Consider the following 61,041-nt stretch of genomic DNA (forward strand, 5'->3'; position numbering starts at 1 on the left):
TTTGAGTTACTAATGTTTATGTCTTGTTGTTATTGTCTACCCTACAGCTCAGCACTTTCCATCCTCTGGAATGACTCTAAATGAGAGATTTGCCATGTACCAAAGACGAGCGGAAGAGAAGGAAATGACAATGCCCAGGAAAAGTCCAGAAATACACAGGTAGAGTCGCCTATTGAGTGACCCTCTCACCCTCAGTGTGCTGTGGCTTCGCCTCTTCATTTAACGCCTCTCAGGTATTACACTTGCCTTCTGAAAATCAGCAGATGATCTAGGCGTATTTGTTTGCATACAGTGGTATGCTCAAATGGAGAAGCGCCATTTTAATTCACTATGGGATACTAGAGTTGGGGCGATGTGCTCCATATTCAGATTGTCTCCCTGTGAGATTGCCAGTAGCCGATGTAATTTTTTAACATTCGAAGCTTCTATTGAAGTATTCAAACGAAGCTTCAAATGTCTGTCATCATATTTTATGACGTAATCAATTTAATTTTTAATTTTTTTGTTTTATAAATATCCTCAAACTAAATCCTCAATTTGATTAAAGTGATTAATGTGATTAAATTAGTCTTTTCTTTTTATTAAATCAACTTTCTTTAATGAATATAACTCATCAGTTTCGTCAACATAAATAATCGAATAAGGGCACGGTTGGTACGAAAGTGATGGCGACGTCTTGAGCGGTCGAGTGCCAAGCGGATGCAGATAGACTACATCATTTATGATAAATGTTTTATTTAAATTAAAAAAAAATTATGACGAGTCATATACTATAATAGTATAATATAGGGGTGGACGGTATGGTCTAAAATTTACATCACGGTATAATTTGAAGCATAGACGGTAACGGTATATATCACGGTATCATCGTTTTTGATAAAAAAAAATTTTTAATTTTATATATATATATTTTTTTTATAAAATATATATATTATATAATTAGACTTGTACTTGTATTATCTGCGAGACATCGCCACCACGCAACAAGCTCCACTGTCTGTGTGTACTCTAGTAGCCTCCAGCTACTCGAGTAGCCTCGAGCAGAGCTACGGCCAGGATTCTCCGGCGCTGCACCTGGACCCTATTGGCATAACGTTACTTAACTGTGCTCATCAAGCCCTCAGCTCGAATACGCATCGAATCAGTGTTATAAGACATTGATATCAGGAGCTATCTGTAGCTACTGCTAGCCGGATATATAACGTTAATACAACGCCTCAGTGAATTATTTAGTTCAATGGGACATTTCGTTTTGAACGGTGAACTTACTTGCGTTAACGTGAGCTAACGGCTAACGGAGCTATCATACACGTCTACTCTACTAGACTTGATGGAGCGTTTGTTGATGTCAGGAGCTATCGGTAGCTGGCCGACTAGATACCGTTCGGTTAGACAATGCCTCATCATGTATTAAACTAAAAGTGAATAGTTGACTGGGTCATTTTGTAACGGTAGCTAAGCTAACGTTAGCTCAGGGAGACGTCCCGTCCCACTAGACTACTAGGACCCGTGTTTACATGCGTGCGGGAGGGGCTGGCACGCCCACTGCGCGAAGCCTCCTAAATAACTTTTTCCAGTTCGCACATATCTATTATCTATGACTAATTCTATCTATTTTTAGGGGCAAATGCGAGTGAAATAGTCGCGCAGTGGTTACATGACGTCATTGCTATTTTAGAGCTGCACTACCGGTTACACGGTATAGGCAAAATCCATACCGTAGAGCAAATTCATACCGTTTATACCGTATACCGTTTATACCGTCCACCCCTAGTATAATACTATAATATTAGTGTAGCCTAATCTTTATCTGCAACTGTGAAGAAAAACCCCATTTGTTTAAACAGAATGAATAGACACATAAAAATATATATAATATATATATATATTTTTTTTTAAATAAAAGATTTGAATGTTGATTTAGAATTCGAATGTCAACATTATGAACGAAGCTTTGAACTATTCGGTACAGCCCTAGTTACAACTAGCTATCCCCATGGTAAAAGTAGTATCAGGAGCTACCTAAGATACAACTAGCTATCCCCATAGTAAAAGTAGCATCAGAGGAGCTACCTAAGTTACAACTAGCTATCCCCATAGTAAAAGTAGCATCAGAGGAGCTACCTAAGTTACAACTAGCTATCCCCATAGTAAAAGTAGCATCAGAGGAGCTACCTAAGTTACAACTAGCTATCCCCATAGTAAAAGTAGGATCAGGAGCTACCTAAGTTACAACTAACTACCGCCATGGTAAAAGTAGCATCAGGAGCTACCTAAGTTACAACTAGCTACCCCCATGATAAAGGTAGCATCAGGAGGTTAATGGTACTTTTAGTAAACATTGCTTTTGCATGAGTGTTATTGTAAAAAGGTACAGTGCTCATACCCTGCTTGGATACCACTGACGCCTAGGCTACAGTATGTACCTTTTAGGTCCATTCCTGTACTTTGATTTATCTGTGTATTGTTCAAATGAAGATTTTTACAAAGTTTGAGATTGTCTCCTGTGGATTGAGCCATTCTTCAAAACGAAACATGATTCCTCCTGTGGCACATCCGTTTGTCAGATTGTTGCATTGTTAATTGTAGTTCAGCAAATACTTGTATGTGTGATCTGACTGGATTGTCATAACTAAGAGAGAGAGAGAGAGAGAGAGAGAGAGAGAGAGAGAGAGAGAGAGAGAGAGAGAGAGAGAGAGAGAGAGAGAGAGAGAGATGAAACTCAGGGCTGTATTCCAAAACTGGCAAACCTAATCAAATGCTTCTATATTATAAATGCTGTAGTCTAGTGTTTTGTCTTATTGAACATTATGAGTCAACATGATTATTCTATATGGACATTGTTAAACTATTGCACAGATGAATGCGATGTGCCACAAACAACAGACATGTGCCAATTTTCGCTATATTTATAGGTGAACGCTGGCAAGTCTCTTTCAAACACCTATGTCAAAATGTATGTGAATACAGCATTAACACATGCTTGGCTATATCTACAGCATTAGCAGACATAGGCTATTAAATGTTTATTTTACAGTTTACAGCATTTAAAGCATTTAGAGCGCAGACTTGAACAGAAGCAATTTAATTTTCTGCCAGTTACATTAGGCCTATACTTCCTAACTACGCTTAACACGAACGCCACGTAATAGCACAGGTTGGTGGTTAAATGCCAGTCAGATGGTTGGGCTCAAACAACCCCAAAACTGCCTTGCCGTTGTCCAGTTGGCGCTAGCTCTGAACGTCGTCCTATCCACAAAGCCGTCCATCGACACAACCCTATAAGATACCTTTTTTCTTTTGCAGTTCAGCTCCCAATTTCCTTTTGCTGTGGCATGTGTACTGTGACTACCCAACTTGTGTTTTCAATGATCTCATGTCTTGAATGTCTTTCTCTCTTGTAGGAGAATTGATGTTTCTCCAAGTGCTTTTAAGAAACACTCTCACCTTTTTGAGGGGATGAAAAACTCTGAGGATGGCAGTTATAAGGTGACTGAACACTGTGCAATATGAAGTATGTTGGAAAACGGGCAAAGCAGCAGCAAGCGAGTGAGCCAGCCTGACGCCTTTAGACTGCGCTCTCTCTCTCTCTCTCCTCTAAGCCTGTGGTTTTCCTTGAAGGGAAATGCTTAAAGTCTAAGACAAGCAGATGCAACACATAAGGCACATTCAGTTTGTTGTGTGTAATATACCCCCTCCACGTATGGTGATTTGGTTATACTGGCGTACGAGCCTGCCCAAGGCCATTGAATCAAAACAAAATTTGAGGGGTCAGAAACGGAAGCGGCCAATTGCTCCCGTGTCCAAGCTGTTGAAAGGACTCTAAGCAAATGTCATAGTAAGTATTCTTCTTTGAAAACATAAGGAATGACAATAGCCACAAGTGAGCACTAATATCCTTGTGCTTATATGTATGTTTAAAACTTACACACTGTTTTATCAAATCTTACGGAAACCTTTTTTTTGGAGGGAATCTCACAATGTTTCAGTCATTGTTGTGCATGGAAACGGTCAAACTTTTCTAAAGGAAGAAGGTAACTACTACCACAGAATGAACTATCCTAGCCTGAAACCTGATTATACTGTATATGGTTGTGGTTAAACTTTGTTTGGTGCATACATGCCATTCAAACTAGCACTGTGTCCATTAAACTGGCTATTGTTTTCTTTTACGGGAAATTCGCTTACTGTCAGACAAGAAGATAGATACCAATTTCCTCTCTGTGCTTTCAGTAGATTAGCACAATGCCTGGAAGTGGGAATGGAGCGGCTAGCCTAGCTTAAAACTCCGGGAGAGATGTTAGTTGTTCAACGCTAGGCTAGCCGCTCCTTGCCAGCTCCCAGTCATTGTGCTAAGCTAGGCTAGCGTGCGACTGGATATCTAGGAAATTGGTATATCTTCTTGTGTGACTCTGGGGAAGTCGGTAAACAAATGTCCCTTAATGTTGCCGTGTTCCTTCAATACAGGCAAGCTTGGCAGCAGACTGACAGCAAACCCATGCTAACCCAAAGTCTGTCCACGGCCATGTGTTTTGTTTTGACTCGCTCAGGACGGTGTGGAAAAAGTGAAGAGTGACTTGATGGACCTTCGTTTGGATATTGAACGCAGAAAAAAATACTCTGCTCGAGATCAAATGTATAATCAGGATGAGGGGAGAGATGTAAGAGATTCCCCACATTCTAGCAGAGAGAGATCTGTGGAAAAGTCCTCCAAACGGCGTAAGAAGTCAAAGTATGTGCAATTGCTTTTTTATCATTTGAAACAGTTTACTCCACAACTATTTTGAGTAAAAACATTCCTCTCTGCCACCCTGCATGATAAATGTACCACTTGGCATGTGCTGTCCCTACCATTTCTCCTTGTAGAAAAAGTAAGAAGAAGCGCTCACGCTCTAGCTCCTCCTCTTCCTCTTCATCCTCTAAATCGCACAGAGGAGGAGACTTCCCTCATAATAACCCAGAGCCCAAAGATGAAGGCTTTAACAAGGACCGGTTGGAGCCTCGTGACTGTGGGGGACCGTTGGAAAGAGGAAGGCCACGTGGAGGATTTGTAAGTCAAGTTTATGCTACTTCTCACACAGTTCCCCTTTCTCTGTGGAGGACAGTAGGAGGTCCAGCTTAACTTTAACAGCTTAACCTTAACTTAAGTGCATTCATGTCAAAAGATGGTACCAGTCCTGTTGAGGTTTTCCCCCCGTCTGCAGTGGCTAGCGACAACTTTCCATATTCCCCTGACAGCTCGAGTTCCATTCCTTGCCTTCTTCTTGCCAGACTCTTTTAATTCATCTTTTGTGACAATCCTGTCATCACTCTTGTGTTGAATACTCGCTCTGAAGCTATTCCAGGAAAAATAATTAGGGGATGCCCCAAAAATCCAGTTTTAACAGTTCCGCCAACACAGTACTTGCCAGCAGAAGCTGATCCTAAGCCAGCCTTCCTACCCATGCACACAATTAATCCGATATGCTGCAAAATGTCAACAACAAAAGCTCTGTGATGATGGAAAACCCATCTTCACTCAAGCGTAAGACTCTCAATGACCTTTTGGATAAAAGCATATAGCAGTCAATGGAAGCCCAGAAGTAGGCACATCCCAGTATTTAAAACAGTGACAGGTAAATCTCATAAAAAGGATGAAAGCAGGTGTGTAACCCAACAGCCGGAGATTATGAGATGAGGAGAAAACTTTGTGAGGCTAGTATTCTCCTTTAACATTGACATTAATTGTCATTTTATTCCACCTCAAAGATCTCTGTTTTTTTGTCTGTCACTACAGCAATTTAGAATTCGAGGAAGGGGCTGGAACAGAGGGAATTACCAGGGAAACAATACTAATAGTGCCCCTTTGAATGTGCATCCAAAGAATGAAGACTGGGACCCAGAGTACACCCCCAAGAGCAAAAAATACTACTTGGTAGGACTGTACCCCATCCTTCCTGCCACCAGTATCTAGTCTCCCAATCAAATTAACAACGACTACAGTACAATCTGGCACAAGGTACTGGTTTCACATATTAATGGAATGTAGGACTGATCTTCTCCACCTTTTCGTCTTCTCTTTCCCAGCATGACGACAGGAAGGGGGAAGGAGAGCGTAAGTGGGTGGACCGCGGAGGTCGAGGACGGGGCACCTTCCCACGTGGCAGGGCGCGATTCATAATCCGGAGAGACACTGTGGCCCACACCAACCCCAGGTGGACCCACGATAAGTTTCAGGTCAACGGGGGGCAAAGGGAGACACAGGAGAGGAACTCTCAGCAGGACCACAGAGATGGAGAAAAAGACGGAGGCGATGAGAATACTTGAGCAGCGAAGGTTTCAGAGGTGTGGCGCCTGGGAATCCTCATCTTCTGTGTTGCTGTTGGATTCAGCACAGCAGTTTTCTTCGTTTTGGATTGACAAATGCAAAATACAGTCCACACATTTACAAGAATCAGTCTTTTAGGAAATAGATGCATTATTTTCTGTGGACTCTCTTTGACGCAATACAACAGGATTTACCCATGGGTGGGTACATTTTATTTTTCATCTAAGGGTCTCCCTAAAAGCCCAACCCTTACTTTAACCCTAACCTTAACCTCAATGGACCTCACGCACCAACTTGGGCCCACTGGACGCAATACATCACACAATACAGGATGCAATACATGATGCAATACACAACGCAATACATGAGATGCCTTTTTGTTTAGTGAATCCCCTTTTATCTAGTAACACTGTTCAACAGTTAATTGCAGTCAATTGTGATGAATTAATAATCCCAATTCAACATGTCCGTTCTCTTCACTTTATAGGGTATATCTATGATCGTTTATGATGTGTATGATGTGGTGACTTTCAGTCTTTCCTTATAGTGCTGATAAAGAAACGTCCTAACCATGCTTGTATGTTTTGATGTAACACGAAAATCACATTTACACGCTTTAGTAGTTCTTTATTTGTGCCTTTGATTTATGCAACTTACATTGGACTCGTCAGATGACCTTTTGGAAAGATGCTAGGAGTACATACAGTACTGCACAAACAAAGTCTCAAGCATCTGATAGAATTGTTTTGGTTTGGTCACAGTTCATTATGATGTGGTGCATCACGATGCATCACGTGACACATTACAACAGTGATCACTAATAAATGGCTGAAGTTAAGCCACATCAGTGTCCTGCAACTGACCCCTATCTGACAATGGGACCAAACTGTAAAGGGTCAAAGGTTATGTTCCCCACACTCTTACCTTGTGGAACACACATCTGATCAACTAGCTGGTGAAAACTAGCTGGCAAATGTGTTTTCTTCTCATTATTATAACTACCTGCCTGAACATTATTGTTGTTCACGAACAGTTTGAGTGTTTTTCATTACATTACACTTTTCATACATTACACTTTTTTAAGAGCTCTTAGATCTCGAATACTACTTATCAATGTATGATAATGATGTAAGTATGTAACCCCCCCCCCCCCCCCCCAAAGACATGTATTGTACTTTTTGAACTTGGCCAGATGTTTAGCAAAAATAGAACACAATGAACATAATATGTTGTTGACTTTTATATGTAAAGGGAAAAAAATATTTGAGAGTAAACATTTTTGATGTGATATTTTATTTTCTGTTTAGGGACTTGCCTGCCACAACTAAGGTTACTGTAATTTCATGAATATGTGCCTGGGGTGCAACCGTGTCAACAGCATTAGTGGAAAAGAGGGTCCGAATATCTGTGTTTTTTGTTTTGTTTGTGTTGTCAGAAAGCATATTATAAAAGTAGTTACCTATTCTGTTGCACTAAATGATTTCAATGCCTTGCTGTGGGTGCACTGCTTTCTATTGTACAGTATAGGCTCATAGATTGTGGTTCATATTTAATTGTTTTAAATAATGTGGTATGGGAAATTGCTTTTTTAAATGTTTCTTGTCACTGATTTTTTTTCTTAGATTGTACTGTAAATTAAAAGGAAACTATGATTACTTTGATGTTTGATTAATTAATTTGCTTTTATATTTCATGGTCCTCCTACACTTCAGAACAGCTTTTGAAGGGCGGCTGATTGGCGCAGTGGGCAATGCGCTCGAGCCCAGCTCTCGCCGTTGCTACCGGCTGGCCGGTCGTTCATACTAACACAATTGGCAAGTGTTAGAGAGTGGGAAAGCCGGTGGGTGGGGATTGGACGTTGTGGCGGAAACAGGAAGTAGCGGGGGCAGCGCGAGCCTCCCACGCGTTACTCCTTGCCACTGAGAGTTCGAGCTGCTGTGGTGAAAAGATGCGACAGGCTGCCTCCTCGTGTGCCGGAGGGGATATGTGATGCAAGGCTTCTGTCCTCAGTACAGTCGACCTAGGCATAGTCTAGCAACGTTCAAGACAGGGGAGGGAAGAATTGGATAATACGAAATTGGGATGGGAGAAAAATGGGGAGAAAAAGTGGATAAAAAAAAGAACAGCTTTTGATGAGACAATGTCAACACAAAGGCCATGTGCTATTTATGGGCGTTGACAAAAGCTCAAGAACAAAGGCTGGTAGCAGGTGATTAGCCAACAAAACCACTCAATTCATGTGATTCTAATCTAAAAATGTACTCTGCCCCCAAGCACAGACTTGTGCCGCAAAAAAAAACTAAAATCTATAAAGGTGCTCCCATAGTCCAGCAGACTGTACACAGAGCAGACTCCGCGGATGTCCGCGGACTCTTGAGCTTTGATCTCAGCGGACAGCAGACCCACAGGTGCGAAGCTCCTATTTCCTGACGCGCGGACACGCATCCGCGCCGCTGACTTGGTGTCACACAAAACGCTGCTCGGCGTTTTGGTTGACATCGAACTGCATTAAATGTGACACTGCGCGAGCGATTGGTGGCGCGAGGAGAGAGATGAGCCCGTGAAGCGCGCTCTCTCTCTCTCTCTCTGTCTCTCTCTCTCCCTCTCCCTCTCTCTCTCTCCCGCTGATAATGTTCCCTCTGATCTGCCAGTACAGTAGAACAGACAGAATTGTGGGAAATGTAGTAAAACTGGTGCGAGAAATGTAGGAAATAGACCGCGGACGTCCGCTGAGATCTGCTCGACTATGAAAGCTCAAAGAGCCGCGCGGACATCCGCGGAGTCTGCTCTGTGTACAGTCTGCTGGACTATGGGAGCGCCTTTACAGTACCAGTAAATATGTTCTTAAACATTCAAACTGATAATATGGATTTTTTTTAACGAAGAACATACAACATGTCTTTGCATAATCACTCATGGGTATTAGAACACATTACGATTTATGTTTAATTAAAAACAAATAAGAAAATTTTAAATAATGCTATTTGGAACTCTCATAACCCACACTCCAATCAACAGTGGGTTCAGAAAGTTGAACCTCACATTCATATGGTAGGGCAAAATGGCTTTAACCCTATCAATACCACACTACAAAGGGTTATTGCTTTCACTACCACACTACAGAAGGTTAACCCTTTCACTACCACACTACAACGGGTTAATGCTTTCACTACCACACTACAGAAGGTTAACCCTTTCACTGCCACACATCAAAGGGTTAATGCATGCTTTCACTACCACATTACAGAAGGCTAACCCTTTCACCACTACACTATAGACGGTTTCTGTCATTCCAGAATTGGAGGACAATTAGGCATCAATACTTTTGAAAAATGGACCCGTTATTTGATCATTTTCTGTTATGTGTTATGCCCAACTTTTCAATAGTCACATCTTTCTTTTTACTCATTTCAGTATTTAATTTCAAATATTTGTTCAAATACATTATGCATTTAATCATGCAAACTATTACATTTACAATAGGTTAAACCACTGTGAGCTGAGAAAATCATGTACGATTATTTGAATAAAAATGATATGGTAACAGCCTTCAAATTAGAGTAACAGGGTTGCGCTAAGTAACAGTTGAATGGAATAATGGATACATTACTTTTGATTGTAGATCATGACATATATGTGACAAATACATACTCAGGACCACAGGAATGTTGTTTAATATTATTTTATATTTGGACTCAACAGGATGAGTAGGAATGATACAAAATAAACAATGTCAACAAAACCACAAACTGGATCAAAACAGGCCAACAACCTGGCATTCTTGCTGCATTCCTCACCTGAATGAGCATTATCAAAAATAGTAATGAACTGATCAATCTTTTAGAAAGCTGATTTTATGTTCAGATTAAATTTTCCGTGGCTGGCCAGAGTATCCCATACCTCTCTTGCTATAGCCATGTGGCGCGAGGTAACGTTCTCTGGGGGAGGAATGAGGGTCAGCATATATCCTCTGAGGGATACCAGTGGAGATCATCCCTCAATGGCCAGAAAAAACGGTTTGCCCCCACTCTATGCACATACACGTGTGCTGTGTATGGGGTCTTCTGTGTGGTCATCTGTGGGATTAAACCCCCTTTTGAAGATTTCAGTACAAAAGAGGTAAAAATTACCACGTTGCTTGTATTGTGTGCAGGGTCCGTCGCTAAGAAAATAGATGGTTTTCACATCTGGGAGTTTCTCTCTGATTTCCCTCAGGATGGGCTGCAGGTGTTGCCATATGGCAGGTGGTCCCTTCAGTCTGGATGCTGATACAGTGCAGAAGGAGGTAGGGGCAGATGCCTCCCCCACATAGTAAACCCCAGTGTGCAAAGTGGCCTGTTGGTGTGATGCACCAAAATGGACAGCCTGTACTTCAGTGCTCTACTTGCAGCTGTAGTTCTCAGAGAAGTCGATATGGACTGCACATTCATTTGCAGGGAGGTTCAGCTTCAGGGCCCGTGAGAAAGCATATTGCTGCCTGATGTTGTAGAGATGGCGCCTGAACTTCTGGAGCAAAATCTGAAAAGTTTCCACCAGCTCTTCTTCTGCTCCAGGATCATTTTTGTGCTCTTTGTCCACAGTGGCCCACTGAAGGTAGGAGACACGATCGGTGGCTCTGTAGTGGCTTGTGAGTGTATAGGTATTGTTGCTGCAGTTCACACAATCCAGTAGGGGCGAAGCGTGCAGAACAGTGAGTATGATAGATGGAGGTTGGTGTGCTCAGCCAGGAACTTCAAATGGAGGTTCTTCATTGAACCTTTTCTGCATTTGCTTTTTTCTAGTTGTGATCCTGCTGACATCGTCACGTGAAAAGAACAATCTCACGTTGACCTCAGTGTAGAAGCTTTACCCTTGTGTTTCTTCCTCTGGTACTTGCAGACATTTTCATTTGCCAGTTTTGTCCACCTCCTCCTTGAAAATCCATAAACCTCCTGTGCCAATCTCTGCAGCCTGTACTTCTTCAGGACTTTGTTGGTGACTATTCCTGCAATGACCTGTTTGTCACTCTCTCTCTTTGAATGTGCATACTTGTCACGTACTTCCTCAGCTACAGCTGTGTGGAACAACATGGTTCTCCTTAGGGTTGTGCCCGAGATGTGCCAAATCACCTTGTTAACTTTGGATCTTGGAGATGGATTGTTCTTTTTCAAACGTTGGAGTCGCTTTCTGTATTTTGCTGCCCTCTGTTCAGCTTTCCTCAACGTATCCTGTACTTTCTGGAACTCCCTGTTTAACTTTTCTTTGGTAGCCCTCAATTTTCTTCTCCCAGCATCACGTTGCCTAAAGGAAAGATATAAACATAAATACATTGTCACATAATCATTTCACTTGCATGGACTTTTTCCCAATTGTAGTTTTGCACCAAACAAAGTAATTACCAGGATTACATGGGCCTAATAATTACTGAGTACATATATCAAGTAAATAAAATGGTAAATGGTGCATTTACTGTATAGCACTTTTATCCAAAGCACTTAAAAAAATTCACTATGTCACTTCATTCTTGTGTATTTTATTTTTTTATTATTTTTTAAACAAACACATAAACAAACATGACAACACAAGATTAGATATACAAGCATTAATTAACAGTGCACATCCAATGAAATCACCATTTAGATAAATGTCTTATACAAGATATACCCCTAATACCTGCTATCTAATACCCTACACACATATGCTCTTGCTCGCACCCCCCCGGACCCCCCATTGGATAATCCATCCATTATCATTCGCTCCTAACCAGACACCACCATTATATGCTAGCTTTTATTCTCTCCACCACTTCTAACCACATTGTCATTTTGGATTAATTGAGACCCAAAATTCTTGCTGTAGATATTTCTAGATAAATCACATCGAGATATGTAAGAATCCAGACCTTCCGGCACATTTTTTCCGGTTGAAACCATTGTGATACTATCAGCTTTTTAGCCACTGTGATACCAGATAAAACCAATCTCTTTAGCTGTATAGATACTGCATACTCAAAAACATCATTCAGCAGTAATACAGAGGGGTGTACAGGTATATTCAGAGTTTGATAATTGCTGGGTCACTTCTTTCCAGAATATCTTAACTGGTGGGCAGTCCCAGTACATGTGCATAAATGTCCCCTCATCCCCATTTGTACATAAGGAGCATTTGGAGTCTTGTTTAAGACCCATTCTGTTCAGTCTTATAGGAGTCAAGTATGTCCTATGAATATAGTTAAGATTGATTTGTTGATGGTCCGGGTTCCTTGATGCAAGTCAAACATTTGCCCAGGCTTCTTGCCAATCAAAATCTTTTTCCAGGTCTGGTATATCCCTCCTCCAGACTGAGTCTAGGTGGAGGGTTTCATACGAGGACATTAGTAATTGATGATAAAAATCTGATACAAAACCTCTCGATGTCTCTCTTTCATAGAAGAATTTGTGGTATTTGTGGTATGTCACTTCATTCTACAGATAAAGTTCACCTTTCTTTACTTAAATATATATCCTTAATGACCTAAACTTATGTCCTGACTTTGAAGTCCCAGGTTGAGAGCTGACTGGGGATTCTGGCCTGACTGGAAGGTCTGGACTGACTGGAGCATCAGGGCTGACTGGAGGGGTGTTTAACCCTTCAAGTACACTTTTCCTGTCATCACTCCTCTTATGAGCCTCCTTCCATCTTTTACGCTGGGCACGCTGCTCTCTCATACTTCGGTCTTTTTGCCTTTTCTTCTTCTTCTTCTTCTTCTTCTTCTTCTTCTTCTTCTTCTTCTTCTTCTTCTTCTTCTTCTTCTTCTTCTTCTTCTTCTTCTTCTTCTTCTTCTTCTTCCCTGTTTCTACATCTTTTCTCCACTCTCTTTCTCTTTTTCTAAGTACTGCTGTCTCCTCTGTTCATCAGCATCACACCTGGCACGGTAGCGCCTCTGCTTTTCAGCAGTGCTCAATGGTGTGGAAGAACTCTGTAGAAATAAATTACATTTAAAACAAAATGTCTATTAACCTTTGATAAAATAATGATTTGGGTAACACCTTACATTAAGTCTGCATTCACTACTAGGCACTAATAACATAGTTGTTACTAGTACACGTAAGTACAGTTAGTTACAGATGGAACAAGACATCTAATAATTACAAAGAAATGTGTGTAATTAATTACACATGTTTGTGTTCTACTTGTGTAAAGACATACTGCTGAACTGAAGGAGATGCAACCCTGTTACTGTAGTGTAACCCTGTTACTCTAATTATAGTAACAGGGTTGCAAGTAACAGGGTTGCAAATCAATGCTAATGTTAGCTTTTACCTCAGGAAAAGATGCTAGCTGAGGAATGTAAGTTACTGTCAATGTCAAGGTTAAACATAGTTATATGAATAAAGAAAGACAAATTTGAAATAACTGTGTCTTATTGTGATAATAGTAACAGGGTTGCGTTGGTTAGAGTGACACAGTCAATCAAGGCTGAAAAGATTAGAAAAATATAAAAAGTAGGAGAGGACTTACCTTTGGTCTAGCCATTTTGTTAGCAGATGGCTTGATGATGTCATTTCCTGTGTCATGTGACTCACTGTTTTAATTTTAAATTTATAATATTTTAATTTATTTATCAGGTGAAATAGGTTTCGGTAACAGGGTTGCACACATGTTGTGGGACACAACTTCAGTTCATAATTACTATTATTTAAAATATGTTAATGAATAAACCAATTGTTTTTATAATTACAAAATACATATATCAACAATCTAATACCAAAAAAGTAGATTTAAAACATATATTAAAATGTTATATTTGACATGCAAGTTGGTCATCAAGAAGGTGGGACAAGAGAAAACGATGTAGATAACCTAGTTATATTAGTATTGGCTAAGCGTCCCGCTCTGAGCCTTACGAGATACTCTATATCTCCTGTGATACCTAATGTATCTCCCACGAACAAAAACACATGCACCCCACCTGTATGGGGCCCCGCCCCTTATGGTGGTACCACCCATATAATCATGACTCTGGTCATGAAACACCCTTCCTCGCCAAAAACCCGTCCCAGGAAAAGATCCCTCAAGAGGGAACTCAGGGCGCGCAGAGCGGGACGCTTAGCCAATACTAATATAACTAGGTTATCTACATAACCTATCGTTATATTTCGTATATAGCATCGCGTCCCGCTCTGAGCCTTACGAGATAATGGGGAAGAGCGGGCGCGAGACCCGACAGATGTACCCCCTGAGGACCCGTAAGCCCACATCAAGGGGTGCGGGGAGCCCTGTCACCCCATCCTTCCTAACGAAGGGGGGGCGCAGTCAACTCCACCTGAATGCGAACAAGAGGGAGCCAGAACCCCTTGAACACACCGTACAGGCGGAACCACGTGTGACTCAACACACTGCGGCCCATACCCATACACTCCTGCTACCCGACCAAAGGACGGGAAGCAGGAAAGGCCACAGACCCCAGAACCGCCTGGGAGACAGAACCCCCGGTCATGTCCATGAGGTAAAACCTTACAAAGGGGCCCGGTGAGGACCATGAAGCTGCAGCACAGATGTCCTCCACCGAGGCCCCACCCAGGAGAGCGGCAGAGGCAGCCACCCCACGAGTGGAGTGCGCCCTGACGCCCCCAGGGGGATCCTGCCCAGCCAACGTGTAGCAGAGGGCAATACCCTCGCACAACCAATGGGACAGGCGCTGCTTCGACAGTGCCTTACCAGCACGAGCCCCACCGTAACAGACAAAAAGCTGGTCGGTAACCCTGAAGTCCTGAGTACGGCTGAGGTAAAACCCCAAAGCACGGACTGGACATGACAGGTGAAGGCCCGCATCTAACTCACTAGTGTGAGGAGGAGGACGAAAAGCCTGAACCACAATATCCCGGGAGCGGAAGGAACTCCGGATATTCTTAGGCACGAAAGCAGGATTAGGTCGCAGAGTGGCACCGCAATCGGTCCGAAAAGACAGGCACTCTGGACGTACCGAGAGAGCACAGAGCTCACCCACGCGTTTAGCGGAAGTGACAGCCAGTAGGAACGCGGTCTTGAAAGACAGCCGTCCCAACGGCGCCTGCTCGAGCGGCTCAAACGGGGCCAAGGACAACCGACCGAGGACCAATTGAAGATCCCAAGTCGGAGCCAAGGAGCGTTGCACCGGCTTAACGCGTCGAGCGCCAAGCAGGAAACGCTTCACAAGAGGGTGGCTGAACAAGACATCCCCCTCAAATCCCTCATGATAGGAGGATATAGCTGCTGCATATACCCTCACTGTCGAAGCCGACAGACTATCAAGGAGAGACTGGAGATAACCCAGAACAGCATCCAGGGGGCAGGAGACTGGGTCCCAGCCCCCCCCCTTACACCATTCTTGGAACGCACGCCACCTGCCCGCGTAAACCGCGACAGTGGAGGGAGCATGCGCACACCGGATGGTATCAACCACTGCGGGATCCATCCTCTCCAGACTCACCCTCCCACCAGCCACACCACCAGGCGTTGACCCAACACCGGAGGCTGGACAAGCACTCCGTTGTGCTGCGAGAGGGCCGTCGCTGACCACGGAATGACCCAAGGAGGAGCGACCAGAAGCTGGATTAAGACCGGGAACCACACTGACGTGCCCCGGTCCGGCGCGACCAGGATCACCGTCCTGCGCTCCCTCCGTATCCGCTCCAACAGCTGACTCAACAGCTGTACAGGAGGGAAGGCGTACAGAAGACCGGGCGGCCACGGAAAGGTCGAGAAGGCATCCACCCCCAAGGGGTGATGATCCGCTCGACTGAGCGAGAACCACAAGGGGCACTTGTGAGAACGTCGGCACGCAAACAGATCTACCGAGGCCTCCCCGAACCGATCCCAGATCTGTCTGACTATGTCGGGGCGGAGTTCCCACTCGTCGCGACGAGGACCGCCCCGAGACATTATATCCGCCGCCACATTTTCCGTACCAGGAACGTGGAGCGCCCGCAGACTGCGCAGCCTGCGGGATGCCCATAGCAACAGTTCGCGCGCCACCCGGAGCAGGCGGGCGGAACGAGTCCCACCCTGCCTGTTGATATACGCCGCCGCCGTCACATTGTCCGTCCTGATCAAAACATGCTTGCCTACCACCAGGTGGTCGAGCCGTTTGAGGACCAGGAGGACCGCCTTCAACTCCAACACATTGATATGCAGGACAGCTGGGTCGGCATGACCCGTCCAGCTGCCCCCCACTGCGTGGGTCCGAAACGCCCCTCCCCAACCTGTGAGAGAGGCGTCGGTGAAAACCGTGACGTGGGAGCCACTGCTGCCCATGGGGACCCCAGCGGAGAGGATACCCAGCCTCCCCCAGTGGGCGAGATCCCCCCATATCGACAAAGGAACCGTCAACCGTCTCCCTTTGCCCCACACCGGATCTATTCTCAAAGAGAGAAACCACCTCTGTATCCGCCTCATAAAGAGGAGGCCAAGAGGAACCACCGTGTGGGCCGCCGACATAAGGCCCAGCAGACGCATCACCTGCAGCGCCGTAACCGTCCCTCCCAGACGGAAACCCCCGAGCGCGTGACGGAGATCCCCCCGACGCTGCTCCGAGAGGGTCGCAAGCATGGGCTTCGACCTCAATGTCAAGCCCAAGTACTCCACCTGTTGACTGGGAAGAGGGGTACTCTTCTTCCAATTCACAGCAAAACCCAGGCTGGTGAGGAATTCCACCACCAGTCGAGTATGAGACCTGGCAACCTCCTCTGAACGGCTGAGGAGCAGAATGTCGTCGAGATAGAACAGAACTCGTATCCCCCGACGACGTAAAGGCCCCAGAGCAGCCGCCACGCACTTGGTGAATGTGCGGGGAGCCAGAGAATAACCGAACGGCATTCTGTGGTACTCGTACGCTACGCCCTGAAACAGGAACCGTAGGAACTTCCTGTGAGGAGGGAAAATGGGTATGTGAAAATACGCATCCTTCAGGTCTATGGAGGTGAACCAGTCCCCCCTCCTGACAGCAAGCAGAAGGAGTCGGACGGTCAACATCCTGAATGGTCTCACTACAATCAACCGATTGAACATGGACAGATTCAGTATAGGTCTGACCCCCCCAGTTTTCTTGGGCACCAGAAAATAACGGGAGTAGACGCCTGACATTGCGTCCTCTCTCGGGACCACAACGACGGCCTGCTTCGCCAACAGAGATTGAATCTCGTCGGCCAGGGCTGTCACCGCGCCCGACCCTAACAATAGGGTCGGCACCAAACCTGAGAACGGAGGATGGGGCCGCGCAAACTGCAAAACCAGCCCCGCCTCTAACGTTCTCCTCATCCACCGATTCAAGGGACATTCCCGTCGCCATATGTGAATATAATCCCACAGCGCCCCCGCCGTCAACTGACGCTGGGCCGCAAGGAACAGCAGATAATTGGCCCGGTCCCCCCCGTCGTGCAAAGCACCCAAGGGGGGACCCCGACAGAAAGGGCCGGTTTGATACGGGAGGAGCGGTCATCAAACTTGTGGACACACACTCACCCCCTGAACACCCCTCCAGCACACGCTGAGGAGCCGTTCCGCAGCCAGACACGCAAGGCCTGAGGACCCCATGGGCTCCTACACGCCGAAGCCCTGCAGTGATATTGCTACCACTCAAATCACGCCAGCCTCTCCTTTGCAGACCACTGCCGGTTTGACGGGAGTGGGAGGCAACAGCGCGATACCCCGCCTGGCGAGGGCGAAGCCGGGGTAACCCCTGCTGAGCATTCAACAGAAGAGGCACCGAGTCCCCCTGCTGACCACTGGAGCTAGTGGCAGCTGCAACACCAGGTTCCACCCACCCACAACCTGCGGTGTAGGAACCACGCGACGACGGAACATTCTCACGGACAGACCCAGGCTCAGCCATCAACTGGGTGTCAGCCCCTGTCTCCATGAGAAGTGAAGAATGGGGCCGCATACGCTTCAAAGAAGGTTCGCGGCCCGCAGCCAAAGGAGAACGCTCAAAGCCCCGCTTCTGGGGATACCAGAGAGAGGACTGAACGGGGAGCGGGCTGCTCGCGGCAAAATGACGACGGGGTGGTTTACCAACCCCGAAATCACCCAAAATGGCCGATCCCTCGGCCGCCAAGACTGTCGGCCTTGCGAAACCCTGTTGATTCTCCAACCAGGGCACCACTGGCGGGGGAAACATGGCCGCCTGTCGAGGATCTCGCCACAGTCGTTGACGAGACCGTGCTCCCACCCCTGGCTGCACAGCGTGAGGCGGTGTAGGACCCGAATCAAAAACCGCCTGCGCCTCCACAGAACGCCCAAAAAGACTATCTGTGGAAAAAGGAGTTGTGAGGAGAGAAAACCTATCCTCTTCCCCAAGAGGAGACTGCTCCAACCAAAGATGCCTAACAACCAAAGTCGATAGCATCCGAATCCTCCCCGCAGTTATAGCTTGCGACTGAGTCAAGATCTCTATAACACCACAAACATGAATCACGTTCATAGTGTCGATTGGACTCAAAGACCTACAACCCGACGCCATCTTGGATAGGAAAGTAGCCAGCTGAGCCACAACACTGGCCGCCGCTAAATGCCATCCTGCAGCAGTATACCACTCATTCGTCCATACTGCCACCCTCCGAGCCGACATGCTATCAAGCAACGGCCGGGCGGAACGTCGTTCATCCCCGCCTGGGCACAAAAAAGAAGCTACCTGGCTACTTAGCCAAGGTACCCCCGGGCTGCACCCCGTCGTCAGCCCCTTCACCCGCAAAAAAGGTAAATAGAGCTCAGCGAACCCCCCCACACCCACCACCGACTGACCTTCATCAATGAAGGTGGCAAGAGGAGGGAAAAGCGGAATCCCGCGGCGGGGATTATTAGACATTCCAGCGTCAACATCAGCGTTAGCAGAAGAAGCAGCAGTAGCATTAGCATTAGCAGTAGCAGTAGCATTAGCGTCAACAGCATGTTCCAGGATCGCCAAGACATCGCCCACTACAGTGGAACGATCGCCAAGCCGCCCCGGCCCTGGTGCCGAAACATACTCCACAGCACGACCAACACCGACATTGACGCCTACTGACACAGACCTCACCTTTGTACAAGCCGACCCGATAGCCAAACCTTGTACGCTGCCCCTCGGTCCGTCGCCGTCAGCCGAGGAACCACCAGCATAGGTCTGCGTCGTCGAAACAAGCTCCGGAGAATCCAGGGAAACACAATCCTCCGGTAAGCCCTCAACATTATTAATCTTCCTTAATCTTTTCATTACGCTAGCTCGCATGGTGCAAGCATCCAGTACGCTGGGACGAAAATAGAGGAAGGGTGTTTCATGACCAGAGTCATGATTATATGGGTGGTACCACCATAAGGGGCGGGGCCCCATACAGGTGGGGTGCATGTGTTTTTGTTCGTGGGAGATACATTAGGTATCACAGGAGATATAGAGTATCTCGTAAGGCTCAGAGCGGGACGCGATGCTATATACGAAATATAAGTGCCATTTTAGTGTTTAGTGTTCAAGAGCTATTTGGTATTTTAAATAATATTTTGGAACCACTTTTTCTACAACCATATTTACATTTAGTCTCAGGACAAGTACAATTTACATAACAAGTGCATGTTTTAGTATTTTGTGCATGGATCGTTTGGAATTTCATGGGTGGGACTGAAAATGTCCTCCAATTCTGGAATGTCAAACGGGTTAACCTTCTGCAGTGAGAATGAAAGAAAACACTTCAATATCATATTTTGTTTTTCAGCGGTGGGGTACCCTTCTGTTTACTATATGTTTGGCTCAAGGATTGGGCTTTTAACCTCCAACTCTCCAGTGAAGCTGATCAATACTGTGGTTGTACTGGGGAATTCCCAGGTGCCATGCTGTATGTGTTCCTGTGTAAAGGTAACTCTATGATTACTGTGCAACTGCTAGGCCCTACACTAGGCCATTGCTAAGGATGTAATCTTAGTCTGGCCGGCGCCCGCTGAGAGTGGCTGCCTGTGAGAGCAGCTCCTCCCTTTTTATTGTATGTATATTAGATACTGGACTGTGAAGGTCTGTATCCCCCCCTGTACCACCCCCCCCCCCCCCCCCCCCCCCCCATGCTGCTTTAACACCTGAATTTCCCCAAGGGGATTAATAAAGGAATAATCTTATCTTATCTCAGAACCTGCCTGGTTAAAAATATGCTCAACTTTATTGATAGTTGGACAATTAAATCAATTTAACAATAAACTATCATATTGATCATGACTCATTTGCAAATTACCGGGTGGACTTACATTTACATTTACATTTAGTCATTTAGCTGACGCTTTTATCCAAAGCGACTTACAAGTTCTGTACGACAAGCCATCAGGAAGGGCACAACTCTATCAGCTGAGTAACAATGTTCATCAAAGTGTTGAGTGCTACAGTGTAGGTTAGTTTATTAGGACAAGTGCATGACAGTATGGTTAGTTAGGGTTAGATAATTTTTTTTTTCTTTTCTTTTTTAAATTCAGATAATGGTTGAAGAAGTGTGTCTTTAGTCGACGGCGAAAGATTGGACGTGTTTCGGTTGTCCTAACTGGGGTGGGTAGTTCATTCCACCATTGTGGGGCAAGGACTGAGAATAGGCGACTTCTCTTTGATGACCCTCCCGGAGCTTGGATAGGAGTAGGTCTGAGGCGGCCAGAAGATGCAGAGCGTAGGGGTCTTGAGGGTGTGTAGTTAGAGACCATTGACCGGAGGTAGGCGGGAGCAGTTCCCTTTGCCGCACGGTATGCTAGGTCGAGGGCCTTGAAGCGGATTCGTGCAGCAATGGGGAGCCAGTGCAGGTCCCTAAGAAGTGGGGTGACATGGGCCGACTTCGGTAGGTTTGAGATCAGGCGGGCCGCTGCGTTCTGAATGAGTTGAAGAGGCTTAGTGGCAGTGGCCGGGAGGCCAGCGAGCAGTGCGTTGCAGTAGTCGAGGCGGGAGATGACTGTTGATTGGACAAGGAGTTGGGTGGCTTCTTTTGTCAGGAAGGGGCGGATCCTTCTGACGTTGCTCAGGAGAAATCGGCAGGTTCTGGTTGTTGCTGCGATGTGAGCAGAGAAGTTCAACTGGTCGTCGAGGACAACACCAAGGTTCTTGGCGGTCGGGGACGCGGTCACAGCTGCATTCTCGACTGTGATGGAAAGGTCGGTCAGGGGGGAGGATTTGGCCGGCAGGTGGAGCAATTCTGTTTTGCTTAGGTTCAGTTTGAGGTGGTTGGTCGTCATCCAGGCAGAGATGTCGGACAGACAGGCCGAGATCCGCTCAGAGACGTGGATATCTGAGGGAGGGAAGGAGAGGAAGAGTTGAGTATCGTCGGCATAACAGTGGTAGGAGAAGCCATGAGACGTGATAATGTTACCCAGTGATTTAGTGTAGAGGGAGAAGAGAAGGGGTCCTAAAACCGAGCCCTGGGGGACACCCGTCCGCAGGGGGCGGGTGGCCGACAGGGTCCCTCTCCATGACACTTGGTAGGAGCGGTCATTGAGGTATGATGACAACCATGTCAGCGCAGAGCCAGCCACTCCTTAGGTAACTTTGACCTGAGAAGTTCTTTATATCTGTTTACCATCATGAAACCTTGAGCAACAGAGCAATAGAGAATTACTGCCACATGCCTACAAATTAACAGGTTTTCAAATTCAACCTATAGCATACTCTGCCTCAAAGAGCAGATACCAGAATACACTACAATTATGGACGCAAGCACACACACACACTAACACCCACACACTTGTTTACCTTGATATATGGACAGTCATGCACTATAGCGCCACTGTCACAATTCCCATGGGTCCTCAGCAATACATCCACAAAAGTTGTGTGGATGAACGGTTCTCAAGATATGTGCGTCACAGACACAGATTTTGACAAGGTCCCCAAAATGAATGGAATTGAATTAGGAGCCTGACACCTGGAAGAATTAGTGTTGACAGTGAACAACAGGGACAGAAGTGGTCGCTAGCTTACTTGTAGATGCACAACATCTCTAGTTTAGTTCTACTAAAGTGAAATATCCTTTTAAATCAATAGTTTCAACCACCTCCTAAACTGTAAACATCACAATTTACACACGCACACGCACGCACACACACACGCACTGTACTTTGCTTGAAGTAAGTTGTAAATCTGTTATGTTCTGTTTCACTTCAGAGCTGCTTTCACCTTCCAATAGAAACCTGTCTCACCTGTTTTCTTTCTCTTCTTACTTCCCCACCCCCCTCTCTCTCTCCCTCCCTCCCTCTGTCTGACCCATCCTACTCCTAACTGGTGACTTGTCGTGACTAGCCGCAGGAAAGTTGCTCAATGTTAATGTTTGACAAGGAGGAAGAAAGGCCTTCACTGCCATTATCTGTATAGGTCATAGGCAACAGAGCGTTTCTCTTTCAGTTCTCGTTCTATTCAAAGAGCGCTCTGTCACTCAGGAGAGGAGATCTAGATTCAAGCCTGAAGGATAGTGCAGCTTTCTAAGAAACCATGGCGGGTAAGTAAATATCATTAAAATAATATGCGTCTATGGGAATGTGTACAGCTCTCTCTCTCTCTCTTTCTCTCTAGTTGTGACGATAGTGAGTAATTTTGAGCCTGCATAGAATGCTGTTGGTATCAAAACATGATCCTCTTCACTTGAATGTTAACTAGAGACTACACAAAGTACAAAGTAAATGCTGAGTGCTACATGTTTAATTGACATAGTTAATTTACATAATGTATGTTTTACTTTCTGAACAGGTAGGGTGAACTGATTTTCTTTAATCATAGACACATAATATCATATTGTCATAAAGCTGGGGAAAGGAGTGGACATGTCCTACAAATTTGTATTCATTCTCAACCCCTTGGGAGTCCAATATGCAGTTGTCTCGGTGTTCATAGAGTACCTATGAAGTAGTCGTCTGCAGGAGTCATCTCGATTTAACTGCTTTGCGTAGATTTCTCTTTGCACAGACAAGATTAGGCAGTAAAATGTCGTAATCTGTCGTTCAAAAAGATCCCCTCTCCATTACTTGATAACCTCGGTACTGTATCCCTCAGCAACGTATACCACCCAGCCTGTTGAAACAAGCATGCTCCTCTCTTCACATTATTCTCTAATGAGACAAGACAATGGCCGCGATTGGATCAGTGTTGTTTGAGTCTAACTCGCTGCTCTCATTTCTAAATGAATGTATGCTGTAATAAATGTTTATTGTAGAGGTGCTGGTGCTGATTGACTTCGAGGGCACCATGAAGGACGAGATGTGGGTGAAGACCGGGGACGTGGTGAAGAAGGTCACCAAGGCCAGCGAGGAGGGATGGCTGGAGGGAGAGCTGAGGGGGAAAAGAGGCATCTTCCCTGCCAACTTTGTCAAGGTCTGTCCAACCTGTTGTCCATGTTCCTGTTGGTTGTTAGTTTGTGTGAGTGTGTACTGTATGTGTGCGTGTGTGTGTTTGTGTCTGTATTTGTGTGTGTTTGCGTGCGTGCGTGCGTGTTTTATGTGTGTTTGCATGTGTGTGTGTGTGTGTCCATGTTTGTGTGCATGTGTGTTTGCATGCGTGTTTGTGAGTGTTTGTGCCCATGTTTGTGTGTGTCCGTGTTTGTGTGTGTTTGCGTGAGTGTTTGTGTGCATGTTTGTTTGTGTGTGTGTTTGCACGTGTGTTTGTGTCCATGTTTGTGTGTGCATGTTTGTGTGTGTGTCCATGTTTGTGTGTGTGCGTGTTTGTGTGTGTTTGCGTGGTGTGTGTGTGTGTGTATATGCCCATGTGTATGTCTACAGCGCTTTATGTCTGTCTTCCCTCCAGGAGGTGCCAGTCTATCTGATAGGCGAGAGCAAGAGGGAACCCAGAAGCCTCCGGAAGTGTAAGACGCTTTTTACAAACTCAGCATTTACTTTGTTTTACATTTTCTCCTCCTGCAAAGCAGAAGCTAGTCTGTCAAACATCAAATCTTGGTCCACGAAAAACCCACGTGTGTTTAGGCCTGCGGTCATGGAAATGCAGACATATTGTCAGCAAGACGGCATAACAAGCACTCCCTGCTCACTGTAAATATATATAGACCACATCCGTGCCACACCAAGCTTAATTATAATGCACAGAAATGGAGGATAAAAACAAAACACAGTCCCTTTGAGGGCTTAGATGTTCTGGAAAACATGAAGGAGCGTCAAATGCTTTGCAGTCTCAACCCCAGCCTGCTGAGACCCGCTCGCCTTCCCTCCTGTACACTTTGCCGTTTGTACTTTTGGTAACAACAGATATAAATGCTGCGTCCATCTTTTGATGTGGCTGGTGAAATGCTTTGTGTCTTCAGCCAGGATGATGAAACAGACGAGGAGGTGCGAGGTGGCCTTCGCCTACACACCCCTGAACGAGGATGAGCTGGAGCTGGCTGTCGGGGAGACGGTTCAGATCCTCCGAGAGGTAGACTGACCTTCTTTCATCACTGTTGCTGTTGGGGTGCCACTCGATTGGTTGAGAATTGACACTCCTTTTTTATGTATTTATTTATGTATTGCAAGAGTGAACAATAATAAACATCAATAAAATATATGTCAATGATATTATATTATATTATTTAATTTGATATGAAGGGATAAATACACTATATAATGATGAAATTAATTTTAAGGTGCTGAATAGTTTTTCTTTGCATTTAATTTATAAAGAATGCAATATTGTTTTTGTTCTGAACTGAGCAAACTGTAGACGTCATGAAAACCTCTGTGTATAGTAATGAAAATGGAACAGAAATGCTATAATATACCGTTTAAAAGCGACAACAATAACATTCTAAAAGGACCGTGTTTATTTCCTGTTGCAATGCTCGCTAATGCAGTTGACAAGCCACTGTTCCATAGCCACAGCATTCCAGTGAAGCCGTCTATATTACTGGGCAAATTCTTTCCAAGAGATACACAGAGCTGCCTCTATGCCTGTACGTCACAGCCTGCAAAACAGCTTTGCCACAAGTGCCTTATAACTGAAAATAACTTTATTTTAAATGTTTTACAACTGTACCAAATCTGGACATCTGCAACCAAAATTAGTTTGAAAGAAAATCAGTAACGTTGGATTGGGTGTATATACACTCAAATCACTAATAATAACCAAAAATTAAGTTGGTCTGAACATTTATGAATTATGCAGTGATGTAATTATCAGAAGAAGTAAACAGAGTGTCTTTTAAACCATACCTTCATCATCCTTTCCAGTGAAGAAACAGGGCTTCATAGACGCCGTGAAATAAAAATGTTAATAAGTAATATTTGGTTCTTATTTATAAAAGAGACTAAACAATATGGGGGACGTGGAATGTGTTCATGTTGACTCACAATTGACTTGTTGAATTGTTTCATCGAAATCTGCACAGCAGCAGCAGCAGAGTGGAGTCGACTGGATGACCTGTTCTCAAGACATGTGCGTCACAGACACACAGACAAAGAGATTTTGACAAGGTCCCCAAATTGCCTGACACCTGGGAGAACTAGTAGTGTTGACAGCGAGGAACAGGGACAGCAGTGGTCGCTAGCTTACCTGCAGATGCATAACATCTCTAGTTTAGTTCTACTAAAGTGAAATATCCTTTTAAATCAATAGTTTCAACCACCTCCTAAACTGTAAACATCACAATTCAACCACCTCCTAAACTGTAAACATCACTATTCAACCACCTCCTAAACTGTAAACGTCACTATTTACACACACACGCACGCACGCACGCACACACACACACACACACACACACACACACACACACACACACACACACACACACACACACACACACACACACACACACACACACACACACACACACACACACACACACACGGTATCTCCCCTACAGTATTTGGCTGTTCGACATGTTCCATGGACACATTCCAATGTTACTGATGCATGTGGACTGATCCAACTTGTTCCCACAGTGTCTCTGAATGGTCTGGCTATTTAGTAGCCAGATAACATCTTGATATTAGCATGTTGCGTGAACTTGTAATCTGTGTGATGATGTCTAATTTTCCAGCAGTCTGTTGGTACAGCTGTGAATTGTTTGTGTTGCAGTACAAGTATTTGGGGATGACTGTTGAAACACAAATAGCTCTGATAATGTAATCGCTCCAATCTCACATATTTTCTCTGTGCCTTCTCTGGCCCTCCCTTCTCCCGTCTGGCAGATCGAAGATGGATGGTGGATGGGAATGAAGAGCGGTAAAGTGGGAGCATTTCCGTCAAATTTCGTAAAAGAAGTCTTTGTCTCTCCTAAAGGTGAGAGACACTCGCCACCAAATGTCTGATGTTCTTTACCATTACATTCTTAGAATTATTGCTAAGATTGATGGAGCTGAGGAGAAATCATGGACTACTGTTTAACCTTTTACAGATGCAAGGCTTAACGAGGGCAAGGCGAGACCCAAACTCACAGATGCAGTATTCAGTAAGGAGGTGTGCAATGCAATGCAGGAACTGAATTTCCATTCTCAGGCTGCCAGAAGTCTTAAGCTCTGTCTTCTATTGATTCAATATATTTTGTTTTTGTTCAGACGAAGCAACCTCAAAGAACAACTGTGAGGAACAAAAATAAAAATGGTGAGTTCACAAGGCTCTTTTAAGGTGAAAATGTGCTCCCTTTAAAGTAAAGTTCCTTAATACTATTTAATCCCTTGAAAGGTTATAAACCCAACAATAAATGAGAAACCTTTCTAATCTGTTTTGACATGGATTCTATTTTCGGACTTACAGTACCTCATGTCCCACAAAGGACACATCATTGGCATGTGACAGGTGGAAATACCTGTTCCTTAGTGTGCCTGCACTGTAAACGCTTTGATTGACGTCATAGACCAGGAAGTCTTGTTATGATCAAGGGTTCACACAGCTTCTTTATCTCACTTAATCACACCCTCCTTGGATAACGTTTTGAGTCAGTGACACTGTGAATTACCGGTACTACCAGATTCCACAGTTGATCAGACAGACAGAGGTCACGTGATTAGGATACGTTAGTCATGACGCTATCGTGCTATATAAATAAAAGTCATTCATTCATTCATCGTAGAGACGTCCAACTCCAGTCACACATTTACTTTTACAACCTTGGTGTGCTACTTACTGTGTTTCTCTCATGTCTACTTACTGTGTTTCTCTCATGTCTACTTAGTGATGGAATGTTGCCTAGTCATGTTTGACTACACAGCCTGCACTGATGACGAGTTGGATCTCAAGAAAGGAGAAACTGTTACAATAATCAGCAAGGTTTGAGCCTTTATCACATTACGGAACAATGTTTTCCCAGATACATTCTCACAATGTTGTGCTTCTTGAAAAACTAAGAAGGAAAGCTGATCTGATATTTACTGGTAGCTTATTCTTGCAATAAATCACAGGAGTACTTCAAGGTACAGTAAGGGCATGTCTGTAACAAAAATATCCTCCCAACCACCCAACCTGTTGTATTACCTTATAGATTCAAGATTCAAGAGTTTATTCATCACATACATACCAGGGCATACAGTGAAATGCGGTTGGCCATGCCCGCTACGATTGTGCAAAAATATAATAGTAATAATAGTAAATAGTAATAAAATAAGTAGAATAGACATGATCAAATAGATTAGGTTAATAAATCACTTAAAGGCACTGGGTCCTATGTACACTACTATACAATATACAGTTTTTACTTCTATGTCCCTATGCTATACTTGCTGTTACTAACTATAATATGCAATAATCACAACAAGTTATTTTCTTAAAGTGTCCTTTTTCCCCTTCCAAAGTGTCCTTTTCTTGTGTGTTTAAAGTGACCTATGGTGCGTTTGTGTGTGAGTGAGTGCAGAATATTGTGTTGTGTGTGTGTTCATGTGTGCTTGTGTGTGGAGAGATCAGTGTTCAGTGTTCTGATGGCCTGAGGGAAGAAGCTCTGTTCTTGTTGCGCATGCGGAGGAGCTTGTCTGACCGCAGCAGCTTGAAAAGGCTGTTGTTGGGGTGGTGAGGGTCCTTCATTATTCTGCAGGCTCTGGATTTGCACCTCCTATTGTATAAGTCCTGCAGGGGTGGTAGTGCAGTACCCGTAGTACGCTCTGCTGAGCGCACCACTCTCTATAGGGCCTTCTTGTCCTGGGCCGCACTGTTTCCAAACCAGGCAGTGATGTTTCCAGTCAGAATGCTCTCTACAGCCCCGGAATAGAAGGAATGGAGTATCTTCCCTGATACTCTGAACTTCCTTCGTTATCTCAGGTGGTAGAGGCGCTCTTTCGCCTTTTTTACAGGGAATATGTGGCACAATACATGAGATACTGCAGCAAGATCAATTCAATTACTGCTGCTGTTGTCCCAATCATCTGGTACCAGTGGACACAACAAACATTTCTGAGATAACTTTGATCAGTATAAAAGACCACTGCAGGCCACAAACAAGTATGCTTCTCTTGACCCCTTGGTAACCCCTCTTAGACGTCAACTTCAGATTCCTACGGACAGCTTGGTGTCTTTGAGGTTCTAATTTGACCGTTTTTATCTCCTGAAGGAATCGGAGGACGACGGCTGGTGGGAGGGAGAGGTGGACGGACGCCAGGGTTTCTTCCCTGATAACTTCGTCATGGTGATACCACCGACAGACAGTCTGCAAGTGAGTGGGCCAGAGGCACGTCCTCGAGAACAGCCTCGCTGTATTCCTAATGAACGCACGCTTCCCCACATCCCAGTGTGAGGTTTGACTGTTCTACGAGAGCCGCCATGACGCCATGGATACGATATGATAAGATAAGATAAGATATTCCTTTATTGATCCCCTTGGGGAAATTCAGGCGTCATAGCAGCATGGGGGAGGTACAGGTACAGGTACGGGATGGTAATAGTAGAAGACATGAATATAGGCAATCAGATTATAGTACAGATAAAAATAAGCAGTGTAAACAATATAATTAACTCTGAATCTAAGCATATGAGAAACTAGGCAGTCTAATCAAATTATATATGCCTTAAGTTATCAGTTATATTTTTCGTTACAATAAATATGGTCAATAACACTTAGAATCTGTATATACTATGAGTAAGTAAAGTATATACAGTATACACAGGTGCAGTATACACAAGGTACCCTAACTGGCATGATATACATTATACGTTGTAGTCCATGCAGTTTTCGTGGTAATAGTCAGACACACTTAGTGATCAGACATTCCTAGTAGTTCTCGAGTTCTGCTGCCGTTAGTTCTCCGGCTGCTGGCAGCGGTCCCTGCCCACGGCTGTGGAGCCTGATGAAGGACTGGCCGAGGCGGTTAGTGGTGTGTCGGGGGTAATTGATATAGGTTATACATTTTTATTTAAAATGTTCTTTATTAAAGGGATCAAAACAGCCCCTTCATCCATAGTATGACTTCACTGTCCACTGGCAAATGTTTTCTTTTCTGACACGAGTCTCCTGTATTATAAAAAAAAAATATTATTACTTCTATAAAGGGCAGTGACTCAGTGATGTTTTCAACATCCTCTATTTCTGGTTTACTCACTGAAAATTCCCTCAGTGGAAAGAGTGCGAAGAATAGAGGTGTCTGTGAAGCACCAGGGAGAAATATCTACTGTACTTGCCAACTTACGCTTTGCTGTTTCTCCTCCTCTAGTTCATAACCACGGGCCCACTGCCGGCACGTCAAGGCACAACGAGACGCTCAGGTAAGAGCCCTGTGTACCACTTTCATCAGATACACTGATACAATAATGTCGATTTGTTATTTGACGCTATGCTTGTTTGTTAGTCTATGCAGAGTTTTGACTGAATTGGAGAGCAGGTTTGTCACTCGATGTAGACATTTTGACCGGAGAACTGGGGAGCTTTATCCAGCCATTGGCTTCTGTCTACGGCGGGTGTTTTTTTTTGTCTGGCTCAGAGTTGACAGTGCTGAGTATGTACTATGTTGGACTGTTGTTGTTTTAGCTGTGAGAGAAATTAGCCGCATCATGTTTGGTCGCATGCCACATGGCACGTGTGGTATGGGGAAGGCCAGAAATTATTTCTTGGTCAATGATTTGGTGAAAAGTTGCACATAAAATAGGCTTATACTGCATTGGTGAATTCAAAATGATTGCATTTATTTATGATATTTACAGCAACCGTGTAGGATGAAATAGTTAGAAAAGGACCACAACACTTCATTTTGGCTGTTTATTGGCTGTTCATGACAAAATAGTGGGCATCGTTACTGTGCACTATGGGTCAGATAACAGTAAGTAATAATGACATAATGTAAGACAATAATAAAATGCTTTCACACACACACACGTTTTTAGTTTCCTTTCATCACATAGCCTATAATAATTGCATTGGTGCTGCCTGTTTTGCAAACATTTCTTATTTAAGAGCTTTGAATGGGTACAAAGACGGCATGAAGAGAGCATATCAGGATGTCTGAATGCTGCTCTGTCGGCAGCATAGAGCAGGATGTGGTCTTCAGTGAAGCTTCATCCATAAACACTCGGGCGTCACAAAAAGCATACTCTTTTGTCTTTTTTGTTGTGAACCCTTTCACTACCACACTACAGAAGGTTAACCTTTCACTGCCACACTACAGAAGGTTAACCTTTCACTACCACACTACAGAAGGTTAACCCTTTCACTACCACACTACAGACGGTTAACCGTCTGTAGTGTGGCGGTTAACCGTCTGTAGTGTGGTTGTGAAAGGGTTAAACCTTTGTCGTGTGGCAGTGAAAGGGTTAACCTTCTGTATTGTCACAGTGAAAGGGTTAACCATTTGGTAGTGTGGTAGTGAAAGGGTTAAACACACTCCAATTCAGGTTGCACATTGCAGCTAAAAACCAGCTTGTTCCACAACTCGAAGATTCGGTTTTCTGACCAAAGAAAATCTCAGCCCAGCCTCTCGTCTTGTCCTTCCCCCACTCCATCGCTATAGTACTCCTACTCACTACTTACTATCTCTTGAAGGGTTACAGCATGTCACAGGAAGTCGGTTAAGGATGGAGGGGGGGTTGTCATGTGACCTGGTTCACAAGTCTTGGAGGAAGCCAGTGGGGAGGAGGGGGAGAAGAGTTCTGTCACAGAGATTTCTCACAAGCATAGAGTCCAAGCAGGAGCACTGTGTGGAGGGCTTGCTTGAGGGAGGTGATGTTGGATAATGCTCTGGCCAGACAAGGTAGGCAATCCTCTATTCTGATCCCTTCAGTATATCAGCACCGCGTCTGGCTTCATTGTTGTGCCATGCAAAGGTCCTGCTTTTTTCTTCTTCTCCTCTTAAGGAGTACACTTTATAGTGCTGCTTGGGCTCCACGGACGGGGGTGTTTGTGTTGACTTAGTGCGGTAGATTTGTGAGTTAGGTTCCTTAAATATCCTTGACTCACCCGTTTCAATAAATACTTGACTTGCATGTCTCGCTCAGAACGAGGTAGGGCAATTTCTCTCTGGCTATTCCTTGGGTTCACTGAGGCTTCATGATTTAAGGATCTATTCTTTCTCCGTGTGCGAGCCAAGGCCCTCTCCCAGAGGCTGTCACCCTCGGTGTAAAGCCAGAGTGACTGTCCCAGAGCCGCTTGTTGGAACCCATAGTAAGCGCCAGTCCTATTGGATACAGCTGTGTGACCTGGTCTGCTCCAATGACGTGCCGATCCTCCGCTTCCCATGTCTGGAATTCAGTAAAGTCGAGGGTCAGAAAACATGTTCACTGAACCACATTAAGGCATGATGCTTACAGGGTGAAGCCAAAGGAAGTATAGCATATAGTATATATATATGAATAGTAAGTAGACATTTTGTTTCTCACAAGTCATAACAAAAACAATACCGGTGTATAAGAGATCGAATTGCAACAGTGATATTTGCAGTAATGGGATATAAGAGATTGGTATTATATAACTCCATTGTTCACCCTGTGTAATGTGTGTGCCCAACACATACTATACAACCACAAAGAACCATAATGTAACCATATTTTCTATTTTATTTTAAAGCCCCAATCCAGAATGTTCTTTTTACCATCTTCATTTTGGGCATACTGTATGTTTGCTCTTGAGGAAAGAAATCCTACAATACCATCAGTGGTGGGTCAACCCGTTTGTTAATGTTTCAATTGAGGATTGGGCCTTTAAAGTACAAGCCTATTACTTACAAAGGGCATTGTAATTCCTCAGCATGTCATTTGTTCTCTCTCAGTGAAAGCAGAGGCTTCAGTAATGGAGAAAGTTGGCCCTGCAAAGACAAAAGGTACAGACACATCCGCCTTTCATTAAATCTATGGCTCCACTGGATCATAATCCTCATGACGAAATGATTATGTAGATTAACGGCAATGTGTTTTGCAGATGAAAAACCAGATGGTAAAGACCTGAGAACCAATCCTCCAATCAAAGTCAAGCTCCCACCTTTCAACAAACCCGGGCCGCCTCCAGTCAAGGACAAGCCAGTCAAAGTGTTACCCAAGTGAGTTAACACACCAAAATAACTCAGATTTTCAGTGTCATTACCATTTATCACCACTTCAAAGTCAACATGTATGCTGTTGTGAGGGATATGTTTCCTTAACCGACAGGGACAAGCAGGGCACTCATAGTTAAACTTTAGTAGGTATTCAGTTCCAAACTCTCTAATGAGAAAAGCAAAGGGTCTGTCGTAAATGTCAGGAACACGTTCTTCTCTTTCGACTGGCACCAGGAGCTGGGCCTTTGGTTAGAATGACTCTGGTTGGTGACATGGGTTGCCATGGTAGTCTGAATGCCAGGATGCCCAACCTTTAGTGGCGCAGTGGAAACTCCAGGATGAGTCAGATCGGGCCCAAACAGACGAGAGCAGCCCATTTCCTGTTTCCTGAGACAAACACACGTGCGCACACACACACACACACACACACACACACACACACACACACACACACACACACACACACACACACACACACACACACAGAGACATCCACATGCACACACACACACACGCACGCACACAAATAAGGCTGGGGAAATAAAAAATGGCTTGGGCAGCAGGGACAACTAATGGAGTTAACAGCTCTCTCCAAAGCAACATGTATGGAAGGACTTGTTGTGATGGATCATTCTCAATTCTCTTCAAGGGCTTCACCACCACATTTATTATGTATTGCCTTCATACGAGATCAAATTAATGCTGTGAGGTTTATGGAAGACTGGACGTTTTGGCGTATTTATTTTCTATGAACTGCGTTGACAGAAAACCTGAATGCCATTCTAAACTGAGACATACTGTAGGTCGAGGTTTCAAGCTGCAATGCCGTAGGGCGGCTAGGTGGTGCAGTGGGCAAGGTGCTCACCACCAATGCAGGAGACGCTGGGTTCGAGCCCAGCTCTCCGCATTGCTTCAGCTTGGCTGGTCGTTCATACTAATACATTTGGCAGTATTACGGGGTGGGAAGCTGATGGGTGGGGATCGGACGTTGTGGACAGCGACTCCTACAGGTCGGTTGGTGCGCCTGCGCAGTAGAATCAGGAAGCGACGGGGGCGGCGTGCCCTCCAAACGCAGACCCCCAACGCTGAAAGATCGCGCTGTGCAGGTGAAAAGATGCGACGGCTGCTACCTCGAGTACCGGAGGGGACTCGTGCAATGTATGGCTTCGTCCACATTACAGCCGGCTTGTGGGAGGCATGGCCTAACAGCGTTCGAGACAGGGGAGGGTAGAATTGGACGATACGAAATTGGGATGGGAGAAAAATAGAAAATGGGAGAAAAAGTAGATAAAAAAAAAAAGCTGCAATGCCGTGCACCTGCATGCATCAGCACAAAGAGTGCAGGAGAACCACATTCACAGCGACCGCAACTGTTTCCAAACGGAAAGCCACATCTGTTTTCATCAAATGAAGATATTAAAGGTCCCCTCCTCTCAAAAATGTGTTAACTCCTTTTGGAGGCATGACTTTGACTATACAGATTGTTATTTGTGCAGAACTTGTCACCAGAGTGCCCTTTTCACACTTCCACTGGAGCTTCCCTCTACTGCCACAGAATCTGAGCCGCCCGGCCTGTGTGACGCAACTAATCCTGCAAACCTATCATGGTCACTATTGCCCAGCTGGACACACTGTCATCCAGGAAATGCTAACTGCTAGAAGATTGTGTAATTAGCTAAGAAGTGTTGTTTGGGTGAAACTGAAATATCTGAAATGAAGAAATAATTTATTTAGAAAAAGTATTTTGCACTCATTACTACCTAGTACCTACCATACTAATATGTCTTTACTACTATGCACAATGCACACTGTAGCACTCAAGTTCAACACTGTTTGACGAACAATATCTCTTTTCTTAGTTGCCAGAGTTTTACTCTTCTTGTTGATGTAACGGAGGTACCGCGAGTATATCCACAGTCACTTCAAGTGTTGTGAAGTGACTGTGGCACGTAGCGGTACTGCAAGTAAACTCACTCCCCTACGTATATATACGTGGTAAACTCGGTTTTGCTTTTATTCCATTTTAATATCCTACTCAATGTCACAGAGCTGTATTTTGGCTGGAAAAGGCATATCAGGACTCCGAAAGTGCAGGACCGGCCAGATCCTGGTATTGGCGCTGTCTCGATAATGGAGTTTCCCCTGTTGCAGACCAGGTGTCACTTTTTTTCTGCTCCGGGTTAGCTTTTCTGTTAGGCTAAAGGTATGGCTTCACCAGATCGCCTGGAATACTTTTTGCGACGCCGAATTCAGTATGCAGTAAAGGAATATAGCATCAGCCAATGGCCATATCGATCTACCAGATGGCGATCAAATAACTGGGAAATTATTTTTGGAATCCAACCGGCCACAGGTAAGAGCGATTTGACGTAAATTTCAGTCTGATCGGGCCTTGTTTTCATAGCCATCCACCCGGTCAGCGTATGATGCTGCAATAATGAATGCCGTTATTGGTAATCAATAATCAGAAACGACTTCCCCTACCCCCCCCCCCCTTTCATGCATTCATGGTGGAACATGATACCGATCATATGCATTTAGATTTTTAATTCTAGCTTGTGTAGGGCCGAAACGCCAATCAATTTAACGTTATTAGCTTAGCGCCCTATAACTAGCTTTGCAGGAATTACCCCAGACCATTGCAGTATATAGTTCATATTCACGATGCTATAAAACTGGAACGTATTGATGACATTTTTTTCTTTATGGCATATTGAAGGGAAGGTTTATACTGTCAATTGACAATAGGGCTGCAACTAATGACTAATTTGGTAGTCGACTAATCTGCCGATTATTTTTTCGATTAGTCGACTAATCGAAATCCAATGTAAACAACAATATAATTATAATAATATAATAATATAATATAATTACCTACAGTATCTTTGTGAAAGTGGCTTCTCAGCTCTGGTCCAGCTGAAGACAGAGCAGAGGAACAGATTGGACATTGAGCATGACCTCAGAGTTGCTTGTCTACCATCACCCCAGACTTTGAGACTCTTGTCAGGACCAAACAACAACATCATAACATGATGATCCCATAGCAAATTAAAATAATGACTCATGAAACATTTGAATTTGGATCTTTAAGCCACTTTAAATGAAAATGTATTTGAAGAACAATACAGCAATCACTCATAACAAGATAAATAAATTAAATAATACAAATTAAAGTGGAAGTGTACTTTAAATAACTTTTGTTTGCTGTGTGTGAGAGGAGTCCGTGTGTGTGTGTATGTGTGTGTGTCTTACTCTGATCGCTGTGTGAGTGAGAGGAGTGTGTGTACTGTGTAATTTGTGTGTGTGTCTTACTCTGATCGCTGTGTGAGTGAGAGGTGTGTACTGTGTAATTTGTGTATGTGTGTGTGTCTTACTCTGATTGCTGTGTGTGAGTGAGAGGAGTGTGAATGTGTGTGTGTCTTACTCTGATCGCTGTGTGTGAGAGAGAGGAGTGTGTATGTGTGTGTGTCTTACTCTGATCGCTGTGTGTGAGTGAGAGGAGTGTGTATGTGTGTGTCTTACTCTGATCGCTGTGTGTGAGTGAGAGGAGTACGTGTGTAATGTATTGTGTGTCTAGTCTGATCATCATCTCCTGCAGGGGAACAATGTTTTCAATGTCCAAAATTTGCTATGGGATCATCATTTTATGATGTTGTCTGGAACCCTGAGAAGCCACTCTCACAAAGATAGGTAGTGCAAAAAAAAAAAAAAAAAAAATTTAATTACTAATCGACGCAACAATTTCTCGTCGACGATTTTTTATAATCGACGTCGTCGATTATGTCGACTAATCGTTGCAGCCCTAATTGACAATGACAATGGACACATAGCAATAATATAAAATATAGATTTAGCTCTACAAACAACCTCACGCACAGTGAAAACTTGTAATGAAAAGCTGGCCTCAAGCGGGCCTCATAGTCTAATCCCAATGGCCCCGAATGTGTTAAAAGGCATCCAGACACATTTGAATTCACCTCTTGGTAATGTGGTCTGCAATGTCGCCTGCAGCAGGGCATGTCAAATAAGACCGGTTTCACTGACTTGTTGTACACAACTTGTAAGTCGCTTTGGATAACATTTATAAAATAATAATTATAAATAATAATACAATTTAAATGGAAATGAATTTCTGGCGAACCGGTTAGGTGTAAGAACTTGCACGGGGGAGCCGTTCATAGATCCTTGCGTTCCTAATGAGGGCAACGTTTGATTGATTTGATTTGATTGAAGTTTATTTCAAATATGCAACAACAACAAACAAACATCAAGTATAGATATAGTCTTAACTCTTAAGCCGTTCAAATAATACATGTATATATTTTTTTTTATAAAAAACGAAACAAAAAACACAAAAGTCAAACTCAAATTTAAGTTGTTTAGTCATTTACTCTATAGCCATTTCTCTAGCCATTTTATATACATATATACAACTACATACCTATTATGCACATATATACATACATATACATACACATACATACTGCCAGTTATCAAACCCCTTCTTCATCTCTGTACCTCTGGAAAACCATTTGACTGTATTTTATTTGTAACTGTTTTATGTTTTGACATTGCTTTAACTCCACAATCAGAACATTCCATAATTGTATTCTGCAAATTGAGATACAAAGACTTTTCATGGTCGTTCGGAAACTGTATCTTTTCAAATGTTCCCCTTAAATTGTAACCCCCCCATCTTGCACGTTGAACAATCTTTGAATATTTCTTGGGGGTTTATTATTTTTTGCTTTGTACATTATTTGTGCGGTTTGATACATTACAATATCATACATTTGAATCATTTTGACTGTAAGAATAGTGAATGAGTATGTTCCAGATATCCAACCTTGTGAATGATGCGCACAGCTCTTTTCTGTAGGATGTTTAATGGGTGTAATGAGCATTTATAATTATTTCCCCAGACTTCAACGCAGTAAGTTAAATATGGTGAAACTAGTGAACAGTAGAGAATGTGAAGTGATTTGTGATCCAGGACCTGCTTTGCTTTGTTTATTACTGAAATGCTCCTTACCAATTTGGTTTGAATATGTTTAATATGTGATTTCCAATGATTTCTTTCGTCAATCGTGACACCAAGACATTTTATTTCAGACACTCTTTCAATATCCACCCCATCTATTTTTATCTGTACACATTATATCTTTCCTACAATTTCCAAACAGCATTATTTTGGTCTTGGATAAATTTAATGACAATTTGTTGAAATCAAACCACATTTTAAGTTTAAGTTATTCTATTCTATTCTATTCTATTCTTTTCAACAGGACAAATGGTGAAGCTCCTGTGGTACCAAAGCGTCCAGAGGACAAGGACTCTGACCAGTTTGACGCATTGGACGTGTCCCCAGAGAAACTGCTTCACCCCACAGCGAACAGAGCAAAACCCCCACAGAGGAGACCTCCGTCCGGCCTGGTTATAGTACCACAGGTATGTTTACCATGGATGCACCGATACCACTTATTAACGTGATACCACGCTGATAACCATTCCAAGTCCTAAACTGAAGCTATTTGCCGTTGCTGAGTGCTGAACCAATCCATTACTTTAACTGAACAGTATAGACTTTAGAACATTAGTTTGGAGTCATTGGACAAGACTGAGATAAGATCTGTTTTTCTCCTTCAGAGAAACTTTGTTATAATGACACGTTACGAATCTTGGTATCAGCTTTTAGAATTAGGGAAATTTTCCGATACCAGTACCTTCTTCCAGCCTGGTATTGGCTCCATATCCAGTACCGGTGCCTGTATCGGGTTTGATGTACCAAGGATGTACCAAGGAAGTTGTGAAGGTGAATATGCCTGAGCTTAAGAGCTTAGCTGTGTGTAGTGATTTTATTTTTTATTAAGGATCCCCATTAGCTGGTGCCATAGCAACCAGCTAGTCTTCCTGGGGTCCACACAAAAAAAACATACAAAAACAATTATTGTTGCAAAACAAAATTATTAAATGTCAGTACTCAACACACAATGCATAATGAAGCTAACAAATAAGATAGCTAAAATTACATGTGAGCAAAGAAACAGAAAACAAAAACCAAAATACAATTTAAGATTATTTTTAAAAGTTAATTTACTGTAAATTCAGCAGAGGCTTTGAGGCAGGTTATTCCAAAGAGTCAATGATCTAAAAATAAAATATCTCCTTAAAGCGTGGGTTTTTCAAGAATCAAGAGGTTTATTTGTCACATACATACCAGGGCATACAGTGAAATGCGAGTGGTCTTGTCCGCATTGATTGTGCAAAATACAATAATAAAATAGAAAAGTGTGGGTTTTTGGACCTGGTAATTCAAGCTGCCCATTACTGGAACCTCTAGTGTAATGATCATGCACAGTATTACTATAAACAATCTGTTTATGTAGTGGAGCCAACACAGACATGGTTCCTGAGGCTGCATGTGGCATAAGCCACGATGTCTATTATAATGACAATAAATACTATGACAATTACCATGATGATCTATTACTGTATAGAGATCTACTGCATTTTTATATAATTATATAATCCAACCAAGGCATTTCAAGAACCACTATGAACCATCTGAGCCACAGGCAACCACAGGGAGGCAGTGCTAGTCAAAATGTATTGCAAATAATAACCTTCACAACCACAGCACGAATAATAAGGCAACTTCCTTGTTTATCTTGTAAGAAACCAACCCATACTGCCTGCCCAGAGGATGTATAGTCTCACATAAGGATGTCAGACATCAGTACTCACATTTGGGTCTTGCAGTGACAGATTCCTGGCCTCCTTACATTACACTCCCCAGGCTGTTCCTGGAAGAGTGTGGTTAGTCAGAGTGGTGTCTCTTCTCGACTCATCCTCTGTGATAGCCCAGAGACAGGCCCGTTTGACACGTTGGCCTGGTTGACATGGACAGTTTGCGGGGGCACAGTGTGAGTAGGATGACATCATTAATGTCATGACGGATGCTAATCCCGCAGGCTCAGAGTGCCACCGACCAGACGGATGTGGAGTCATCGCCCAAAATGCCCCCGGGAGAGAAGTCGCCTGGATTGCCAAAGGTTTGTGTTATTATGATGTTCAGGATATCACTACATGTGAAATGCAGTGTTATTATGATGTTCAGAATATAACTACATGTGAAATGCAGTGTTATTATGATGTTCAAAATACAGTGGTGGAAGTATTTTTACTCAAGTACTGTACTCAAGTAAAGTTCCGAGCTACTTGTACTTTACGTGAGTATTTTCATTTTAGGGAACTTTATTTTATTATTATTATTATTTTATATTTTTATACTTTTTACTTTTACTCCACTACATTTCAAAGGAAATATTGTACTTTTTCCTCCACTACATTTATCTCAACCCATCAGTTACTAGTTATTTTGAAGAAAAAGATTTTGCATAGAAAACATGGTAAAATAGATGAAGATTATATACTTTCATATTTGAAGCCTGTCAACTTCAAGAGGAGATAATCAGAGCAGCATAACTGGACCACCACATACCACTTTAACATAACCTTTAATCAGAGCAGCATAACTGCCTAATTTTGATATACTGAACATTGAGGTTTATACTTCTAAATTAGAAAAATATCTGATAGCAGGGTAGGGTAGTCAACTTCTTTAGTTTGCAAGAGCCAGTGCTTGTGTTGTCCGAGTGTAAGAATGACTGAACATTTGGAAATGGGACCCTTTAAAATGGTCATATCACATCACACAGTATGGTATAGAATGGTACCTTCTAAGTTACTGTTGGTTCCATCAGGTTCCATCACACAACTGCTTGTGATAATATCTTAATTTTTATTCAAAAACTCTCATAGACGCGAAGATAAATTGACCACATTCACACGGCGGCCATTTTGCATGCTCAGGTTGGGATTCCTTTCCATCCGATCCACACTTTGGAACAGAAATGGAGCATGACATAAGAGCAAAATGGCCACAGTGTGAATAATGGTCAATGGCCTCACACAAAGCATGTTGCCGCAAGGGCTAACTCTGAGTGAAGGATACAGTACCTTATACAGTATATCACTATATAGTGAGTGAGTGAGTGATACAGTATCTTATACAGTATATCACTATATAGTGAGTGAGTGAGTGATACAGTACCTTATACAGTATATCACTATATAGTGAGTGAGTGAGTGAGTGATACAGTATCTTATACAGTATATCACTATATAGTGAGTGAGTGAGTGATACAGTACCTTATACAGTATATCACTATGAGTGAGTGAGTGAGTGATACAGTATCTTATACAGTATATCACTATATAGTGAGTGAGTGAGTGATACAGTACCTTATACAGTATATCACTATATAGTGAGTGAGTGAGTGATACAGTATCTTATACAGTATATCACTATATAGTGAGTGAGTGAGTGATACAGTATCTTATACAGTATATCACTATATAGTGAGTGAGTGAGTGATACAGTATCTTATACAGTATATCACTATATAGTGAGTGAGTGAGTGATACAGTATCTTATACAGTATATCACTATATAGTGAGTGAGTGAGTGATACAGTATCTTATACAGTATATCACTATATAGTGAGTGAGTGAGTGATACAGTACCTTATACAGTATATCACTATATAGTGAGTGAGTGAGTGATACAGTACCTTATACAGTATATCACTATATAGTGAGTGAGTGAGTGATACAGTATCTTATACAGTATATCACTATATAGTGAGTGAGTGAGTGAGTGATACAGTACCTTATACAGTATATCACTATATAGTGAGTGAGTGAGTGATACAGTATCTTATACAGTATATCACTATATAGTGAGTGAGTGAGTGATACAGTACCTTATACAGTATATCACTATATAGTGAGTGAGTGAGTGATACAGTACCTTATACAGTATATCACTATATAGTGAGTGAGTGAGTGATACAGTATCTTATACAGTATATCACTATATAGTGAGTGAGTGAGTGAGTGATACAGTATCTTATACAGTATATCACTATATAGTGAGTGAGTGAGTGATACAGTATCTTATACAGTATATCACTATATAGTGAGTGAGTGAGTGATACAGTACCTTATACAGTATATCACTATATAGTGAGTGAGTGAGTGATACAGTATCTTATACAGTATATCACTATATAGTGAGTGAGTGAGTGAGTGATACAGTATCTTATACAGTATATCACTATATAGTGAGTGAGTGAGTGATACAGTATCTTATACAGTATATCACTATATAGTGAGTGAGTGAGTGATACAGTACCTTATACAGTATATCACTATATAGTGAGTGAGTGAGTGATACAGTATCTTATACAGTATATCACTATATAGTGAGTGAGTGATACAGTATCTTATACAGTATATCACTATATAGTGAGTGAGTGAGTGATACAGTATCTTATACAGTATATCACTATATAGTGAGTGAGTGATACAGTATCTTATACAGTATATCACTATATAGTGAGTGAGTGAGTGAGTGATACAGTATCTTATACAGTATATCACTATATAGTGAGTGAGTGAGTGAGTGATACAGTACCTTATACAGTATATCACTATGAGTGAGTGAGTGAGTGATACAGTATCGTATACAGTATATCACTATATAGTGAGTGAGTGAGTGAGTGATACAGTACCTTATACAGTATATCACTATATAGTGAGTGAGTGAGTGATACAGTACCTTATACAGTATATCACTATATAGTGAGTGAGTGAGTGAGTGATACAGTACCTTATACAGTATATCACTATATAGTGAGTGAGTGAGTGAGTGATACAGTATCTTATACAGTATATCACTATATAGTGAGTGAGTGATACAGTATCTTATACAGTATATCACTATATAGTGAGTGAGTGAGTGATACAGTATCTTATACAGTATATCACTATATAGTGAGTGAGTGAGTGAGTGATACAGTACCTTATACAGTATATCACTATATAGTGAGTGAGTGAGTGAGTGATACAGTATCTTATACAGTATATCACTATATAGTGAGTGAGTGAGTGAGTGATACAGTACCTTATACAGTATATCACTATATAGTGAGTGAGTGAGTGAGTGATACAGTATCTTATACAGTATATCACTATATAGTGAGTGAGTGAGTGAGTGATACAGTATCTTATACAGTATATCACTATGAGTGAGTGAGTGAGTGAGTGATACAGTACCTTATACAGTATATCACTATATAGTGAGTGAGTGAGTGATACAGTATCTTATACAGTATATCACTATATAGTGAGTGAGTGATACAGTATCTTATACAGTATATCACTATATAGTGAGTGAGTGAGTGATACAGTATCTTATACAGTATATCACTATATAGTGAGTGAGTGAGTGAGTGATACAGTACCTTATACAGTATATCACTATATAGTGAGTGAGTGAGTGAGTGATACAGTATCTTATACAGTATATCACTATATAGTGAGTGAGTGAGTGAGTGATACAGTATCTTATACAGTATATCACTATGAGTGAGTGAGTGAGTGAGTGATACAGTACCTTATACAGTATATCACTATGAGTGAGTGAGTGAGTGAGTGATACAGTACCTTATACAGTATATCACTATATAGTGAGTGAGTGAGTGATACAGTATCTTATACAGTATATCACTATATAGTGAGTGAGTGAGTGAGTGAGTGATACAGTATCTTATACAGTATATCACTATATAGTGAGTGAGTGAGTGAGTGATACAGTATCTTATACAGTATATCACTATATAGTGAGTGAGTGAGTGATACAGTATCTTATACAGTATATCACTATGAGTGAGTGAGTGAGTGATACAGTATCTTATACAGTATATCACTATATAGTGAGTGAGTGAGTGATACAGTACCTTATACAGTATATCACTATATAGTGAGTGAGTGAGTGATACAGTATCTTATACAGTATATCACTATATAGTGAGTGAGTGAGTGAGTGATACAGTATCTTATACAGTATATCACTATATAGTGAGTGAGTGAGTGATACAGTATCTTATACAGTATATCACTATATAGTGAGTGAGTGAGTGAGTGATACAGTATCTTATACAGTATATCACTATATAGTGAGTGAGTGAGTGAGTGATACAGTATCTTATACAGTATATCACTATATAGTGAGTGAGTGAGTGATACAGTGTCTTATACAGTATATCACTATATAGTGAGTGAGTGAGTGATACAGTATCTTATACAGTATATCACTATATAGTGAGTGAGTGAGTGATACAGTATCTTATACAGTATATCACTATGAGTGAGTGAGTGAGTGATACAGTATCTTATACAGTATATCACTATATAGTGAGTGAGTGAGTGAGTGATACAGTATCTTATACAGTATATCACTATATAGTGAGTGAGTGAGTGAGTGATACAGTATCTTATACAGTATATCACTATGAGTGAGTGAGTGAGTGAGTGATACAGTATCTTATACAGTATATCACTATATAGTGAGTGAGTGAGTGAGTGATACAGTATCTTATACAGTATATCACTATATAGTGAGTGAGTGAGTGAGTGATACAGTGTCTTATACAGTATATCACTATGAGTGAGTGAGTGAGTGATACAGTATCTTATACAGTATATCACTATGAGTGAGTGAGTGAGTGATACAGTATCTTATACAGTATATCACTATGAGTGAGTGAGTGAGTGATACAGTATCTTATACAGTATATCACTATATAGTGAGTGAGTGAGTGAGTGATACAGTATCTTATACAGTATATCACTATATAGTGAGTGAGTGAGTGAGTGATACAGTATCTTATACAGTATATCACTATGAGTGAGTGAGTGAGTAGTTAAAGTATATAGTCTAAGCATCTGATACTCAAAAATCCATCAGGGTTTAAAAGCTTTTATTAGAATGGCTACACCACAAATTAAAAGCAGAACAATGTGTGTCAACAAACTAGCAGGTCTTCATAACATGCCTTCATAAGGACTTTATAACATATGCCTTCATAAGGTCTTCATAGCAGACTAACATGATGTGTCTGAATCAAGATTGTTTATTTAGTCAAGAACACCTGTCTGATTATCACTGACCCAAGCAATGCCTCTACCTTTGTATTGAATGAAGGCTTGTATATACGCTATCAAAGTTGATACAATGTTTTTTTTTTTTGATAAATGACTAATATTCAAAATCATTTTAGGAATAGGAATATGCCTTTATTTGTTGTACAACTAAATGTAGTGTGATCCTTCAGTGGTACATACAATAGCCTATAGATAAAAACACCAGCAACAATCAACATGCACACCAGCATATTCGATTATTGCACTTAGCCAGGAGATTGCACAGGATATTATTGCACACACACATGCAGCATAGTCAACTCACACACATAACGCACATAAAGTATAAACAAGTATGAGTATAAAAATATGAATAATAGTCTCTGTATATTGCACTAGTCATATGGCCAGAGTGCAGCAGTATATTATTGCACTTAGCCAGGATATTATTACACGGATATCATTATTGCGAAGTTTCAGAAGCCTGGAAGTGCACGTCTTAATAGACCTATAGTGCCTCCCAGAAGGCAGCAAAGTGAAGAAAGTGGTTGCCTGGGTGATATGATATAGTTATGATCATTATCAAGATTATATTATGAACCCTTTAAAATAATGTGAACCAGTGAGGACAGATAGCTTGCTTGGAAGTAGAACATTTCCAATGTGTGTTTTTTTTGGCCCACAACAGAATCGGAATCAAAATCAGCTTTATTGTCATTTCCCTATTCTGTTACAGCTTCGAGGAGTGAAATGTCCCTCAGCAGCATCAACATAAGTTGTACAAAAAAGAAGCAATGAAAAAGTGTAAAGATTAAAAAGATTTAAAGATTTTGTATAGATTAATTTACTATACAATAGTCACAATGTAGTAGTCACAGTGTGGGTGTGGTGGGTGCAAAGAGGCAGGATAATTAGTGATAAAGCAGCCCTTGCACCTTTAACAAACACTGCATGGGTGTAGTGTGTGCAAAACAGTAGTGTGTGCAAATCAGTAGCAGAGACAGCGATACGATAGCACTGTATTACTCCAGTCACAAGTCGATAGCCGGCCTCTAGTGTTATTTGTTCATAAGTCTGACAGCCTGGGGGAAAAACTGTCTCTGGTCTGCTGGTCTGGACCTTGCGGCTGCGGACGACAACAGCTGAAGCAGTTTGTGGTTGGGGTGGCTGGGGTCCTTAATAATCCTTCAGGCTTTACTGACACACCGACCATATCTTGGATGGAGGGGAGCTGACAACCACAGATGTTCTGGGCTGTTCACACGGCCCTCTGCAAGATTACTTGTACATAGAGGTAAGACTGATGAAACTTGACAAGTTCTACTAAAGTGAAATATCCCTTTAAATCATTGCAGGTTACAGAAACTCTCCCGCCGACACCTTCTAAACCCGAGCTTCTGCCCAAGACCCCTCCGCCTGCTCGGCCAGCAGCACGACCCAAAGTCATGGTGGATGCTAAGGCGCTGAACCACAAAGACGAGGCTTCTCTGGAGAGCCTGCAGGCTGAGATTAAGGACCTGAGGCTGGCCCTGGAACTCCTTCAGACACGACAAGAGTGAGTAGCGCTTATCTCCGAAAGGGAGGATACTTTATACCTGAGTTAGTTCCGTTTCAAAGTTGTTTATCTGAAAATAGGCCGATGCCACCCCATAACCCCACGTAACCTCCGTAGCCGTCGCTCCTTTCTTGTCCCTTCTGTTCAGGCGAGACATGCAGGAAGTGAAGGAGGAATTGAAAGAGGAGAGAAACAAACGAATGGCATTGCAGGTCAGTGAAGTGTGTTTTGTAATCTGTCTGCATTGACACAACACTCCATCATCCTGGCACGGCAGAGCGACCCGGACCAGGGGTGCGGTGGAGGGTGAACACCACGTAAACCATTTGATTTGTGAAATGGTGTTGAATGAATTCAACTTTAGGGTTGAAATTAATAGTACATATTATAGTAAATAGCACTGGATTGGTGAATGTTACATAAAAAATATTAGATTAGATTAGATAAAAAATGTATTGTCATTATACAGCACAAGTACAGTACAACGAAAATAAGTTTGGCAAATGTAACAGTAAAGTGCAATAGTAATATACAATGTACAGGTTATTAAACTGGGTCCAAAATATACGAATGAGTACTACTGAGTGTAGTGCTAATCAGATATACGGTATGTACAGAGTTGTAGTATAATATGTACAGTGATATCATATCACTGTGATATAATAATATAGGTATAAAGACAGTATGGTAGTAGTCATACTGGCCAGCAGCGTAACTAGTAAGAGTGGGATATGTACAGATATAGTATCTACAGATATGTAAAAGGACTATGTGCAGGTAAGTACAGACAGGTGTGGATAGAAATATATGTGGTGAGAATAAATATATATATATGGTATACACAGCATTATTGTTATTGTGCATGCTATCATAGCTATGGGCTATATGCAGGTGTATAAGTAAGTACATAGAGGGGTTTTATGCAGGTATATTCAGATCCATATTCAATATATATATATATATATATATATATATATATATATATATATATATATATATATATATATATATGCTGTAAATATAAAAATATAAATGTAATGTTACATAAAAATATGGTCTTTCAATAAAACAAAATGTATGTTACTGTGTTAAACGACTGGGGACCACTGATGAAGAGTCTGTAGCTCAATCAACAACGTGTCCTTCTTTTTACTACAGGACGAGGTACAGGATCTAAGGATGAAGCATTAATCCCAACCGACACACACTGTGACCGGGCTGCTTGTCCGAGAGACTATGCCAAAGGCCTTAGACTGCAAGCAGACACGACGAGAATATGATCCTGACGTGATGTGCAGAGGGAGAGAGACAAGCGACTACTCCCTTCATAAACACACAATAGCAAAGAGGGCACTGGACCGAGCTAATCTTCCAGGGGGTGAGGCTAATCCTCCAAAAGACTTTTAGGTAAAATAACCTTGGATTATTTTGTACCGATACTGTTGTACATAACTTTTGGAAGTCATAATATTGGGGATAGGTGGGTTATTTGTTATTTCTTTTTGTTCTTTTTTTCATATAATGTATTGTCATGCAGTGTTTATTTTGTCTAGTTATTTCTATTGCTTATGGGGTGGATACAAGATGCATTTTGTGTTTGTGGACCAAGAGCAGACGATGTCTATGTATATAATATATGAACGTGTACACAGCAAGAAATATGTTCAAATATTTAAATATACTGTCTTTTTGTTACAGTACCTACAGTATATGTTGAAATGTTGCCTAATAGCTGACTGCCAATAAATCTTGCCTAGCCCTAGGTGGTTAGAGATTAACTGCAATGATGCATTAATCCATTGGGGGGCACTGCAGCTCTACTCTTTTACACCGAAGATGCCATGTGATTCATTGATTGATTGAAAACTTTAAACGGATGGCAGAATGGGTACAATACAGTACGGCTCAATACACACAATTGTTAACGGGATGCAGACCAGAGAAAGACTTTCGTCTTGTTGACATCTGGGTCCCCCATTTTCAATTCATAATATCATCTATAGACAGTGGTGCAGTCGTAATATGGGAACTGCCCAGACGCCACGTGCACGCGCGCTCCCGCGCACGCGCATACATGTTCCCTCGCTTGCGCACAGAACAGATGATTATTATGCATAACAATGTTTTAAATGTAATTGTAGTTACAATTTCTTTAATTGAATTGACTTAAACTAGAAAAGTAAATACAAACTAAATTAACACTTTGACTGCCAGGGGGCGTCTTTAGACGTCTTTGCTGGCCATGCTAAAGTTGCCGGGGGACGCTGTACGTCGTCTTTATATCAATATTTCAAAAATCTGCGATCGGATTCATAATGTCCCTCCGCTGGCCTGAGACACAAGTGTGATCTCCTCTCAATCCTCTAGCGGTTCAAGACCGCCATCTGGTGGCCGATCGGCAGATCGAAACCGGATGTCAACCTTTAACCCGGTAGGACTCACTCCATATGGGGTCCGGGCACTCGCTAATGTTAGAGAGACTCCGTCTTCACACAGTGAACATCGATCGCTGCAAATAACTCGAAAAAACAACATGATTTGGACGTATATATTATTATACAACCTGGAAATGGACCGACTATTTCAACATCCCATAATGGAAAACTGTCTACCCCACGCTGATCGCCCAACGGCCCGCGGAGACTGGGGTGAGTTTTAGCGTGTAATATTACCGTGTTCGACACTAACTGCTATGATGAACATTTGACCCACATTAGATGATTGGTATAACGCTGCCCACGGAATTATAAACGCCCCCTCGCCCATCCGGTCAACATCAGATGACGTGTAGTAACTTCTAGAAGTACGTCTAGTTGGAATTTTTTATATCGCGCTGATTGCCATCAAACTGTATTTCATCATCAATATAATGCATTTGGGGCTATATATCACGTTCTGGAGAAAGCTGCAGAAAGAGATGAAAACATACTTATACATTAGACCATACTTTACTATGAATATGTGAATGAAAAAGTTTAACGTTGCTACACAATGAACAATACATATAGGACTTTGAATGGGCCCTAATAATGGCAATGTAGCAATAGAATTTAAAAAGTTATAGCCCTGCAAAGAAGGGGACTTTCTCCATAGACAAATAGCGCTGGCAATCTATGGTATATCATTAATTTAACCTTAGGCAACCAAAGTGTTAACAATGTAACTTAGTTTACAGAAGGACAGTTTCCTTCAGACTGAAGCACAACTTAATGTCTCATCCTTCCAGTCGGGACCACAGATCAAGCAAACCCCCACCAATTGGTACAGGGCTTGTATTTTGGTTTGGCTCTTCTCGTTGTTATGCTATCGGTATCCTATTATTATGCAAAGTCTAGGTGATAAGTGCCGGCCGGGTACTTGGCGCACGGCGCGACGAGTCCAGTGACAATTGTGAAAGCATTTTTGTGTGCGCGCGCGCGCACTTCTGCTCAGCGAACTACTAGGACGGCGTCTTACCCCGTCCTACCACCACTGCACCACTGTCTATAGACCATGCAACACTTCGGGTATTCTGAAATCATGGGAGAGAGCGGGGGGAATGTGAATGAGAGCCTTGACATTAAGCGGTTGCAGCTACGGCTGTGGGGGTGCTGGAGACATGATCCAATACACTCCCATACGCCTGAGTCTCCCGAACACATGTTCTTCATGCGGGTTAGATGAAGGCTGTGACTCATCATACTTCACGTAAAAAACGTAAATGACAAAACAGTCAGACAGACATTTCCAATGCAGTCAACTGTACATCTATTGAGATTGAATATGCAATAAGTAAGTAAACAGATTGCATTAACAGAACCCTTTAGAATTATGTTTATAAACATATAAACTAGTGCTGTCAATAGATACAAAAAAATTAACTAATTAATCTCACAATTTTCTGTAATTAATCTAGATTAAAATTCGTATTTTTCTACTTAAAACCGAAGCTTGTAACAGATATTTACTTGAGTACAATCATGAAATTAATGTAAAATCAACACAAAGAAAGTATATTTAGATTCAAAGACTATTTTTATTTTAATAGCTTTCTTTGAATACAGTTTCTCCTGTGAAATACAAATGTTCAACAAAACCATCAACATTGACTCAGCTAGACCGCTTTCTTATATTGAAAATTTTTCACTCCATAGATTAATCTAGATAAATTTGTTTAACGCTTTAAATAATTGTAATTAATCTCCAGAGTTAAAGCATTAATTTTGACAGCCCTAATATAAACACATCTAAATCTGTGGAAGTGTGTGCTTCTGCTGTTATATGAAACTCCTTGCGTCACACTCAAAGATACTCATTCTGAAACTGAAAACACAGTGGCTCACCATTATGGAAATGGAGAACGTGGGAAGAGAATGAGGAATGAACTCTCTGGACCCTTGGTAGAGAAAGACATATTTTTCGAATCCCCATTTTAGGGCTGTATCTTCTCCTGAGCGAGGTCTATAGATCTGTTTCCCAATCCAAGCGTTGGTGACATGTTTCTGCCTGGACGGCACAGAGGGAACATCTGGAGCTCATTAGAGAGAGGGGGCTTCTGCAACTGACATGGGAACATAACTATTTTTAAAAACTGCATTCAATCCACACTATTGAGTGCTTATTTCCTTTTGGACAGAAGAAAGGTTAAATAAATGAAAGTATAAATACAGCCTGATATTGGAGTATTTCCATTATTTCACAAGGTATATTTAAAAAATAAATACCTTATCCTCTACTTTCATTTGGATTCTTCTTCTATGGAACATTTGAGCTGGACATTAATCATGATGACCACAGCGGACTCCTATTGAAGACATTATTTAACTTCTCCTGAGAAAAGCTCTTTTTGGGAGGACAACAGACAAGACACGGAGAGAAGAGAAGACACATGGGCTTGTACGGAGGGCAATAAGTCAATGAAGGATGTTGTAGGTCAAAGGTCATGTCACTGCAGGAAATCCACAGGTGAGCCAAAACTAGAAACAATGAACAGTGGGTTGAAACGATGAACAGCGGTGCAGAGAGGGCACGGGTTAGATCATATGCTTGACAACAAAGCTACAATTTAATATGTTTGCCTCTTTGATAAGGAGCCTGCAAGCCTTTTGCTTGTGAGTATGATATCACATGCCAATCTCTCAAAGGGTCTGTTTTTGTTGAAGTCAGAGGTTCTAGGTAGGATTGTTATTAACTGTCTAACTGTATATATAACTGTTTCCACTAGAGGGCGCTCTAGGCGGAGCTACTCAAGACACCACCAGGTGGCGAGTATAAATAGATATGTCTCCTCCTACTCGATCTCTCTTCCCCCACCTACCTCTCACGAGAAGGACTCATGTGTTACTGCTCTTACCATGTGAATAAAGAAACCACGGCAGTTAAAGGCGAAAGATAGAAACCATGCCTCTTGACCACATTATTGTCGCCCTATAGCCGGATTCTGTCAACAGTTTTGTTTTCTATCCTCAAAATGGAAGGCCATTTCACAATTCCAATTAGGTTTAATTGTGGTTTTGGCCATTATGGTAAGTCTGGAAAGTGGTCTAAAGTCTAAAGGGGAGCCCGGTGAATAGAGAGAATCAACTGTAGCCATAACTAGATTGTGTGGGTGAGGCCTGTGCACCGCAGAGTCCAGAAACTCCTCTCGCCAGTCTCTACGACAAACCATTTAAAAGATACAAAAACGGGGCAGGGCTTAAGCATAGGGGGCGTGGCAAACATAGACCAATGAAAGAAGATATCCCCACTGAGTCCAACAGTGCCACCTTCAGGTTTCTACAACAAACGGTTCATGAGATATGAAAGGGGGCATGGGCGTGGCTTCAGAATAGGCGCGTGGTTAACCGAGTCCAATGAATGTACAAGTCTGTACTGAATTGATTAACACCTTCCATAAGCATGTGTCCCATAAGTCTTTACGAGATATGAGAGAGGTGTGGCTTATGTATACGGACGTGGCTTAAGAATGGGCCGTGCTTAACCTAGACCAATTAATGTAGAATGTGAATGAATGAAAACTTTATTTAACAGATTGCAGAATGGGTACAATACAGTACGGCTCAATACACACAATTGTTAAGGGGATGCAGACCAGAGAAAGACGTTTGTCTTGTTTACATCAGGGTCCCCCATTTTCAATTCATAGTGACATTTATGACATACACAACATACATGACATTTATGGCATCATTTGAGGACTGCATACTTTTCTTGCAAACCAAAACAACATACTTTATACTTATAGCACATGCATGCCTGGTCGACCCTCATTTATCAACGTGACGTACGCACGGATATGTGCTTAACCCGTGCGTACGACCATTTCTAAGCAAAGTGTGGGATTTATCAATTTGAACATGAACTTGACTTTGTGCGTATGTCTGCGCACAGCCCAGAGCATGCTTAGCTGACGCCCTGTGATAGAATATGGGGACTGCAGACGGACGGCATAGATCAGTTGCATGCATTAGTTTCAACGCGGAAATAAGCTTGACTGACGTGTTCTGTATGACCCCCGTAATTCATTATAGTTCATTGTGAAATAGCGATATTAGTGTAATTATTGTCAAACCCTAAATAGCATGTGGAATAGGTCTTTCTCTCCGAATGAATGCAGGTTTATATATATATATAGCGTTATCGGGTGCACTGACTGCGCTCGCAGGAACTGTTTTCAGAGATAGCATCAGATAGGGATGAATGAATGAATGAGGGGCAGTCTAATTGCAGAGAGAACATAATATTAACTAGAGTCCACTACCCGAGACACCTCCTTCATGCAATTTGGGACCCAAATTGGAGCTATAAGCTTAAAAGCTTTTCCGTGCTTATTTGAGAAGGTCCAGCTGCAGAGCCGGAGAGACAGACAGCAGAGAGACAGACAGACAGATAGACACTGTTCCACAGTGTGTGTGTGTGTGTGTGTGTGTGTGTGTGTGACCACTAGTCTCCTAGTAGAGACCCCCCCCCCCCTCTGGACCACCTCCCAGTAGAGACCCCCCCCCCCCCCCCTCTGGACCACCTCCTAGTAGAGACAAGTTTTCTGAAATGTATGTTTATATATGCAAATGAGGCACTTCCCCATTAAATATGTGGACATTTATGGATGCAATAAGGCAAAATGAAGTAAAATAAACAACTAAATGTGTGTTATTGACGTTTTATTGTCACTAGTTTCATAGAAGACATGTTTAGGAAGCAAAATATAACAAAATCTCAAAATCAACAAAAAAAGTATATTTGCCTATTCACCTGCAGTGTCTCGCCTTAATCCTCATCTTCGTCTTCTTCCTAGAGAAGTCTCTACTAGGAGGTGGTCCAGAGGGGGGGGGGGGCTGAGTCTCTACTATTAGACTAGTAGTCACACACACGCACGCACACACACACACACACACACACACACACACACACACACACACACACACACACACACACACACACACACTGTGGAACAGTGTCTCTCTGTCTGTCTGTCTCTCTGCTGTCTGTCTCTCTGCTGTCTCTCTCAAAATAGTATAAGTGCTATCTTGGCCCTGAGAGTTGCTCTCCGGCTCTGCAGCTGGACCCTTCTCAAATCAGCATGAAAAAAGCTATAAGCTTATAAAACGATTTAATATGCTAAACTTCGTTTTAAATTCTTTAATTCACATTTGTTTATTTCATAAAGATTTTCCCGACATAATGCTACCTGCCCCGACCAGATCCGTGACTCTGTTGCATACAGATGAATTATCTACTCAGAAAGCTTATAAAACGATTTAATATGCTAAACTTTGTTTTTAAATTCTTTAATTCACATTTGTTTATTTCATAAAGATTTTCCCGACATAATGCTACCTGCCCCGACCAGATCCGTGACTCTGTTGCGATACAGATGAATTATCTACTCAGAATAGTATTATAAAGTGGCTATCTTTTATGCTGTAGATCACTGCTGGTATGTGCGTGCAGAACCTTTATTTCAGCGGGGACTGTAGTATTTATTTGACGTTACTGTACAATATATGTGTATTAAAAAACGGAGCTGTCTTTTATTGTATTATAATAATTATTAATATTAAAAATAAATGAAGAAAGGCATTCTTATTCCAGCATGCATTAATGACACCAACGGGCAACGGCAAAACAGTGGTTAATGGTCTTTATTAGTGTTTGCGGTGTCCAGGCAGCAATGGTCTTTTAGGAAGTTAATAGATATAATATCCGACATCACCGTGTACAACACGCTTCCCTCGGCTTAGTCCACTTTTCTACATTTCATGGGGGTGTGCCATTACCGTATATGGTTAATCGGGGCGGTTCTGGTATGCAAATACTTAAAACAGTGCACGAGCTCCAGCTTAGGAGCAAGGTGATATTTATCAAGACAACTGTGCGTAGGACCTGTGTACGCACGTGTGATAAATCCCGTTTTTTTTGTGCGTGCACACATTCTAAATTCTGTGCTTACGTGTGGAAATAGAAGGTTTTCTAAGAAAACTTGATAAATGAGGGCAGGTGGTCTCTTTTGAAAGATGACATTCTGAAGTTTCTGATTCCAGAAAGAAAATTATATTTTAGTGCTAACGTAATAGAGTAACATAGGTCTGAACTTGAGTTGTAGAAAAACTTGTTACTCAAGTTTTTCTGTAGTAGTTAGTAGTCCAGAGGTAGTATTTCCCCAGAAGGTGGTATGGCTTATAAATCCATACAGACCCATAGCATGAAGCCTTATATAGTACATGTCCAATTTTCATAAAGATCCATTTAGAAATGAGTGATTAGGAGTGATTTTGGTAAACTGTGTACAAAAGAAAAACTGAGTTTTCTCATAGACTTCAATTCATTCTGCTGTTTTTCTCTTCCTGTTATCGCTCGTTAGTTTTTCACCAGATCCCTGATTCATACATCCCCAGGTGGGGTATCATTGGAAAGCCACACTACAACCCTCCACAATCATTTTCGAGATCAGATCTAGATTGACGGAACTAGAGCCCCAAGAGTCGGGAGTGGTATTTTGCGCAATACCGTGTGCTTTGCACAAGCCTCAAATACCGGCATGTAACTCGAGAACCGCTGAACGGATTTAGTTGCTATCGACAGGCAACAAATAAGCCTTCAATTCGATATATATATATATTGTATTACAAAATATGCACACCCAAGCCACTAGGGGTCGCCAAAGTGCCGGTGGGCAAATCGTGAAAAAATATACATACGGTGGGGAGAAAATATATACATACGGTGGGGAGGAGACTGTCTATTAGGAGGGGGTAAGGGTTTGGACATTTAAGGTGGCCAGTTTCGAATTGCAGCCTCCCGTAGGTGCTGTTGTTGTGGCATAATTGCGAAATGTGTTTAGTCCCTTGTTTGTGCCGAATCTGGGTTGCACATGATTTGTGGAACTCCCTCTGGTGTTGTGGGCGTGGTATTCACTGACCTTTGGGAAGTATTTCGACATGTACATGGGTACCTGTGTGGTGTAGTGTATCTTGTAGACCAGGCCCATTGCAAATTGCTGTACTCTGTCGTCTACTCTAAGCATCCTAGGTAGTCAAAGTGGGCAGGGGTGAGGTGGGTTCTATGAGTAAGGTCAAGTAGTCTATGAGGTGCAAGCATAGTCGTAGTACCCTTGAATGAGTGCTCCTGCCAGAGTCTTCAGGATATTCTTGTTTACCAGAGAGGAGATCCGGTACAAGAATCTAGTTCGTTGGTTGACTTTTTTGATTACATTGGATGCCATTTTGTCACAGGAAAGATTTGCCTCTAGGATGGAACCCAGGTATGTAATTTCATCTTTCCTTGTGACAATATTGTCACCCACTGTAACTGAGAAGCCGTCGGTCTTGCTGAGTTTGTTATTTGATCCGAAGAGAATGGACTCTGTTTTACCCAGGTGTAATGATAGTTTGATATCAGCGAGCCAGGTGCAGATTCTGCCGAGTTCTGAGATGAGGGTTTTTTAAACCTGTAACTTGTTCTTGTCAGAGACCAGCAGGGCTGAGTCGTCCGCGAACAAGAACAAGTTGCAGTCACAAGCTGACGACATGTCATTTGCATAGATTAGAACAGTAGCGGTCCTAGTATGCTTCCTTGTGGAACACCACAGCTCACTGTGAGGGGGGAGGGGGGGGGGGGGGTAGAGTACTGTTTACCTCCACCATCTGTTCTCTCCCCTCCAGGTAGGATTGCATCCAGCTCACTGATAGACTATCAAAACCAATTGCTTTTAGCTTGTCAATCAGAATGGAGTGATTGACAGTGTCAAAGTCTGTACTGTTGATTGACACCTTCCATAAGCATGTGTGTGTGTGTGTGTGTTTTATAATTTATAATAAGCCCAGTGAAGGTACAAGGGCTTGTGTCCATATAGCATTTTCTTCTGGGTGCCAGCGTCTCTTTTCACTTGTTCTCAATAAGGCGTGAGCGTATGTGGCACTGGCAGCATGCGGCCGCCTAGAGCAAATTGTGTGCTGACAGCAGGAACATCACCATCCAAACAAAGTATGAGGGCAAGCTTCCTCCGGTTGGTGGGCATAGTGACGAAACACCAATACAGTAAGATTTAAGATAACAAAATTCTAATAAAAAGCAAAGGCGCAAATCGCAGTTCTAGACCGTAAAATAACAAATAGATAACGTTAATCAAAACAACAATGCTAGTCTGTCATATAATGGAGGTTGGTGACATTGTTGCCATAGATACAAAACTTCAGAGTAGAATTTTTTTTCTCATCCCACTGCTCCCCAGCACCCTGCAGCGTCTATGCTTTTACCAATGCGTTTGTGTTTCCGGGTTCCCGTTTTGCGCTCTGATTGGCCAGGTCATGTGACATGTGCACCAATCGTGGGACGGCAAGTTCTGCACCTATTTCCGGGTCGAACAACCTGCAAACTACCTAACGCCTAGTTTATCACTGGTTAAGCTTAGGCGACTCTTTCGAATTTGGTTAAGGTTAGAGTTTGGAATCAGGGCAGGCGTTCTATCGCCATGCTCTAAGACAAACTCTAACCTTAATCAACTTCGAAAGAGCGCCTAAGCTTAACCAGTGTAGAAACTTGCGGCCCCACGATTGGGCGTACATGTCACATGACCTGGCCAATCAGAGACGCGGAATGTTCATGTGCCTGTCCCTTTAAGTGAAAGTTGTTTTTTATGTGCTTGCAACTGTCAGCCTTAATTGAAAAACATCTAAACTGAACTGACACACTATACATCTTCAATGCATTTCAATGAGGTGGCACATTGCTCATTGAGAGTACAATAAACCACAAGAGATAAAGCTTAGATATTTGAATATGAGTGTAATGTACTTGACAGACTGTCATGGTCAGGGCTCGGGCCTTCCTCTGCCCCCATCCTGCCGCGCCCATATATGGGCAGCTTCCTGCTGCAGCATTCCCACGCTGCCAGACGAGCATCAATCAGCGCGGCTGTGAGGGATTCCCTCATCAGCAGCCCCTATATCACCTGACGGATCCTGTCGTCCCTCGTCGCAATGTTAAACTAGCTGCCTAGGTACGACGACAGACACTAATGTTAAATAATACTGAATTAAGACAATAGACAATACTAAGGGTGCTTTCACACCAGAGCTGTTTGGTCCGGACTATCGGACCAGAATTCGATAGTCCGCTTTTTTGGGGTGGTGTGAATGCGCAGTCGAACTCTGGTGCGGACCAAACACGCAAACTCTGGTCCACCAATCACAGATCGTTATCAATATCGACACACAGACACACACACGCACATATGTGCACGTAAAAGTGCATACCACGCACTCATGCACGGCAGACATACAGGCTGACCAATACACAAGACACGCAACATGCACGCAGGACAGAGACCACATACACACTGGACTATTGGGGCAGCTAATAAAAAACACCCTGACAGGGAAGGAGGGACTTCTCTGCTTTGACTTCCACTGGACACTGCTTCACTGACTGGATGGACTGACTGGACTCCACGGACGAGACTGCTGGACTGACGGGACACTGACTTGACTGCATTTTCTTTTCTACACGACCGGCCGGTTGTACCAACTTGATTTCAATTGTACCCAGCTTATTAACTTTTTATAATACCTTATTGCTTATTCACTTTTTATAATACCTTGCTTATTCACTTTTTATAATACCTTGCTTATTCACTTTTTATAATAAATACCATCAAAAGTGTTTCATCTCTTTTATCTTTAAATATCTTATTACAACTTTCACGTATCCGAGTCTAAAACGTGACACAAACTAGATAATTAGACTTTAATTAGAAAAAAGACTATCCAACTGCAGTACTATAATGACTATAATAATTAACGAAAAACAGTCATTGTGAGAACTTTACTTTAGCTAATGACTTTGGCAATAACCTGAAAAATGTGTGTACTTAAAGTGCAAACAGAAGTTTCAAGTTTCTCAAGTTTCTTTATTAGTTGTCATACAGAAGTACAGAATACTTTTATACAAAATGCTTCTTTCTGTTACGCTCCAGAGACTGTGCTAGACAAAAGGATAAGTATAAAATAAAATAAGTATAGCAAGTATAAAATAGAAGTCACGTACATAGACACAAGTGTTCAGTATGTACATATGTACAATGTTCAATGCAGAGTAGAAGTAACTGAGTTACCATACAATATACTATACAATATACTAATTACAATATACTATATAGTGCAAAGCAGAAATGGGATGAGGTACAATTTAGGTACAATTTACAGTAAGGTGTACTGAGGTATGGGTTGTAGTGCAAATTCTTTGCCAATAAATATAAAGTGTGTTTAGGTGTTCTAAAGTGTGTAGAGTGGGTGCTGCAGTGAGTTGTTTGTTTAAAGTGAGTGTGTGCGTGTGGATGTGTGTGCTGTGAGTGCTTTTGATGGTTGTTGCTTAGTGTTATTGTTCGTTGAGCAACCTGATGGCCTGGGGATAGAAGCTTCTTCTGAGTCTTTCTGTGCTTGCCATGAGACTCCGGTATCGCTTGCCTGACCGCAGCAGTTCAAAGAGGCAGTTGTTTGGGTGGCTGGAGTTTTTGATAATTCTCTTAGCCTTACCCATGCACCGCTTGTTGTAAATGTTCTGGAGAGTGGGAAGCCCCCCTCCAATTGTGCGTTCGGCTGAACGGGCCACTCTCTGTAGTTTGCTGCGGTCTTGTGCGGTGCTATTCCCAAACCAGGAGGTGATATTGCCAGTCAGGATGCTCTCTATTGTGCATGAGTAGAAGTTCTTAAGCAGAACAGTCACTTATAGATTTAGTCCATGGCATAACTCACTTAAAGATTGAGTCTATCTGGAGGTTTAACAACTCGGCCCGCCTAGTAACATTCAGTCCAGGTGGCTGGGCTCGAGTGGGGCACGGAGGCGGTTTGGGTGGGGAGTGGGGTATTCCAGGAAGAGCTGGAGGTTGTAACTCCTCGGCGGATGGGCCTAATGTTTCAGTCAACGGTTCTTCCTGTACCCAGCGGCGAGGATGGTTAGTGGCTGGAGTGCTCACGCGAAGATGTTGACTGTTGCGGGGCGGTACTCTCTACCTCCACAGTCCACAACATAGGAGCGCGGAGCACTGTGGGGTTTCACTATTACTCCAGGGGACCACTTGTCGTTGCCAGGATGCGGCTGCATCCTAACCGCATCTCCAGGCTGAAGAGCAACACGAGAATTGCCTGCTCTCTTTTGGTCGTAGTAGAACTTTTGAATGTCTTTGCTCATGTCCAGCAGACGCTTGACTTTGTGGGGGTCATATCCTCTTGGTGCAAGTAGCTCACAAGCAGTAGGCAGCTTATCACGTGGCCTCCTGCCCATGAGTAGCTGAGCTGGCGACAATCCTACTGTCTCTAGTGGAGTCGTCCTGTAATCCATCAGCGCAAGGTGTTTGTCTGGCGCCTTGCACCAAAGCCTCTTCACAGTTTGCACTGCACGCTCTGCTTCACCATTTGAGTTTGACGTGTGTGGTGAAGATGTTTTGTGTGATATTCCATAGCTCTTGCAGAAGTCCTTAAATTCTTCTGAGGAGTATTGTGGACCGTTGTCTGTGCGAAGAGTGGCAAGAATGCCATGTCTGCAGAACTGAGTTTTCAGAGTCTCTATGGCGGTGCGGCTTCGCATGACTTTCAGTACATCTACTTCAATGAATTTTGAGTAATAATCCACAAGTAGGATGTACTGCTTGCCTTCGAACTCGAACATATCTGATGCTACCTCTTCAAATGGCAGCTCTGGTGTTTGAGTTGGTTTGAGGGGTTGTCTGGGCAGCTTGTTTTGAAAGTCTGCACACTTGCTACAGTTTCTGACCATTTCTTCAATTTCTGCACTCATGCCTGGCCAGCAGTATAGCACTTCACGTGCCCGCTGTTTGCTTTTCACCATGCCTAGGTGAGACTGGTGTATGAGCTTTAGCATGTGCTCACGCATGGTGGGGGGCACTACTATACGCAGTCCTTTATAGATGATTCCATCAGACAACAGTCACTAGCTGACTTCTTGAGTCCCAATATGGCTGAACATGAATGGGCACTTCCCGTCTGTGTTCAGGCCAGCCGTGGTGAATTGTTTGCTGGAGACAGATTAGTTCTTCTCTTGTGCTGTCTTGCAGCTCTGTGTACTTCTGGTCACCTACTGCAACATAGTTGAGCATGGAGACACACTCTAGTCCAGGGGTGGCCAACCAGTCAGAGACTAAGAGCCACAAAAATTACTGTGGTACCACAAAGAGCCACACCATATACCAGTGTTTCTCAACCTTTTTTTTCCAGTCACGGCACCCTTCATGTGTTTATAGGTCTCACCCTCTGGCCTCTGAAGTTGCTAATGTCTTTTTTATTTGGGCCTCACA

General features: G+C 42.6%; 2 protein-coding genes across 5 annotated transcripts in view; both read left to right on the forward strand.

The window, feature by feature from the left end:
* thrap3a (thyroid hormone receptor associated protein 3a) overlaps positions 1-7,962 on the forward strand; it is a 20,761-nt gene extending 12,799 nt beyond the window's left edge. For 3 of the 4 annotated variants that reach the window (XM_084335850.1, XM_084335851.1, XM_084335852.1), the window contains 6 exons: positions 48-159; positions 3,405-3,489; positions 4,551-4,732; positions 4,867-5,050; positions 5,777-5,914; positions 6,067-7,962. In XM_084335850.1, coding sequence (XP_084191976.1) covers positions 48-159; positions 3,405-3,489; positions 4,551-4,732; positions 4,867-5,050; positions 5,777-5,914; positions 6,067-6,306 — 941 coding nt within the window. In that variant the 3' untranslated portion in view covers positions 6,307-7,962. The remainder of the gene's footprint in view (positions 1-47; positions 160-3,404; positions 3,490-4,550; positions 4,733-4,866; positions 5,051-5,776; positions 5,915-6,066) is intronic. The other variant, XM_084335853.1, reaches the window with a different exon arrangement.
* Positions 7,963-22,518: 14,556 nt separating this feature from the next.
* On the forward strand, positions 22,519-48,037 carry sh3d21 (SH3 domain containing 21). Its single transcript, XM_084335990.1, has 17 exons — positions 22,519-22,725; positions 23,437-23,594; positions 24,024-24,081; positions 24,535-24,644; positions 26,399-26,489; positions 26,605-26,666; positions 26,765-26,810; positions 27,382-27,476; positions 28,747-28,848; positions 29,843-29,894; positions 32,387-32,437; positions 32,536-32,653; positions 37,936-38,098; positions 39,622-39,702; positions 46,054-46,253; positions 46,402-46,465; positions 47,412-48,037. The coding sequence occupies exons 1-17, from the start codon at positions 22,719-22,721 to the stop codon at positions 47,442-47,444; spliced, it is 1,491 nt and encodes a 496-aa protein (XP_084192116.1). The 5' UTR covers positions 22,519-22,718; the 3' UTR covers positions 47,445-48,037.
* The last annotated feature ends 13,004 nt before the right edge of the window (positions 48,038-61,041 follow it).

Source organism: Notolepis coatsorum (assembly GCF_963971535.1).
Source record: "Notolepis coatsorum genome assembly, chromosome: 19".
Taxonomy (NCBI): Eukaryota; Metazoa; Chordata; class Actinopteri; order Aulopiformes; family Paralepididae; genus Notolepis; species Notolepis coatsorum.

Bases quoted from the DNA above. Each gene is read 5' to 3' on its own strand.
- sh3d21 (XM_084335990.1), top strand. The intron at 24,645-26,398 runs GTAGACTGACCT...CCCGTCTGGCAG, and splicing joins CGGTTCAGATCCTCCGAGAG to ATCGAAGATGGATGGTGGAT. The intron at 32,438-32,535 runs GTACAGACACAT...TGTGTTTTGCAG, and splicing joins TGGCCCTGCAAAGACAAAAG to ATGAAAAACCAGATGGTAAA.